The 72,089-nt window shown below is 40.3% G+C and overlaps 5 protein-coding genes across 7 annotated transcripts; 3 read left to right on the forward strand and 2 right to left on the reverse strand.

Moving 5' to 3' along the window:
* The first annotated feature begins 3,426 nt into the window (after window positions 1–3,426).
* LOC137284749 (bone morphogenetic protein 10-like) lies at window positions 3,427–20,297 on the forward strand. Its single transcript, XM_067816687.1, has 3 exons — window positions 3,427–3,862; window positions 12,008–12,699; window positions 20,064–20,297. Exons 1-3 carry the CDS (start codon window positions 3,427–3,429, stop codon window positions 20,295–20,297), a joined length of 1,362 nt encoding a protein of 453 aa, XP_067672788.1.
* Window positions 20,298–23,868: 3,571 nt separating this feature from the next.
* On the reverse strand, window positions 23,869–36,602 carry LOC137283580 (DCN1-like protein 3). 3 transcript variants are annotated; one of them, XM_067815158.1, is made up of 2 exons: window positions 36,417–36,602; window positions 23,869–30,393 (listed from the first exon to the last, which is right to left on the reverse strand). In XM_067815158.1, exon 2 carries the CDS (start codon window positions 30,350–30,352, stop codon window positions 29,450–29,452), a length of 903 nt encoding a protein of 300 aa, XP_067671259.1. In that variant the 5' UTR covers window positions 30,353–30,393; window positions 36,417–36,602; the 3' UTR covers window positions 23,869–29,449. The 3 variants fall into 3 exon arrangements, 1 of the variants encoding a protein (XP_067671259.1); XR_010956865.1 differs by lacking the exon at window positions 23,869–30,393 and adding an exon at window positions 30,425–30,488 and having other exon boundaries at window positions 36,417–36,592; XR_010956866.1 differs by lacking the exon at window positions 23,869–30,393 and adding an exon at window positions 30,518–30,583 and having other exon boundaries at window positions 36,417–36,592.
* Window positions 36,603–41,482: 4,880 nt separating this feature from the next.
* On the forward strand, window positions 41,483–42,302 carry LOC137283326 (protein PBMUCL2-like). The gene is made up of 2 exons (XM_067814778.1): window positions 41,483–41,486; window positions 41,878–42,302. Exons 1-2 carry the CDS (start codon window positions 41,483–41,485, stop codon window positions 42,300–42,302), a joined length of 429 nt encoding a protein of 142 aa, XP_067670879.1.
* Window positions 42,303–47,316: 5,014 nt separating this feature from the next.
* LOC137284137 (TGF-beta-activated kinase 1 and MAP3K7-binding protein 1-like) lies at window positions 47,317–56,539 on the reverse strand. The gene is made up of 7 exons (XM_067815823.1): window positions 56,406–56,539; window positions 54,821–54,957; window positions 54,131–54,284; window positions 53,054–53,140; window positions 52,121–52,259; window positions 51,301–51,526; window positions 47,317–50,997 (listed from the first exon to the last, which is right to left on the reverse strand). The coding sequence occupies exons 1-7, from the start codon at window positions 56,463–56,465 to the stop codon at window positions 50,154–50,156; spliced, it is 1,647 nt and encodes a 548-aa protein (XP_067671924.1). The 5' UTR covers window positions 56,466–56,539; the 3' UTR covers window positions 47,317–50,153.
* A 251-nt stretch (window positions 56,540–56,790) lies between these two features.
* On the forward strand, window positions 56,791–60,264 carry LOC137283729 (LYR motif-containing protein 1-like). Its single transcript, XM_067815394.1, has 5 exons — window positions 56,791–56,863; window positions 57,305–57,543; window positions 58,389–58,449; window positions 59,326–59,357; window positions 59,738–60,264. The coding sequence occupies exons 2-5, from the start codon at window positions 57,391–57,393 to the stop codon at window positions 59,852–59,854; spliced, it is 363 nt and encodes a 120-aa protein (XP_067671495.1). The 5' UTR covers window positions 56,791–56,863; window positions 57,305–57,390; the 3' UTR covers window positions 59,855–60,264.
* Window positions 60,265–72,089: the final 11,825 nt, after the last annotated feature.

Genomic DNA, 72,089 nt, shown 5'->3' on the forward strand with positions numbered 1-72,089 from the left:
TGTATTTGTTTTCAGAATAGAGCTTGTTGATGCCCTCTTACGGAATTTCTTAATGGCACCAAATGGTTTGCCCCTTCCGGCATCAGCACGGGAAAAATCGTACACTTTAATCATCAACTGTTTCAAGTCAGCATTCAGCTTCAGTTTTCATCAGGCATGTGTATCCCGTGCACGACGATGAGATAGTGGCTGTTCTGTTTCTTCGGTTTCATCCCGCCACGACAGATAACAACTTTTGCGTTTTCAGTAATGATAGTTTCTTAAACAACTTTTTGGTGGAGTCCGGGAAATGTTCAAATATAGGATTATTAATAAATAATAAAATGTGCACTAATTATATTTATGTGACGATTTTGTACAATGACAAAATTTGCAATTGAAAGGTCCGTTTCTGACTCGGATTGTACGTTTGACACTTTGACTCATTCTTAAAGGTCACATGCAACGTAAAACACAACTTTGCAGATTCTGGTACCTTTCGGTATACACTTACCGAAATAAATCATAAAAAATGCCAATTCAACTTATAAAGTTGAAAAAAACGCGATGAAAAAAAAGCCCGCGAAATTCCCCCCAGCCCTGGGGGAAAAACTGGCTTCAACAGCTGTGCTGCGCTGCGTCCAGAACGCATGCGCAGTGAATAGGTTCGCGGAGCTTGAAACAGTATGCATGCCCACCGTCTGAGGTCGTGAGCAGTAGTCTAATCTTGGTTGTGTACACAAACAAGTAAATAGTCTACTTGTTACGTAAAACAACTTGTTGATTGTGATGAGCAGCCTCTGTCACAGAGAGAGCTCAGTGTTTGGTTTATTCACACCTATATGTCTGTCTGCTTGTCTGCTGAAGACGACATGCAATACACAGCTTCAGTCATTGACCACGTGCAACTTGAACTCAGACTATACGACATAAAGAAAATAAGTTGATTTATGACTCGTGCACCCGAGTCCCGTGTCTGCCACATTATGTAATTAGGCACGTGTGATACACATGACATGTTTTTATGTCTGTGGGTTGCAAACAAACTACATTCATTTTTTTCGGATGACTGGATCTGACGGAAACTGGTGCAAACTCCCTATACACATTCTTCATGGATAACGACTTCTTTTAGTGTATATGATTTTGTTTGACAACAGTATATGAATCCATACTGAAACGACGCATCAAGTACACAAAAAGAAGTTGTTATCCATAAAGAATTTCTTACTTTCTTGTGCCTGGCTAAACTTCTAAAATGCCCATCAAACAGATCATCTTTCTGTACACACAATGAACCCTCAGCATATCAGCAAATAAAACGGCCAGTCGGAAGCCGTCGTTACACTTGAGTGCATATCCACCCGCTATGACTTGGTTCGGTCTCTCGAGGGCTTCGTTTCGGGGGAAGTAAGCACAAGTACAAAATATTTCACTTTTGAATCGCGATTGTACGCCTATAATTTTGTTCATTTATTTTTTTAAAAGCAGCAATGTATATTATATGTCATGAATAAGTGATAAATGTGTTTTAATTATGTTTGATTTTTTGGTTGCATGTGACCTTAAAGACTAACATTACAATACATTTTCAGTCAAATTGCTAGAAAATGATTTATGTGTGTAAAATAACTATCATAAATCAGTCATATACTTTGTTTCATTTTATTTTGGTCATGTGAAGTCGGTGATAACTTTCTTTTCCCCTGTAGTTTCGTCAATACATGATCCTTAGCAAAGTCTGAGCAGTATAGTTCGCGTGTAATCTAAATCAAACAGAGTTTAAGACACTTGAAATTGTGGTCTTTGACGTCTGTGTCAGACACGCACCTGCTGGCAGCGATATGACCCTCACAAACATGTGACCACCGGTGATAAAACATTACACTTCTGCATGCATCTTAAGGTGTCCATCGGGTGTGCTGACGATTATAACAAATGCTGGTTTGTTAATTTAACAGAATAGCATTGTTTGTTTTGCACAGGTGGAACAAACCTGCTGGTACTGCATCTGATGAAACAACTTGGGAACAAGGGTTTCTTGTAGCAGGCATATGGTGCCTCTTATTGGAACCTCTCACCCATGTGATGAGGGCCGGGGATAACAAACGATGGATACAAAGTGCTCCCTGACACATTCCTGTTGGTACCACCTCCCACTATAGCTTCTTATATTTATATGCACAAAAACGTATTCAATGCTCTTAAAGTCGTTGACTGTTTAGGTTTGATATTAGTTTATATTTGTATCATTTTTATGGCTTGGATTTTTAAAGAGTAGTAGGGGTTAAAAGTCATACTCATTATCTTCTTTCATCTCTCTCATTGGGATTACAAATGATGAATTATGTCAACATTCAAGCATATAACACATGTGTAATTACAAAATTTTTAATTGGGATATATTTCAGAACGCCATTAGGATCATGAAATCAGGGTATGCACTCTTGAAAAACACCACTAAACGATAAATGTAAAGATGATGAGAGCTATATTTGCCCTTGAGTGTAGACCTGATGGACAGTTAGTGTATTACCCTCTGCACGTCATGTCCAGACACACGATAAAGAACACTCATAGCTCAGAAACTACACCAAGGTACTCGTGGATCTACAGTGAAAGTGATAAGTTACGTTATGTTGAAAGAATAATAAACAGCGCGTGTTACAGCTTCCTTGCTGTGTATACAGTCCCCCGGTCAGGTAGCAGGTATGAGATCGGGCCAACATCCTACAGGCACCAACAATGGTGCAGGGTGGTATTGTACAAAGAGAAGCCCCAGTCGAGTCTGTCAGCCTATCGTACGTGTAATTACCAAATCAAAGAATTATCTTGTGATAATAAGCAAAACACTTATTTATCGGGAGTGCGGTGTTGGAGAAGAAAAGAGGCGCTACGGACTGCTAAAGATAAGGGGTGAGGACCCCAAGCAGGCAGCGTGGTCCACCTTTGCCCCCCACCATAGCACATGGCATGTTCGTCACTTATCTCCTGGAGTAAGCACCTGAAACAGAACCTCGCGGAAAATGCGTCTCTACTCTGGACTACCGTTTGCATTCACTCTGCGGCAAAACAACTACTGGTTGATAATATTTCATTATATATGATCCGTGTGAGTTCCTGCTGATACCCATTGTAAATTATGCCGTAATTTGACAGTGGAGCGCAGATTGCGAGAACCCCGGATTGTGAAATGTGGAAGTACAAGACGGCGAGCACGTTGTAGGTGTTCATTTGCCGACACAACTGATTGGAATAGGCACATAGGGTACTGCCCACATTCAGGAACAGCTAATGCCAATTGTACATAAAATGACTGTAGACCAAGTCGAGATATTATACCAGTCGACACTGTCACAATGTGTGCCGATGTAGTGTCCTTATCGTGTCGTCTGTGATAGAAGGTGCGAAGACGTCATATTCCCGCCAACTTATCGCCGTCAGAGGATGAGGTTACGTGTGCTTGTTTCTGAGGTTATCCAATTGTTTCTCCTGCTACCGACCATCTTACGTCCATCTGTTGCTCTTCCCTTCAACTGGAGCCTTGTTAGTGACTTCAATGTCACTGGCAACATCACCCTCCCAGATGGCCTGGACGGTGGCATGGACTACCAATACAACACGCTGTACGACGACTATGACAGCGAAGAGGATCCAGATGACATGGAAGACGAAGAGGTGGAAATAGAGGACATGACCTTAGAAAAATTGCCACCCCCGGGACTGGCATCTGAAGGGGTAGAGAGGAATACTAGTATTCGTGACCCTTATCGGGAACCCCCCGAGTATATGATGGACTTGTACAATAGGTTTTCCGTCAGTAAGCCGTACATCCATCCCACCTCCAGCATCGTTCGCAGTTTCATGAACATCAACCAAGAAGGTAGGTGTCACTCACATACCATAGTCTGTATACTATGGCAGATGGCTGTCACGCACCTTCTCGTATATGTCTACAGAACCGTACACTAACCAGGCAAGACGGTGTCACCTACTTTTCAATACACCTGTATGATCGTGTACACGAAACATATGTAGGAGTCACTTGCATGTATAATAGCGTGCAAAGGTGTATGTGACTCCCCGTTTGGTACACCTGTGTACAGTGTACACCATAGAGATGTCTCTGTGGTGTTGTAGATGCTCATTACTAGCTATCATCAGGTAAATCTATGTTATATTTTCCACCAGGTAAATGCTATCCGTACACCTGAATACAAGCGCACATTAGACAGACAGACCTTGTAGTAAGCCTTAGAAAAGACTACATCATGCACACATGCCCTGCCGCGGTATGAAAGGCTATATACAATAAGGCGGGAACACATCCCCATCGGAGTATAATCTTAAGCTCATGGCATAATCCCTGCTTAAAAGTAAAGAAATATTTCAATTTATCCGTTCTATCCATCCATTTTCATCAAACATTTATATTTAATGTTGTATTGAATCTGTCTCATCAAATGTTTGACACTGATTACCCGCTTCCGTTAATGTTTTCACTGTCACGTGTGGCGGTTGATACACCTCAGGTTCAATTGTTTATTTATGGACAACTTCCAACGATGTACCCTTTGGCTACACATCTAACGCATAATTTAGTTGTGCTTAAGTGTAGCAAGGATTAAGTTACTCTTTCCTTTACAAGCAATACCATGAAACATCACTGTGTTTAACAAAACCATTAAATGTAAGCACTGCTAAATTCATTGTTTGATCAAATATTTGGGTATAAGTGACAGGGGAAACATATCAATATGGCACCGTCCATCAAATCACTGTATCAGAAATTAACCCTACTCGTTAATACAACGGAAGACAGATATCTTTCTATTCATAGAACGTATTTTGGAGAAGCGCATCATTCTACAAAACCTTCAAGTACTTTGCATGGATTTCTTAATTACGTAGAACAGATTTTTCAATATTTTAAGACAATTTCTAATCGTCGTTCCTTGAATGATGTAGCATGTGTCACTTAACATGTTAACCATAGCGCCTAAAGTAAATGTCATTGGAGTATCTGACTCGCGGAGTGACTGAGTGTGATGTATTTTACGCCGCTTTTAGCGATATGACGGCTGGGACAACATTAGACTAAACCAGCACTCCATCCGCTGTGAAGAAGGCTAGAAGTAGGTAATTCACAAAACGGTTCCCTCTTTCTTGCTCATCGGTCTCTTCCTCATGCAAGTCCAGTATTCTTCTTCGACTGGCAAAACATAAATAAGAGAATTTGTCAAGGGCCAATTTCTTTCACCAGATTTACGGCTTGTAAAGTCTTTGTACTGTTTTCCAAAACGCATATGTTGGACATGTGAAAATATTTCTAAAATCTGGCAGTGACAAATTACTGCCCTATTTAGTTCCCTATTTCCACTTGTACCACAGATGTCTTTTCGGGTGAATGCTTGGTATTCCTTTGTTTATAACAGGTTTTACCGGTGTTGGAAGATACGTTGACGTATCATGACTATTTGATAATCATTAATACACATGAGTTTAATATATAGTGAGAATCGTACTTATGTTTGTGGATGGGATTTTGTTCAGTAGCTAAACATTTCCGAGAAATAAAACAAAAGTGTTAGATTTCCACAAGTTCAAAATGTTGCATAATTATCAGTCGCGTGTGGTTTCACATTTCCTATGAAATCTTTCTTTGTGAAAAGAAAAGATAGAGAATCCATGTAACAAGCTGGAAATGAGGACTCACATGTCGTGTACGTGCAGCTGCAGACCTGTGTGTGTATGGGAGTGACACTAATGAGGAGGAGGGGGTGCTGCTTCGGGACAACGTGTAATTATACAATATGTTGCTGTGTTTTGTCCCAGTGACCGGGACACAGGAGGCTAACACTACACGTATATTCTCAACCGGCGAGCTGCAACCTCATGTCTGTAACTCACCAGGAGAACACAGTTGACGACACTTTAAACACAAATGAATAAAAGTGCATCAGATAACAAAACAAGGTATCCTTGCTTTCGGCATAAATAGTGTTGAATGGCGTTTGGCAACAAACCCTTACTGTATTATGTAAATGGCATGTTTACCCTTTTTATGAACACCCGGTGCCATCGCAGACTTTCAGTGATACAGTTATATTACGTCCACTATTTTGCTTTTTAGGCCCAATTGAATATGCTTCGACAGATAATCGACACTGATATTTAGCTTCGATTATGAATTGTCATGCTCATATTTAAAATTGTTAGCTCAATTTTCTTCTTTAATTTCTTCTTTAATTTTCTCCTTTTATTTTCTTCTTTTTAATGACAGTGGGAACTGGATAACATAATACCTCCTATCATCCATCACACCTGATTCGAGATCAGCTTGACCCCTATTGTTTCAGTGCCGTCAGATAGCTCATTATTTATCTTAACTCGTTATTTATCATATTTCGAGCAATGTATTCATCGGTTTAATATCTTGATAAAATAAAAAAACTTGTTATAAGCCAAAGAGCATATTACTAGATGGTATGCAGACCACACAGATTGAGTGTGAACTTCGGTGCCTGTATGAGTTCTCTGGGCAGATAGCAAAACTACCTGCCTGGATCTCTAGCATGGATACCCACTATGTTCCTGACAACGTTGCTGCTGACGACATACCTGTTGCCGTACCCAGTAGGACCTGCAATCCATCACGCTGATACGGCTGTTAGAAGACAGGCTTATCACACTGTATGGATAATGAGGTATATGCTGTGACCAGATGGGGACTTGTGGGAGAATACATTTTTTTAAACCCGCATCGGATGTCGAGAGCTGGAAGTTGGTTATCTAAAGTATTCTTTGCAGCCTTGTTTTGTAAACCATCAAATACAAATTACGAGTTTGTTAAGACTACAACTATCACCATAGCTGCTTTAAGACGGAATGCTTGTTTGCATCACAGTCCCTGAAGCGCAGTAGCTTCCTTACATCAGAGCCATCTCAGCAATTCTAAAGCCCTGAAGCAAGTCGCCATTTCTTAGGTATGCTCTCCCTTGGCCTCCAGTTCAATATAAATGGGAATATTTGTTACAATTAATATGATACATATTCAGAGACTGAGCGTTAGTCTAATGGAATGATTTAAGGAAGCCACGGTATTATTGTCTGTAAGAAGTGTCTGTAAGAAGATCAGACACCATGCTAGATGTCTCCTTGTAGCACTCGTATACGGTCTTGTACAAGCCTGTTTTTGGGGTGTTTTTGGCAATGACTCTCGTCGACAGTAGGCTGAAGATCTGTATTGTTTTGGGTTTTTTCTTGTTTTTTGTTTTGTTTTGTTTTTGTTTGTTTGTTTTTGTTTTTGTTTCGGCTTTTTTATTTTTTATTTTTATTTTTATTTTTTTTGTTTTTTGTTGTTGTTGTTGTTGTTGTTTTAATGCCACATTTAAGAATATTATAGCCACAAAGCGATCCGTAAATGATCGAGTCTGGACCAGACAACCCAGTGATCAACAACATGAGCCTCTACGCAACTGAGATGCAATGACATATGTCAACCAAGTCAGAGAGACTGACCACCCGATCCTGTTCGTCCCCACTTATGACAAACATAGGATGCTGCAGGCCAGTTCTCGGATCTAAAGATCTATTTACTTGTTCACGGAAACAAGAAATAATCATGTCTTCATGTGACATTTCAAATGGCATTTTATCCACTGTGTCCGCCCGTTCCCAGGAAACCGATGTTTGGATCTGACGGTAACTGATCGCCTTCTACTAACATATTGCCTCCTCTTGGTTTGTGGTGTTCTTCTTGGTTCTTGGTTTAATTCAACGTTGTTTTGATTATAGCTTCCATTGATTGGTTATTGAATTCGTGGGCAAAAGGTACTTGAGTTACGTCACGCCACCATGTATATTCTTTAGACTGAAATGGTTGTCAGTGACGCCATTTTCGTCTGGTAATTTTTTTTCTCAGTTACAGGATTGCTTGGAGTTAATATGTTATAGTCAGATTGAGAAATCACTCATTTTGTCTAATGACAAAAAAATGTCAGTCATTTCGTGAGCAGTCAATACGCTTCAATCATTTCATTTATCTATATGTGGTGGACAGGGGTTTGTGAAGTGTGGCTGCTCTCGACACAGCAAGTGTCAAACAGGTGTAAATGATTCAAAGCCAAAGTGAAGACCAATAATTGCTGCCACAATAGCTTCAACTGATAGTGACATTAAGTGAAGTTGAAATTGTGATCCACTTCTGTAGAGTAAATTATTCAGTGGAATTCCATGTAATGACTGAAGTATATTGCTTGTCACACAAAATGACGCGAAATGGCTGACCGTCTTAGCCATTTCACGAAATGACTGGTTTCACAATCTGACTGTAACAAATTTATTGTAGACACCACTAGATTTCGTTTTAGAATTGAAATTGTCAGAATTTAGTGAGTGTATTGGTCTGTAAAGTACCAAACGTAGAACAGGTAATTTTGTGATTGAAATCATGATCAGCGATAGTCGGAATCGGGAAACTTGCAGGATATTGTGTTGAACTCTGGGTATGATGAGGAACCTAAGTTGTTAAAATAGAACAAAATTAAAGACAAATTGTATGGAGTCCATTTCCGGTCGGCGTTTCGGGAATATGGATAAGAATGGCGTAAATCTTACTCTGTCATTCAATACATGATCATGACTTGCATTTAAACCATTGGCGTGTATTGTGTTTTAGTTCTATAAACATAACGTGCACAATGAAGGCACTGGGTGCAAGGTTAGGACACTGTGCACAACGCTACCTCCAACTTCCAGGGTGGCCACGTGTTGGATTCCACCACAAGCTTACAATCCAGAGAATGCGGAGAACAATTCCCTCAAGGGGATACATGAGTATTGCTCCTCATCAAGCCCTCCGCATGCCCTGTGTCTAGGACAGAAACGGCAGCGGCTATCTTACAAAATCTCAATAGACGACTGTTATCGCAAACACACCTCTATTTCCAGTCACTGACAATCTGTGTCGTAATTGACGCTTGAAACTGACACCGATTTACCGGAAGTTGAGAACGTGCGCGTGCTTTGTTTTTCTTTTTCTGTTGATTTTATCACATACTTGAAGTTACTTACCGACTGATGCATTCATAAAGTAAAATTACTCCCAGGTTGGATTATGGAATGCCGTGGCACGGAAAACAAGCTGTGGCAGGGTTCGCAAGGATTTGAAAGGAGAACACATGTCGATATCAGCCCGCAAGTGATTACAGCACATTCATGTCGGGGTCGTCTATGGTCTTACAACTTCCTATTAAGATAACACCTTCAAATAGCATTATGATGTATAATTAGCAGACAACGCGAGTAACGAACATGTGTCGCTGGAACTTTGATGTATAACACGCCTTTGATCCGACACTTTAGATAGCAGTCGACCTTTTCAATTCGAGATTGTGCACGAATCTGTTTGTAGTCTTCATTATGAAATACTTTTTTTAAATAACAGAATCCACGGTGTTTAAATTCCATGACCAAACATGTTAGTGTCAAATGAGCTGGTCAAAGGCATGTTTGTGTTCTGTCCGACGAAACAAGTGAGCGTGCGAGTGAATGAGTGAGAGCTGTTTTATGTGAGTGATTTTAGTTTTACGCCGTTTCTAGCAATATTCCAGCAATATCACGGCGGTGGAAACCAGAAATGGGCTTCACGCATTATATCCACGTGGGGAATCGAACCCTGGTCTTCGGCGTGATGAGGGAAAATCTATAAATAAATACAAAGTCTATGCCAAACACACCAGTAATATATACTAGGAGCAACACCCGAAGTCGTTCTAGTACGGTGTTCTTAGTTATCAGGCACGGAGTCTAACAACTCCACCCATTTAGTCCCACCATACGTTGGTTGTCTGGGGTCAGTTCTAGACTACGTCCTTCCAGTAACGCAATAATGGAGTAGATCATGTGTAACATTACCAACTTGAAAGGTTAGGCAGCCTTAGGTGATCTTAGATGCCACAATTCGTTCAGCAGAGTTGCATCCTTTAGGCAAGCTATGAGGTCGAATCCCAGATCTGCAATGTCAGCAGCAGAACTGCCTACCTACATTAGCTCCTCTTTCAAAGCCAGGTGAGGAGTGAGTGAGTGAGTGAGTGAGAATGGATTTACGCCGCTTTTGGCAATATTCGAGCAATATCTGGGGACATCAGAAATGGGCTTCACATATTGTACCCATGTGGGGAATCGAACTCGGATCTTATGCGTGACGAGTAAATATTTTAAGGGCGTGTGGAAGTGTCATAAGGGACGTAAAAGTATGTTGAGGGAGTGTGGAAGTGTCATAGGGTACGTGAAAGTATTTTGAGGGAGCGTGGAAGTGTCATAAGGGACGTGAAAGTACTTTGAGGGAGCGTGGAAGTGGTCATAAGGGACGTGAAAGTATTTTCAGGGAGTTTGGAAGTGTCATAGGGGACGTGAAAGTATTTTGAGGGAGTTTGGAAGTGTCATGAGAGACGTGAAAGTATTTTGAGAGAGTGTGGAAGTGTCGTAGGGATGTGAAAGTATTTTGAGGGAGTGTGGAAGTGTCATAAGGGACGTGAAAGTATTTTGAGGGAGTGTGGAAGTGTCATAAGGGACGTGAAAGTATTTTGAGGGTGTGTGGATGTGTCATAGGGTACGTGAAGGTATTTTGAGGGAGTGTGGAAGTGTCACAAGGGACGTGAAAGTATTTTAGGGTGTGAGGAAGTGTCATAAGGCACGTGAAAGTATTTTGAGGGAGCTTGGAAGTGTCATAGGAGACGTGAAAGTATTTTGAGGGAGTGTGGAAGTGTCATAAGGGACGTGAAAGTATTTTGAGAGAGTATGGAAGTGTCATAAGGGATGTCAAGGACTGTTTGGAAGATGTCCATGTGTCTTTTGGAGGTCGACGTCGATGTGTTATTGTGGGGTGACTTTAAATTTAAAAAGTGACCACTTCAAAGTTTCAGTGTGAAGACGAAGTGTCAGCGTGAAGGTGTCAACGGTCTAAGGTGATATTAGCGGCTGATGTCAAAGTGTCTTTGTACTTTTGCGTGTGAAGATTTACACAAAAAAGACGAAGTTTCTATATTGTGCTTTATTAATACTTCTTCACATACTTTCTAACCAGTAGATTGGGAACAGTCTCCTTAAAACGGAGATACCTGTTATTACGATAAAATCGCATAATTTGCCTTACTTCGCTACCCGTGCCGACACACAACTGGAATGGGCACATGAATGCATATATCCACAGGTTGATACTATGGGTTGATACTTATTACATATTGCCACTTTTCTTCGAAATTGGACTTTGTGTGAAGGAAGTGTACTCAACACGGTAGCTCATTTTCTACTGTACTAGAGAGGGTTGTGATGCTAAATGTAGATACCTAAATATAGAGGTTTAAGTGTCATACTCATGCTGAAAAATAATTTTGTCTATTTCATACACGTGCCTGGATTTGGTGCACTTTTTACACTAACTGAAAAGCAGCAGAAAAAGGTAAACCAACTAGGATCCACTACCATGATTCATAAGTCACAAATATGTTTGTTTCAATCAGAAACAACGAATTATATTTTTTTCTTTTACTTTGGAAATTGACCTGATGACTTTTTTCTGATTGTCAGACATTGTGTACAGAAACATTTGCTATATATTGGAATAGGTTGGAGTTTACTTTGGCAACAATAATGTTGTGTTTCTAGTAATATTAGACACTACACATACATACGCACGCACGCACGCACGCACGCACGCTCACGCAGAGAAGTTGAAGTTCGTGTAATTCTTCGAGAAGTTCGTGTGCCCCACTATATTATGAAAGTGAACAAAATAGTCAACATTATCGTTTGATGAACTTAAAACAGTGTTCAGATGAGATAACATCATTTTTATATCAAGATTAATAAATGATTGACACAATGTGACGTCATACAGCTTCCGCTGACCAATCAGCACTGAAAATCTCTGGAATATCGAAAAGTTATCACTCTCTCGAACGCTTTCTGCGAATATCGGCAATATCAAAGTTGCATAATAACGTCTTCATTCGTTTGTTTCCAGACTTTGACTTCAACGGGACCAACAAAGTCGAGCTGCCCGGTAACAACACACGTGTACACAAGCTAGTGTTCAATATTACCAGCATATCCAGGGACGAGGAGATAGACTACGCCATGTTGAGATTGTTTACACTGGTTCAACAGGACAGAGACGCGTACGCAGGAATTGACAGGATTGTGTCAGTGCTCCAGGACCGGGGCATCGAACTCGGCGCAGAAGGCAGGTACAAAACATTGTCCTCGCGCCACATTTATGGCCATAATAGTGGATGGGAGGCTTTTGACGTCACTTCCGCTGTGCGCCTATGGGCTGAGAACATAAGCTACGTCCAGGTTCTCGAGGTTCGCATAGAGAGTGTGTTTAACGTTGTGACGGATGGTGCTATGGATATAGACACTGATCCAAAACATAGGAATGAACCCCTGTTGATTATTTTCTCAAACAATAAGCAGAAACGGAGCCTTCGCGAGAAAGAATTGCATGAGTTGATCACACACGAAATGGACGTTGCAGACGAAGCAATGTTTAGGGAGAGCGTGCATCAGCATAGACACTCTAATTCTACTGGGCAACTGTCTCGGTTTAAGAGAAGCAAGAAGAACCGCAAAAACAGTTGTCGAAGAGGCCTGTTGTACGTCAGCTTCCAGCAGATAAACTGGCACAAGTGGATCATAGCGCCGTCAGGGTACCAGGTAATCATTCAGGAACACGCTGAACAAATACCGTGTTAAGCAAACTATTGCTCTACATCTGTGTTTATTTCTTGCAGTAAATACCTAGGGATACTCTTGACCGGACTCCTATTACACCCAGGTGATAAATTATTAGACCATACACACCGTTTTAGACCACTCGGCTTGTCCATTCTGAACCAGTCTTGTGGATGTGGGGATCACATGACGACATATTGACTTTAAGTTTCATTTTGTTTTGGTTTTAAAACAAAAAATAAGGCTAAATCCCATGAATATAAATGGACGAGCCTTCCAAAACAATCGTCATGATGTACGCACTAAATATAGCGTGATCTGGTGTTTATAGTGAAATCAGACGTATAGTTATTCAGTAGCAGACTAAGATGGGATGTTGATAGCTGAATATGCTGAGGGAATTTGGTAGGTCAGTTCGAGGGAATAGATCCTAGACAAATTATGTTCACATCGTTGGTTTTGGTTCAGGAAACAATTTGTTTCAGGGGGCTTTCGGTTAGCTGCCGAGAGCTTCTTTCGCATCGAAGGCATCGGAACGTACCTGCACGAACCACATCGTCTCAAATCGTGGACCCCGATCGCGACCCAATCGTTGAGTTGATAAGGACAATCCTATCACACCGTATGTGATCGTACCTTAACGGGAGGTCAGATCATGACAGTATCGCATCCAAGCGCAGCAAATTGTATCAGAACGTATTCACTCGAATCACCTCGTATCCAAACCTGAAATTTCAGAGAAGTTCCACGATCAGCTGCGAATGGTCAGTCGTGGCATTCGTAACGAATCGCACGACAGTGTGAACCATGCGTTGCTGAACGTGGCCATGTTTACGACTGGGTCCTGTCTGAGCACAAACAGGCATTGAGATGAAAACAGTATTCTACTATTATCAAGGAAAGATAACTCTGAATGTCCAAACATTGCTCTAAGAATGTCCTACATTCCGTGGGTAAAACAGCAATAAGGTCATTCTCTTTGCAAATATGTTTCAGTGTTGAAAGTTATTCATCCTTTAGCTCAAAGTTTATATTTGAATTGTGCTTTGTAAAGTTTAACGAAGTTTCAAGTTCAACGATTCCGTCATTTTCATGTTTTGAAAAGCGTTTTACAAGGAGCGATTTGATTGGGTTGCCACGATTCGTGGCAATAATGGCGGACGAGAGGGGTACGAGTCTTCTTGTAGGTTACGGAAAGAGACGAGTAGTTACGAATGGAGAGGGGTCCGAGACGCCATCCGGCTTGCCGGAATGACACGAGTAGTTGCTGTATCTTATCTCCCTTACATATTTCTGCATTCGGTCAATCAGATTCTACCTCACTTACGTTTGCTTGAAAAGGCATCCGGTCAAGACAATCTTGAAATGTTATTAGGTCTTTACTTGCATCAGTGCATCAGAAGACTGGACCACTCTGATTGAAAACATTGAAAATATCTTTCGACACTCTTTTGGCGATACCGATGAATTTCAACCCCCTAATCAACTGGAATTGGCACCGACAGTCGCCATGATTGTCTGCGAACGGAATGTCCACTTCGCTACCCGTGTAAGACAGGACCATGCACAGACTCGTTAGCCCAAACAAAGTATCAGTTTAAGCACTACCGGCAAGGACTGGACTGATCTCTTGTAGCCAGCTAACCCTTGCCTTCGGAAGACGGTTAATACAATTTTCACACTCATTAAGTGTGATCTAAAAGATAAGTTCGATTCGCGTATTCAATTATTCTGATATAATTAGTCGAGTACATATCAGTACATATACACGTGATCGTTGGCTTGACCAAAGTAACTAAAATCTTGCATCGCCTTGAACTTTCCTCCATCAGACTGACATGCCCTGTCATACCAGAACCATGCATAAAAATGGCGACAAATGCAAAACTGACTCACTCCACGATCCTGCCCTTCTGGATTTAGCTGTAACGTGTCCAGTCACCTTGTGGGACAGGAACTCGCAAATATAGTTTATCATAAAATCAGCATTAAGCATAGTGAGAGAGGAAGACTACACCCCCGCATATGGTACACTGCAAACGTTGTACGGCTTTAGACTAACCTCACTCTTTCACGGCATCATCACGACGAACAACAAGCACCTTCATCACACCATGCTTATATCAGATCCGACAAGGTGTGCTATTTATTTAAGCGCGTTCATCCAGTTTATTCATGTAATAAGTACCTACTGACCGGGATGCAAGACTGAATCCTTCAAAATCACTGTGTATGTTCAGGGTACTATAGTGTCATTTGTACAAGCGCAGCAGTTCTAACTGAGAAATAAATGCACGTGCGGTACCTTATGAGCATTAAGTTAAACCAACACAACTTGTCCCTTGTGTTTCATTAAATGAGCATACCCCATACAAACGAATGATTTAAAGCGATTTGAAACTATTATCGTTTGTTGAATAACTTTTATCTTAAGTTAAATATAATTCTGAAATTTAAATGTTCAGTTGACAAGGTGGAATTATGAGGATTGATTTAATTCATTCATTCATTTAATTTTACTCTATTCGATTTTCTTTTTTGTTTAAAGTGAAATTCATCCTGTATGTTTTGACTACATTCGAAACGTTTCCATAGTCGTGGCTGTAGCTCCATTCGATCTCTGCCATCTAATAAACATCTTAGTTCACATGTGGAGCTGAAATCAAGGACTTCTTCAAAACGGTGGTGTGGAAATGAAATTGCCAATTTGAAACACTCGAAAAACTTGCTTTGGCATTGACTAAAGTCGAGTGTAAGTTATTCCAATGGCGAAAGGGCCATCCTGATGTGACCTGTAATAAAATGTCCTCAGATCGCTTTGTAGCCGTGGCGAGAACTAAAATCTGTGTTTTCTAACTTAGTTTGTTCATAATTGGTCGAAATCAATAGAAACATAAATCAGACAACGTTACAACGTGCCATTTATGGGCAGTATTTAAAGCTTTCCATTCACCATATGTGCAAAATGCTTTGAGTCCAAGTTTTCTGTTACCCCGACATACATGTATGATGGCGGATATAGTACTCGAAGCACTCATATACTCACTCATTAGGAAAAGAAGCCGGGTGGTTTTGCCTTTGCTAGTTTAATAGAAGTCACTTGACTCCGAAATTGTATGCAAACATCAGGATCCTGCCCTCTTGGCCTCACCGGAAATGATGTCAAAACTAGAAAATGCTGAAGTATTTAGTCATCATATACATCACCTACATAGACATTCCTCAGTTCAGAAATAAACTCAAGAAGATAAAAATGTTTAATAACAGGAATAAAGATTAAAGATTGTCTATGTTTGATAAAACTGCTTAAGATTGTTCCTAACCAGAATAAGCGCTATCGCTTTACGTATGTTAAAACATACTGATATAACAAGTTGGTAATTGCCAGGACGAGGAATAAATACGCTTATTACCTGACATTGTTCTCATAAACCCACGTGTCATCTGACATGTGCGCCATTCTATATTGTAAGTAGCTGCCCATTACATGACTTCAACCTCTTCAACCAGCGGTAAGATGCGCGTGTGAAAACGGGGAAACTGTCTGTAGCAGGTGGCACTGAGCGGTGAGGGATGATGTACTGTCCCCATGCCAATAATTCGACGGATAACTTTACAACGCCAGATAAACTAGATATATTCGTCTAGACACAATCGTGACATTATTCTAAGCGGTTTCTAATGTAAACCTAGCGTTCCAACATATGGTCAGTAATTGGTGCGAGTTTAGCAAGTATTGATAATAACACAATCCATTTCTAAACTTAACAAACTTGAACGTTTTGTTAAAATATAATTGATAATTGTGAGGAACTTTACGGTATTATTTCCAGAGCTTCAAATTGAATCAGTCGTTATATTTATTGTTCGTCCTCTAAACCATCAGGCATGATCGCCTACCTTCTTCCAAGACCATTCGGTGTCTGGCTAGGAAAACCTTGTGTTTCGTTTAACGTAATGTTTATGAATGAAATTCTTGCAAAATACCAGCACCTATGTTATCGTAAGCTTTACTGGGGGTAATAAAGACCCGCATTAGAGAACTGCTTTATAACCATGTTCCCCTCATAGTTTGGATAACAACTTTTGTTTGAAATGTTGTACCGAGATGTTCGGAAAGGTCATGTAAATCCCGGTAGATAACAGATAATAAACACAGGATGACCTTTGTATCTTGACAGCTTCATGTCCAGACAAATACGAACATTTCTGTGACGGTAATGTTAGTGGGTCAGTGTGCTGGGTGCGTGTTTTCCGTATAATACAGTTAAACCTCGTTAGACTTGACCCTCCTACTCCGGCCACGTATCACCAACAACAGGGACTATGCGTTATTACAGTGAACCTCTCATTTCTCAGCCCGACAACGGCTCTTTTGTGTTAATGAATAGGTCATCCGCATGTTTTTTACGTTTCTCATCTCGAAAGTGGCGATGATGAGGGACGGGCGGGCGAAAAAGAAAAAAAAGAAAGAAAAAAGAAAGCAGTTTGCCATCTTCATTCCAAGCTGGTGACAGAACAGTACCCAGACCATAAAAACAGGCTTTTGTTATGGTGAATGTTTTTTTTTTCAGAATTTTAGACAGTCCAATTAGCATTACATGTAAGGAAACTATGAATTCCTGAGAGAGTGCATATATTGATTCAAGTTATGCTACAAACTTTTAAAAGAGTCTCTTTAAATGCCACTTTATATACAACAAAGAAAATCCTTCAAAACTACCACATATTTATTTTTGGAGAGATTTATTGCTTTTTAAGCTTTTTGGGGGGGGCATGGGTCAAAGGCTGTCGTCCACTGGTAGAAAACTTGTTGCCAGTTCACAGTTTGTTCTATTTCCAAATGCAGTACGAATTTATACGATAGAAGATAACGGGAAAACGCTACGAAAAAAACTGATATATTGTCACGGCATTTCCTACGACATAACACAAGACAGTGTAAGTCTCTGGCGTCACAGCATCTGTGAAATAATGAAAACTCGCTTCATATATGCGGTATATCAGCCCTTATGTTATTTTCGATGGACATTCTTCAATTATTGTCGCATTCAAATTTAACGAATAGTTCTCACACAACCATCGACCTCATTGTAAAAGGAACTGGAGATACACCTCCAACCAACGGACCTTGGCATAGATGTTCGAAGGTCTCTTTCCGCTAAGATAGCCGTAAGTTAATGTTAATGTATGGCAATTACCACTGTCTTAGCGCTAAGATAGTTGTAAGTTAATGTTAATGTATGGCAATTACGGATGTCTTAGCGCTAAGGGAGCCTCGAATATTTAGGCCCTGTATCCTCTGGACGGCCTCTCTCGCCAGTTTGTATTTACACATCCACATTTGTAATTACACATCCCTGACAGGTGAAGAAATGTCAATGTAGAATGTAACATTTAGGCATAAACATGAATAGTGCGTTTTGATCAACAGTTCCTCGCGCATTTTATTTTGTTTTTAAATTCTGACAGCATGTCCCTGGTGCATATTTAATATTGTAGCATACACCTATTATCCAAATAGCTGATTGTAGGATATATACCAGTCGTCATAGTTTCAAAGAAATAAATAGCGCCTATAGAATGTGCCCATGATTCAGCGGTGTGAGGTATTTTGTATGATTTATGTTTTATTATTTATTGATCCATTTCTTACAAAAGTTTAACTACTGCTGCACCATTTAACATCTAAACAGAAATAGTCATTTACAAAGATTTGTCTCAACAAACAACAGGTCCAGACCAACCAAGAGGATATGTATGATAGAATTACATGGCAGAGGTATCTCATTGTTTGGGTAACATTGTGTTAATAAATCATTTCATATACGATCTAGCCAGAGCTTTATATTCTGATTTTCATTCAACACTTCTCGAAGAAAACATCAGCGTCGTGTCTGATAAGAATTAACATAGAAAATGTGCTTAAAATCACATATGTTTTTCATGACATAAATTTGAATTTAACCATACAATCATTCCGTGTAGATATGTGTATGCATTTATTTCTAATTTCACAAATTTAAAATATAATACTTAAGAAAAATTACTGAATAAAGTCATGCATCACGACGAACGTCACACGTACTATAAGAATACATTCAAATTTCGCCCACCGCATCTCCCGGCCATACTGAATGAAATGAATGTAGTCTACTAGGCGTCATACGATATAGATTTGAGTATATGTACAATGAAAATACACTGCAGACTTAAAGTGTGATATTTAGACATCAAGTGATAGACTTAAATTACCGATTGCAAAACATCAACAAAACGACAAAACAAGACCTGAAAACGATCAGCTTATTCCACCGTCCGGCCTCGAATAGCCATTTCGCTATTCATCATTGCAGTCCACATGGCATCACGAAACAAACAGTGCACGACATAACACTTGACATATCATCGGTCAATAGAAAAGATAGAACTGTCCATACGTACAAGTGTAAACATCAAAGATGAATTAAGGATGATGGTGAAGGCTCGACTGGTTAACTCTCTCTAAGCGTGTTTAATAACACATACAGCCTTCATTGTGCAAGGGTTTATAAGGTTGGACCGTCCTGATCTGCGCTACAAGCGGATTAGTGAATGGATGGTAAATTAAAAGATTCCCATTTACATGTTTGATGGACTTTTCAAAAATATTGTATTTTGTACAGATGACTTTTAAGACACATCTTATTTTCCGTCTGATCGGGCCGAAATTATCGCTGTCGGCGACATTTCGAAAAAAATGGGGGGTTTTTCCGTCGCAAGGAAAATTTGGGTCGGTCGGGCGATGAGAAACACAAGAAAAATTGCGGACGACCTTACATAAAAAAATCTGAAAATTTATTTTAGTTGAAATAAATCTGCAATATGCTTTAAGATGTGCAAAGTGAAACTTTAAAATCAGTTAGTTTCTGTGAATTTACTGAATGATGTGGGATGTTTTATGAATGAACGGAGGGGTGTTGTTACTGTTTGCCTGAACCTACTAATATCACCTCAACTTCGCAGCATGTGTGGTGAACATGCCACCTATTCATATAACCCCTGGTTTAACAGCTATGCACTTTTGACAAATGATTTAATTAACTCTTCACCCATGCTTTTCTGTCACATCCAGCTCATTGAGTGGTTTCTGTCAACTGTGCCAGAAACTAATGAACATATTTGTTATCCTTGATTCTCCCTGAACATATGCCTGGGATCTAGGTAACCAGAAACGCTAGACCCATTATCATTCCCAGAAAACTTTAAAGCTGTTGTAGGTATGAATATAATATACATTTTGTTCATGAAACGTCGGGGTGTTTTGGGTTTTTTTGGCATTTCATAACGTATGTATTCTGTTTCAGGCATTCGAGTGTGTGGGGAAGTGCTACTACCCCCTCAGCGACCACCTCACCCCTACGAAACACGCAGTCATTCAGATGTTGTTCCACACCTCGCGCCCCAAGGAGGTGGCTCGTGCGTGTTGTGTCCCTACCAAACTGAATCCTATATCTATCCTGTACCTGGACGAGAACAAAGTCCCCACCTTCAAATGGAAATTCGAGGGTATGCAGGTAGCAGAGTGCGGCTGTCGTTGACGTGTTTGCCTGTCGATGATGTCGTCCAGGAAAAGGGTTTTCATGTGACACGTTCATGTCGTCTCCAACAGAAACCAGTTCGTGTCTCAAGGAAGGGTTACCAATGTAACACTAAAGCACTCTCTTTGACCTTGTGAAGGACGTGTATTCAGTGCGCTGACACGCCACATGTTGTATAAAGAAAGGAGCTACCCTACGGGTACTATATCATTTATTGTGTTTCTTTCTTGGTGAAAAGGCACCAAAAGATATGTTATCCGACTTGCTTTCCCGTTCAGGTGACTCACGGCTCATCAGCGTTCGACTTCCTGGCTGGTGCGCGGGAGTGGAACAACCCGTGACCACATCGTCAGTGACTGATAGCGGAACCCGATAATCAACATGGAACCAGCGTGCAATGGGAAACGTAGATTCAGAGAGTCTTCTCTGTATCTGGAGTCTGTATCTTGTCGTACCGATCTATGCATGTTCATTCCAGAGCGCGTCTTCCCGCTGAACCGTTCCAAGGTCACCTCGTGGCTGGGAAAACGCCCTGGTGTCTCCGCAGAAGATGCCCAGCATTCTCCCTGGTGGCTCCAAGGCTTCACAAGGCGAGATAGGATGTCTCTTCGTCGAATTATATGCATGGGACACTTTATATCGAACGTTTGGGGCGTATGAATATTATCCACCAACCACCTGAAGGAAGCAGTGGGCAGGTTTAACCAGCTCTTTTGTTACCAGCATGTATAGATGTATGTGTGTACAGCGCGCGCGGTAGAGCTTTCTTGCTGTGCATATTCCGACGCCCGCTGGCCATTATTTATCATGTAGTTCGCCCGGTGTACGATATCTGTGGCTGGAGATAGCCTATACCTTCGGATTGATTGTTTGTTAATGCGGACGATTTGCAATCTGAAACATCCTTATCATCTGCAGTACACACGCCAGGCAGGCATGTGTACTGGTGATCTGTTCAGTAACCCATAGTCGCTATCAACGGCACCCAAACTGGGTTAGTGTGCTGCATAATCAGTTAGGCAACAGTTTTGTTAGGTGAGTTTGGTTTAGTGCAGAATCGGAATTTTAGAAAGTAAAGAGTTCTCAGTTGAATTTTTCAGATTATTTCAAGCAGCGCAGCACTCACTTATGAAGAGTTCCGGGGGCATCCTCTACACAAGCTGGTTAGATATGGTAGCATAGAAGTTGGCCAAAGACCCAGGTTCGATTCCCTACATGGGAACAGTGTGTGAAGCCCATTTCTGGTGTTCCCCGCCATGATGTTGCCGAATTATTGCTAAAGCGGCGTTAAGCAACGCTCACTCTAACAAGCCTTTAAATACATGCATGCCCGTTATAGACCCCAGTGGCAATTTACCCGATCACTTCCTTCATAAATTATGTTATGTCGAGTCTACTGGTAACAGGCATAAACTTCATCATTGTGGTGTACTCAATATATTTACGGGGCAGAGTCGAAATGGAGCTGGATTGGGTTAACAACCCGCGGAAAACCCGGCAGTAACTTAGGCATTTGGTAACATGGGCAGTGATGTTAGCCTTTTGCTTCGACTGGGGAATATTCGAAGTCCATCTTAATCCTCCTTACTATCGCGCCTACTTTCAAGTCGGGTTTAGGTGGTGCCGTTTTTTAAACTGAATTACCCATTACCTAATTCCGCCGACTCATCTTTTAATGGAAGATAACCACAAAACATACGCTTGACTGTGCTCAGAAATAAAGAGAAGGGCGGCTTGATTAAATTGATCTTTTGTCAAGCGTTCCGCCTAAGCAACAGGCATGTCAATACTCCCAGTTTGTCGAAACTGCCCCAACAGATATTCTTGCAAAATGATCAAGAGAATGAAAGTGTATAAACGGTTAGGTGAGTTCAGTACCTAGTCTGATAGAGTAATCATGTATCACATTCACACTATTACCGTAGACACGTTATCCGATGTATTCACAAACATGAATGAAAATACGTTGATGGACCATCCTGTAGATTTAATTGATCGTGCGACATAACCAACCAGATGGCGTTCACACCTTAGAAACTGTCCTGAAAAAAACAAAATGTCGTATCTTGTGTATTTTTTAGAAATCGACAACATACGTCAATATCAGTTAACTGACTGTTAAGTTAGTCTGCCTCACAGTCTCCGAACCACAATATTCCCCAACTGCAAAGCCTTCTCCGTGATGCTAAACCCCTAATTAAAGCAAGTGCAGCCTTCCACAGGTTTAGGCTCTCTGGTTTTGCATGGGGCTCCTTTAGAATATTTACGGTTTGTTTGTTAGTATCCAAATTAAATATGATCAAGTCTATCAACTAACTGTCTGCCATCAAGTGATTGTGTCCCCATTCGTGATATAACTAGCGTGTTTACCGTAATGATGTACAAGAAATGTTTGAAGTAACAGTAAAAGGTGATGTTGTTGGTTCAAAATCATTTGTACCGGTCGTGTTACACGTTGGGGTGTCCGGTCAAGTCAATCAAACAATTTTTGTGTCAGAAACAAAACCAGAAAAAAATCCACTCATAAAACTCTTGTGTCCCTTTGACAACTTCTAATCATGTTGAACACAAAATTGGTGAAAGGTTTGGGAAAGAATTTCAGTAAATGTTGCAAAAAATATTTCAGTCACATTTTAGTGGGTCAGTTTTATGGGAGGTAAACCCAAAGTGACGCACACCTTAGACGATCACTACTGCATTAGTGACAGCACTGGCAGCGGGGTACCGACGGGCCTAAATCCTGAAGGTGAACAGAACCGTTTATAGGCTTCGGGCAAACTAAGGGACGTAACTCTGCTCAGCAAATTCCAACGTATGATGACACGGCTTGGTGACAACGCCGTGTACGAGCAGGGTGGAGTGATGTGAGCAGCTGATGAGAGCAGCAAAGTCTCGCGTTGCTAATAAACGACGTAAATACCCAGCGACCTGATAGTGTTTCATACTAATGTATATACCGTGTGTTATATAAAGTATTGGTACCTCATGTTCGTGTGTGCTTCTAGTGGAAATGATCTAAATTTAGTTAAACAACTGAATTAAAGTCGCCTGTGTTTTTTCACTTCATGAACATTTTTTATCATTAAACTGAAAATACTGCAGTATGTGATGTCTCACGCAGTTTGCATGTGAGTCCTGCAACAGTCCTGTATACTGACTTGGTATTTGCTGAAGTTCAAATATGGCATCAATGGCACATTTCATGACTCAAACTCATGTGCAGCCATCCTGAGCACTTCATACTGGCCTACAGCAATTGAAGTGCAATGTTTACCACATTGGGAAACTGTATTGAGCTGAATTCAAAATTCCAACTCAGACTCCAAGTTATAATGTTTTGTCAATATGAAGGAGTAGCTGTGTGATTAAAATGTGTATGCTGAAGATGTCAACACCATCAGTCTTACTGACTGATGCAGGATTGTCTTAGATCTGTCAGGACCAAAACAACACTCCAGTTTATCCAAGACTAGTGGCCACTGGACCAGAGACAATATATCTGCAAGATGGTGAGTGACCTCAACATGACTGACTTCCTATGAAAACATCAAAAAGAACTCAATCACTCGGCTAACATGATAAATTCATTTCCGACAGGTTTATAGTATCTACAACAGCAGCTGAGGCAATTGTCTGCAAAAGCCCAAAGCTCTTACCATGGTTACAGCTCTGTTCAAAACCATTTTAAAAATAGAGGAAAATGTCTGCTCATCCAAGACAAATGTTGCAGTTGGTAGTAAGTTTGAGCCTTGAGATTTTGGACCAGTGGGACTTAGTTTCTGCTGATGGCCTTATGTATATGCACAGTTGCTGTTGGGCTTCATAACAGGTAAATGTAATTTATCTGACAATTCCACAAATATCAGGAGAAAGAATATGGTACATGTACACAATGAAACAGCAATGTTACAAAACATACAGACACTCTGCAACAATAGGCCGATTCATGTCCACTTCAGCACCAAATTGTTGTCACTGACAATCTCTTCACAATGGTTCATTAAAAATAGTCATTCAAATAAATACGGACCTAGCACTGAACAGTGTGTACCATTTTGCATAGAAAATAGTAGACAGTTGTGCAATTTTATGTTACAAATGTTTCACAGAAAGTTACCCATTTCCAAAGGCATACACTCTAAGGGAGACAACTCCAACTGACCTCCACTATAGCACACCTTTTGACTCAGGTGACCATCACATTCATCTAAGCAATACTACTCAATTGGCAATCAGTGCTTACACTATCACATTTTAATACAATATAAATTAAAATGAAAACACATTATAACAGCGAGCAAGCAAGAGTGACTAGACATATAGAGAATCTACTCTGCAAACTGATGACAACATAAGGTGAAGCATTCCTATAATGTACTTCAAGTCATTCTCACACAGTTCCAGATTTCAAGGCTTCTATACAGCTCACTCATAACAAGGTTATAACATGTACAGTATCACAAACAAATGGTCACAGAAACCAATATACAATATACAGGTAAATTTAGCAAACAATTTCAAAGGAACTTTCTGTATGATCAATATCATGTTTACAAAGGAAAACATATTTACTGAGAGTTCAGTTGCTGTGTTCAATCTACTTGATAATTATCAGGGATCTCACCAGCAACTGTATTGCATCAGTGAATGAGCGAGACGGGTTTAATGCAGTGTTAGAAAGAGTCCAGTAATTACAGCATGTCAGCTAAATCTGGCAAGAAAATCAGTGATGTCTTTGGGAAAACCCACAAACATGGATATGGTGATGACAGACCTACAAACAATCGGAGAAAGCCAGCATTCAAACCCACAATGTAATGCCAAGGAGAATACTCTGCATAGTGAAAACACTGCCTTACATGACTGGGTAGACCCTGGCCCTTCACTGCACAATACTCCCCTTACAATGCATACATAGTTACACTCTCTTGTTTATCTGGGCTGTAATCATAGCATGTTCAGTATCTCAGGAAGTTAACTCAAGTAAATTACACACTGACTCATACCAGCGTTGCAAACTCCCGCCTCCCTAACCATCTGGGACAGTCTGTTTGGCAAACGGACAGTAAGTTTTAAAAAGTTGAGTATAGAGACTAAAGCCTTGATTGAAACAGAATTGAAAACATTTTGATTATTTTTCTTAAGCAAGAAAGTTCTGGACCGGCAACCTTCCAACCAGTATGGTAACCTTTAAGAGTTACCAGACCAGTTGTCTGGCTAAAATTTTAGGGAGTTTACAACACTGCTCATACCCATATTGAGTGAGTAATGGACGTTATTTCACACTAGTTCTTAGTGGTATTTTCGGCATATGACATGTGACAAGCTTGGGTCTAGAGACAGAACACACACTAGATCAAAACACAAGGAATCCTTGCACCATGAACAAGTGTGTAAATTTGTAGTACTGATAGACACTGTTACACAATACAAGCCAGACACGATCTTTGAATCAGTGTACTCTCAAGTTTTCATTCTCAGTTCCCTGAGGTGTTTACAACCCAAGCTGCTTGTGAGGCACTAGAAGGTTAAGAGTCACACTGCCATCTTATCCTGCCCAATATGTGACATACACTGCCATTGGAGGTTTCCTTTCCTATACAGACACTTGCACAAGGACATTCTACATGTGCTACATGTGCTTAAAGGTGCATCACTAAAAAGCGAGTATCAGTATTCAGTAGATTGATGTGTGAAATTAAATTGATGTACCATTTAAATTTGTTTACACTGTCAAAGAATCACCCAGATTCTAGTCTAGCTCTGTTCAATAAGCATGGATACAAATTGGTATTTGTGTTCTACTCTGTTATCCATGTAACTTCCTTTCATGAGCATTGGCCAAACTTCCTCACACATCTATGACCCAATAAAAATGTACAATAATCTGTACCATGATTACAGCAAACAGGTATGTGTTAACACCACTCTCAGCAACATGACAGTAACTGCTCAATGAAAACAACTGTAATTAGTTGTCAGACACAGTTTCTTGGACTTCATAGTATAACCAGGGTAATAAAATCAATGTATTACCTTGGTACCATTTGTGTTTTTTAATTTGCTCTAAGCATGAAATCAGATATGATATGATATGTTATCATATCTTATTCAGTGAGCTTGATGGAATTAAACCAGTGGCTAAAGCAACAGACAGTTACTTCCCACTTCCCAATGTTACAGGTCTATGTAGGTCAGGGTGTACATTTATAAGTCAATTTAGCAATATTCTAGCCATACAAAGGCAAGAGATAGTGGAAATCAAATTCATGCAAAGATCCCATGTGGGGAATCAAAGTTACATGCTTGAAGCATTGCCTGAAACCTTTGCTTCCACTGGCCCATAGTCTGCAGCCTAGTATTGGCATCCGTGTTTGCACTGACGCAGAAAACCTGCGTACCTCGCACACAAATTGTATCAAATGTGCAGTGACATTAAAAGCTTGTGTCACTGTTGACACAATGCTACCAGGCTTAAGTCCCGATATTCTAAGCTTGTAACTTTCTGTCGTTTAAAACTACTAACTAATTAACTGCTCAGTGCTGAATAAATACCTGACCTGCCAGAGCTTGTTTTTATCGTTATAAAACAATCACAGTTGCTGTCTTGATGAAAGTTCCATGCTGAAGTTGACTGTTAACAACACCAGGGAGTCATGATGACTCCTAAATTTTCATGTCAAGGGTAAACCTGTGGCATGTGGACTGTTACTAGCTAGGCTGAACGCAACAGGAGCAGACACAACTTAACCTTACAAATGTGCCTTGACACTGGGGACTTTCAGGTGGTTTTCATGGCAACAACAAACTTCCATCTTAACGTGATGATATTCTAGCAACGTTCATGGTGGTGCTTCACAGCTGTTGGTTATAACAAAGTTTACAGACAGACTGTAAGTTCAGGTGCCATGATGAACATCTACAGGGTATTCGGTCAGTCAACCTTTGTAATAATTCAATTCAAATTAACATGATGAAAGCCAAAAAAAAAAATAAATACATATTTTCTACACTGTTTTGTATTCATAAACGTACAGCAGTTATTAAAACTGCATGACCATGATGACAAAGGCTGCCATATTGTCACGGTATGGTGATGATACCACTTAGCAGATAGCAAACTGAAGGAAACTAGACAATCAGCTGCTTCTACTTCGTGCCCCACAGGGGTAATCCTTTCATACATTTTGAACTGTGTTGTAAGACACACATAAACCTTCCTTCCAAACTTGCATGTACAATGTGAAGACAAGTTCATTCGTCTCTGGTTTCAACTAAATCCAGACTTCAAAGAGATAACAACATACTGTCAGGACACATTACAACTCTACATATCTTAAAACAGTAATTACCCCTACCCACTAATGCAAACATCTACTTATTATCTTACTGAGGAGTGAAGGTACTGAAAAGGAGCCTGCCCTTTGCCCTCCTGCTCCTACTCCAGAAACTGAGCCTGGGAATGAAACTGCTTATATTTTGAAAGAAAACAAATATATCCGAAACAAACAGACCAGCAAATTTCAACACGTGACTAACACAACGAGAATCAACCTGGGAAATATGGACACTGTTGACAGAGCCAATTCTGAGTTGTGGCTGTATTCAAGAGCAAATATGAAAACTTAATGGTAACCCAACACTTGGTTTTCCTTATTATCACGATTATTACAATTATACAATGTGAAATTTAACTTAAGTCTTTCCACATCACCACTACATATGTAGATGAAAACTGACAGGCTTCTGATGTTGATGACAAGAGATTTACAAGTGATTGGTAAGTCAAGGCCTAAGGACAATTCATTCAAGTTTACTCTTACAGAGACCTGTTAACAATAAAAAAACAGTGTTTGACACAGCCTGTCAAATGTGTGGAAAAGATGTTATTCCATATGATCATTTACACTTCTATTCATACCCACACTCACCATTCTAACTTGACATTCTTGGGAGAGAGAAACAAGTACCTAATTTTTCACTGTCATTGTGAATATCTGTCACCTCATTTGATATTTCTTGCAAACAATCAAGAAGACATTTTGTTGTGAATTTACTTCAAGCTATTTTCCATTATCCAGTGTATCATATGTCCAGTTGATCTGAAAATATTCTGGGTCCATTCAGTCTTAACTTTCTATTTCAGAAATTATATCTCAAACTTGATTCAATCCGTAACTTAGCACAAAATTTCTCTGCTGTAACAAACACAAACGTGATTGAATCATAAATTTTAACATCAGGCTGTTAGACACATGATGCAAACAGCAAAGACATCAAATGGTTCTTAGGTATTTATCATATTATAACTCACAAAAGTTGGGATCACTTATAGGATCTTTGATGTTACTACTGGCAAACAAGGGTAAGTTGAGCACTGACCTGCACAAGCACTAGCCTACACCTGCTCTACCTTTCACACACCAAGGGGTTTGCTCATTGCTGTGGACCGCCTGCTTCTTATAAACACCTTGTCTACGCCGGTCCATCTTATCCTTGTTTGCCAGTAAAGTTAATTTGTCGTGTCATGACAAAAGACAAGCACAAATTGAGTTATCCATAAGTTCTGTTGAGTAGTGGATAATGGGTATATAATACACTGAACGATCAAGTCTGTTCTTTACTGTTACAAAACTACAGAAATCACCTCTATTCTGTAAACCATTTATGTGCATGCACACACTGAGCAGTTTCTGACAACACCAATGATGAATGGACGAGGACACTTGTACAAGCAATGCATGAACATGAAAGAAATGACAGTGAAAGCTAAGAGGCCACCAGTGGGACGTTGGGTATGAGCATGGTCTGATGAACACGTACTTAGTGTAAGTGAGACAAGAGTAAAGGCCTTATGGTGAAACTGGGAAAAGAGGGGTGGTTGGGTAGGGTTTCCATGAAAAGGTCATGTTATCAATTTTCTCCAATCACCAACATTCCTGAAATTGATAAACAGTTCGAGCCCACATTCATACCATCATGGTAAATTTCTTCTGCTGTCAAGAATTTGAAGAAGGGAAATAATTTCTCAAGATGAAAACACTAGCTTACATAACCAACACACACGGTCATTTCCCGACCAACCAGTTAGAAACACAGTTATATCACTATTACTACACAGAAGCACTCATATAATCACAGAACATCGAACATCAGTCAGTCATAACATTTTGATTCTGACGATCATTCTCAAACTCAACAAAATCATCAAACAGACTTGGCCACGCCTCTGTGTCGTCATAAGTGGTCAGATCCTCGCCCACCTGCTCGGTGAAGTTCAAGAACATGTCCCATGTATCTCTTGGAATGCCTCGAATATTCTGATGCTTGGAGAGGAATTCAAGCCAATGATCAAGAAGCAGTGGCTCATGCTGAGAGAACACCAGCTTCCACAAGCTCATTGCCATCTCAGTCTGCAAAGTCCTCTGACCTGTGTCAGAATCAAGGCCAAATTTGTACGTCCAGCGATAAAGGTCCTTGAAGGACTGTTTGTTCTCCACTTCCGAAAGAAGTTCTGGGAACTTGGATCGGATGCTCTTTAGAGAGTCACATTTGAGATTCCTACAACCATTAATAAATTCATCACGGGTAAAACGACACATTTGATCAGCCTGGAACTTCCAAGCAATGACAAGGACAATAAATTCTTCTGGCTTCACATCCAGATCTTCACAGAACTTCTCCACACCTTCTGCCAAAATGACATCATCATCTTCTGAATCTTTGTACATGTCAAACATGGCTATAACCTTTGATTCTTGAAAATCCTTAGAAATGAGTGACAATCGTTTACTTTCACCGTTACTTTGCTTTTTAATTGGAGGGAGTTTAGGGTATTGCGTGAACATTTTCTTGTCTGATGGTGTTATCGGTGGTCGACCAGTCCCGTAGTTGGTGTCAGTGGCTGCTGCTGTACGTTTCAACTCTTTGGACTCCGAGACAAATCCTGTGGATGACCTTGACTGTGATGATGAGATGGCACGTTGCGGGTCAACAAACTGGGCATCAGGACCAGGCTGTCCTGGAGCCTCACAGCATGACAAACATTTCCCCATTTGACAGGCCACTCACACCCGCACAGGCGGTTAGCGTAGGCCTGCAACATAAACAAAAATAGTTTAGACCTCCAACATGACAAACATTTCCCCATTTGACAGGCCACTCACACCCGCACAGGCGGTTAGCGTAGGCCTGCAACATAAACAAAAATAGTTTAGACCTCCAACATGACAAACATTTCCCCATTTGACAAGCCTCTCACACCCGCACAGGCGGTTAGCATAGGCCTGCAACATAAACAAAATAGTTTAGACCTCCAACATGACATACATATCCCCACTTTACACGAGACTCACACCAGCACAAGTGGTTAGTGCAGACCTGCAGCATAAACAAAAATAGTTCAGTTGTAGACCACTCACACCCACACAGTATATAGAGTTGTCCATGTACACAACACATGCTACCTTGGGCCTCACTGAAGTGAAGAGCTTGTGATACAATGTTCAAGCTTGTTATTGGATCACTGCAGGTAAATTATTCATTTAAATGGTAGTTTGAGAAAAATAGTTTGAGTCTGTTTAAAAATGGAAGTTGTAAATGTTGCTATTTAAAGTATATCATGGCATCATAATGACAAAAGGCATTCTACTGGTCCTGCCTAAAGCTCATGAGACTACAAAATATCAGTCACCTCAGCAATGCAAACTTCGTATATTCACAAATGACCAGGGTCAAAATACCTGCCCCTGAGGACATGTGACTTTTAAGTCCTTAATACCATCATTTGTTATGACCTGGTCACTGTAACACATGCAAGCGTATCACATGAGCATGTAGTGTTGTATGAGACACCTCCTACCAGCTTACAGTTACAGCCTGGGTGATGGTAGAACTTGCAGTCACAGACAAAAAAATATTGGTCGTAATGAAAACAGAATCAATACAGTAACTACATAAGTCAGTGGTACAATACAGACATCATCCACCAATATTTTATGTTGGAACTCATCTATCAATCAGGAACATAAATGTATTGATTACTTTGATCCCCAGATAAGACTTATATCTGCTGCCAACACTCATCATGCTGGGAACTGGCTGTGTTTAATTAATATCAGAGACATAGATAACAGACCGTTCCCCTTCATTGGCTCATATACTGTCATATAGCTTGGTGCATTGTTAAACAAGAAGCAAACAAAACATAAGCTCATTTTGGTTGAATTTTTCAGTTTAAAGAGAGTCGTTTTCTATTCTACAGTAACCATGGAAACGTGTGAGAGTGGGGGCTGGTAGAGGAGAGAGAAAGCAATGAGAAGAGTGATTAGTAGAAGGGGGAAGATGAGAGGGAAAGGGAGAGAGATAGAAGGGGAGAGAGAGACAGGGAGAGAGTAGTAGTAGTACCTGTATGTAGAAACTAATTCTAATCCAAATTATAAGAGTCTATATGCATACACAGACAGGGCCTGTATATGCACACACATACACCATTAAACACAAAATGAAATACTATTGAGTGTCAACCTAACATTGAAATCCTAACTTAACAATAGCCTCAAGGTTTCTCAGCATGTTCATATGACCCGATGTTCGTGCTCTGGAACCCATGGCTTCAAAACGAGATAGACAAGGAATGGAGTGTGTGAACATGAATCCAAACATTCTATCATAAATAAAATTTGAAGATTTTGTTGCCAAAATCTTAATCATTAAGTCTACTGCAGGACAGGGGCCAGGATAAGCTGAATATCTGGGTAAAATATGCATACAGATAATTTCCAATTACACCTTGAAAAGTAATTGTAACCTACCAATTACACATTTAAAATGTTAGACACAAAACGTTTAAAACATATGGGTACAGAATATATTTATAAATATCACTTGCAAAATGAAAAAGACATTGATTGCTATCAAGTTGTTCTGTTAGTATAGGACTACTGGTTGTAGTTTAGGATGAGTGATTTTTTATGAAATCATTTCCTTTATATATAACTTGGTTTTGATTAGGTATGGCATAAGGCAACACATATCTGCGTGGGAAACTTACTCAATGACATATACTTAGGCAAGTAAAATCACTGACATAACCACATATTTGAAGGCACTTTGAGTAATGGAAAATGAAATACCCAGTCAACATTCACAGTACCCACTCAAAAAAATACAATGAGTACAGTAGCTAACTATTATCTGAATCTCTCAAGGATGTGTAAAATCACCGGTAAATGGAAGCACTGCCCCTTCTAAATTAATCTTTAACAGCATTTTCCAAAGATTTTGGAGTCATTATGTGGAAGATGAAATTTAACCTTAACCCCTTAGCATGGATGAGTTTTGTTGATGTTTAAGGCAGCAAGGTTTGCAGACTTTTAAATCTTTTATCTTTTTGAGCCGTGCCTTATCACCACTTATAGAGATGATGACTAGAGTTGCCACAAGAATGATAAGCAATCAGGCCATTAGAACTAATTAGCAATTTGCTGATCACGCAAGACACAGACTAAGATTGATAAACATTGATAAAATTATTATGACCACCACCATGTACTCTCACGCTAAGAGTAAGGTCACCTAAAATATACACCAATACTCTTTTAGTCATTTACCACAATTTACATCTCTGATGTACTAGTAAGTTATTAATACATGAAAACAAGTCCTCAAACTTGAAAGAGTGAATGAGTTTAGTTTTATGCTGCTTTTAGAAATATTCCAGCAATATCACAGGGGTGAGGCAGGGGGAGACACCAGAAATGTGCTTATCACATGAATATACCCATATGGGAGGTATCAAACCCGGATCTTCAGAGTGACAAGTGACCACTTCAACTACTAGACTACCCCACTGGCCCAAACTTGAAAGAAGTCAGAGGCATAACACTGTAGTATTTCAGGTAGAACATCAAGTTGGCTGGAATGACAAGGAAAGCTGGTCCAGACAGGCAAGTGAGAGAAGACATGAGTAACAATGTGCATTATGACGATACACTGACAGCAATGCCATATGCTCCAAGTCAACCTTTACATAAATGTGAAGTTGAATCCTGGGGATCCCTTTATTACATACCCTGATGTTCCAGACATTTGCACAGGGGTTCAATATTTTTTTTAAAAGCCACTTACCACAGGGCAAGCGACATTAAGAAAATAACTTGTCTTGACAAACTTGCCAATTGCCCTGATTTTTACGACATAATCATGATGATGTAATTAAGACATAATAAACCAACATGGTATTTGATGTTGATGTTTACTGGACTTTTTATAAGTGATAAAAAGCTAAGAAAGACGACTCTACTTTATTATCACTGGGAGCGATGGGATAGCCTAGTGGTTAAAGCATTCGCTCGTCACGCCAAAGACCCGGGTTCAATTCCCCACGTGGGTACAATTTGTGAGGCCCATTTTCTGGTGTTCCCCGCTGTGATATCACTGGAATATTGCTAAAGCGGCGTAAAACCAAACTCACTCACTCACTTATCATCATTGGGAAATTTTTAACTTTAATAGCTACATTTTCAGCAGATATGAAATGAAATCCAAGTTCATTTGCAATTTGAAATCGCAAACAGAAATTATCTAGTAGCCCTTGGACAAGTAAGATACCAGAAATTGATTGCCCGAAATGAAGACTGGCTTGTCCTGGGTATCGGTCGATGGGATTTTCTAACCCCTGTTCCACATGATATGACGTATATCACTACGCATGTTGCATTTTCACATGCATCATGATCATATCTATGATAGACTACGATTTTGTAACCCTGTTGTATTGTTCCACTCTGAATTTTGATTGCTTGTGTTACTAAAGCCAAATTATCCGGTAACTTTATACATACAATCATGTTTATCTGATATGTTATGGTTACACACAGCTACGACTGATCCCCATGCAGTGACACACTATTACTGCTGTCTTTGGCTTGACTATAAATACGGATTATTACATCCACCCTGATAAGTGCCATAAGGTCCATATTAAAACCATAGGTAGTTGTTGATATGGATGTTGTAAAACTTCCACACTGCTGTAGTGTAAATCGACCTGTCAGATACACAAGAAATTGCAGATGTTATTAACATTATTTGCAAGCATGGCTCAGATGTGCACAACTACAAGCTCATCATTATCATCATAATTGTGGATAGTCATTACCTGGTTGCATCATGGAACAGTCTGGACTTGGTATGCCAGAGATCAATAGAATTCGAGTCTGTGTAGCAAGTCCACACTAAGTGAGTTGCCAAGGGACGTAACTCTGTAGTACTCATGAAAACCTGGTCCAATTTTGGGGGTCCTTGTGTTACGCGTTCTGGCTTTTTCCACGATGTATTTGGGTGAAAAACAACGACTGGTCCCTTCAGAAGATATTCCCGCGTTGGCGCCATTGGCAAAAAAGGTTGGTCTGCTCTGTTCTTTCATAGTTTTCCAACAATTTAAAATATTGCTGAACATTGAAATTTGTTTTATCAATCGATGGCACACTTTAGATTATTTTTATCATAAGCACACATCAATCCTCTCCATTATAAAACAAATTTTAACTTAATGTAACCAGGGATGCACATTTCAGATAGATTTGTGTGAGGGAGGGGTGTATTGCCAGGGGCAGACAACTCCATGTGTGAATCCAGCTAACAATGATCGTGTCATTAACTCATTCATTGAGTAATTTTATTTAACATGCTTAATATGTTTTAAAGTGTTCAAATGTGTGTACTTTGATTATTAAACAGGTAGGAAAGCATTATTTGTTTCAAATACCTTGCGCAATATGTATGTTATTTTCAGATTTACATGTATTTTCTGTCTGTATCCAAAAGTGACAGCCATAGAACACAAAATTGTGGCTAATAATAGTAATATTTGAAAACTGACAATATTTTATTGATCTTTTAATTTAAGCAGAATTCAGCATTATTCATTTGTGGATGTCATAGCACTTACATAAACACATGATGTAGATTTGGGTAGAGAGTGAGTATTTTTTGCACATTACAGCATCACAACATACGCGCAACATACACTGATATAATTCAGCATCAGATTTGCTTCAGGTTTGAAACATGGTATCTTCAGCACTGTCTTTAAAAGCACAGTGTAAATTGAATCTTCAACACTGGTGATACAGGTTTAAGATTAGAATATATGAAAACATGTTACAATCTTCAGTTCATCTTAACTGATTAAAAACAAAGGTAGCACTTCATAATCTTGACTCTAACTTGAATCTGTTTCAATAATTTAGTGTTTAGATACTGATTTTGCCAACATTGACACTGTACATCAGTCATGATGTTTAATGAACCGTTTCTTTCTTCTTCTGCAGACCTGAAACATACGTTGATTCGAAGTTCTAGGATGTTCAAAGAAGACGTATAATTCCAGATGAAACATTTTTCCTCTGGAAAGCACTGTGCTGATAGAAAAGACTATTAATATATTTGTGGTTCAACAACATTTACTTAAAATAGTTTGGTACTTGAAATAAATAGGTGTGACGTTTTTTTCACAAAAATGGAAATGTGGACATTTCTCAGAGTTGACAGTAGTTGACTTGATCACCTTGTTGATCAAGAACGGATGGACAGAATTTAATCAGGTAAAGTTTGTTGCAATGCTGATGTATCAACAAACCTTGGAAAAATAGTTTTAAAAATCTGAACCGTTGATCTAAAAATGGTGTGGACTTGCTAGTCTGTGCTCTGCGTTATGACATCAAATACCTTCATCAAACTTGTTTACCTTAACAGAAATGAGTATTCATATCATGATGTGATCTAAATTATAGTAGTGTGCGTTTGGCATCATACACGCAATTGTTACAAAGATCATGTAATTTGTAAACCGCTTTGACGAGTGAGTTAGAAAGGTAGAAAACACGTAAACAACACGCCGGGTGTCTCCCACACGCGACACAAACCTCTCATATCTGTTTGTAATCCATGATGAACAAGCAGTATAAGTTAACTGTAACAGTCAAAGACGGTTAACCTGTAGGACCAAACCAACTCAGTACTATGAACATGACAATGAAACCACTGCACCACTGTTCTCGGCACTCGGATGCCACTAGAGAGACGTGCTGTTGCAACGACTGACAAAGTTCTCACCCAACTGCAGAGACCATGGACGTTCTAGATGCATTAAATTGCATCCCTGGAGGTTTTTCATATGTTCATTGAACTCTCGTCGTGCTGTGATGTCTCCACACTGTTCATAGTCTATGCAAAACTAAATTCCTTCCTCGAAGGACCAACCCTTTCTCCCCGGCCGCCATCTACAAACATGGACGACTTCCTGTTTGACATCGTGACGTCACTGCACGCGTTATGAGTTCATATTCACTGGCCGTATGTTTCACGCTGTGGTCTTGATCCATGTGGCAACGGAGATGTCTGCCGTTTATCAATAAAACGGAATCTTCATATTTGCGATATACACTGAAACTGTTAATTGGGAATCGAACGAACCACATTCAAGTATTAAAACTGGATGTTGACAGAGATATGGTATCTGGTACTGGTACTCACAAAGGTGTTAACTGATAATGGACAGTATGTAACAAGTAAACATGAATATGATAGATAACCCAAAACGTCTTTAGATTCCATGGGAACCATGGGTGTTGTTGTTTGGGGTTTTTCTTATTCATTGTTTATGCGACATAGTGATTCACAAACTGTTTCCTCCACCTGTTCCATTGCCATTTGGTGAGTAATGGCAAGGTACTTTATTGATGACATATTCTTTATTCTGGCATTATGATTTGACGATTCAGTATAGATCTTTATATTGTTGTCCAGCACTGGGAGTAAACAACAGCAATGGAATATAGTTAGCAGAAGGGGTACAAGTCAAAATGACCAAGCGTATGCGATCCAAATGCCCGGATGTTTTTGTTAGACTGACCCAGCTTTGATCAAATTGTCCTATGGGGTAGTCAAAATGTGCCATATTGGTGAAATATTGCTCAATATGGCCTAAAACCCATCTATAAGATCACAATTGACAATAGCTATACATTTATTGGGAGTAAACATATATAAATATTTTCTTTACTACTTGTAATTCATTACAAAAGGATTACATGCAAAATAATTGGTATTACTGTGTTGTCTGTACAGGAATATGTTTTTGCTCAGAAATACTATTTCCTTTTATATGTGGAATATGATATCAAGGCTGACAAAAGCCACACAAATCATTTAAATAGATTGGGGCTTCTCCAGGTGTCGTAAGAGGAGAGTGACGGGGTCAGGTGGTCATGATCGCTGACTTGGGTGACACATGTCATTGCATCCCAGCTGTGTAAACCGATGTTCAAGATGTTGACCCCTGAACTGTCTGCTTCAGACTCGATTATTTTCAGAGTTATAAGTAGAACATTGCTCAGTGCGGTGTAAAACCAAACGCACTCACTCACTCTTTAATATAGTATCTTGTCCGTTATAGCTGGGGGTTAATCTTTGTTGCTAATTGATGACATCCTATTTGACTTTTTTTTTTTTTGTATAAATAATTATCGTTTCACCTCAGATTTCGAGTACTAGGATATGAGTTATTGCTTTACTGAAAAGTATTTTACGTCTGACCCCGGCTCTCACCCAAAACAGTACCCCATTTGATGCGCGCTTGAAATCCCCTGTTGCGACCCGTGAAGAATATGTTCAGTGGTTTTGTTATGTGTTGACCGACAAAGAATGGATTATTGTAGCACGTCACCTCACAGATCGGGTGGACAGTTCCTATCAACCACTGGTTTTACAACCGAGACTCCATTATATACAGATCACCATATAAATGGCACTTGGTGCAATACTGCCGACAACACGTTTACAGTTGGATTTAAGGTCACATGATGTACTCAAGTGGGGAGTCGAACTTGACCGTCTGCCCGACGTGCGAAAGCATGAACAAACGTCACTGTGTCTCCGTTCAGAAATGCGATTTTTTGTCACCAGACGCAATCACAAACATACGCACGCACGCACGCACGCACGCACGCACGCACGCACGCACGCACACAAAACGCCTGTACAGCATGCACCGTTTTTCCTAATGGTGATTACTGCACCTATCGGCCATGCCAAGACATGAATAAGACATGGCATTGCATCAGATGTAATTAAGTTCGTAACTATTTCTATATCTCCCTGGATGCAGGCTGGTAAACACCCGCAACCTTTGCATCATTAATTGTCGGTAGAAAAACGTAAGTAAGCTTACTGGCTTGTCTCTTATATCTGCAGCCCAAAGAGAGAATGATATTCTTATCTCATTTTAAGACACAAATCTACTCTGTGTTTATCAATATCCGCCCGTCAGTGATCATACGCATCCACTACGTTAAACAGAGAATGAGAGATAATATCAAGTGAGATAAATCAAACATCTTCCTTTCAGTCTCACTGGTCAGACTGCCGAGGCTGATGTGAGGCTGCTGATTCTCGGATGTTGCGCTGGTCAGGCTGATGACTCTCGGATGTTGCGCTGGCTACGCTGCTGAAATTCAGATGTTGCACTGGTTAGGTTGCTGAGACCCAGATGCTGCGCTGGTTAGGCTGCTGACTCTCTGATGGCTGCTGAGACCCGGATGTTGCGCTGGTCAGGCTGCTGACTCTCGGATGTTGCGCTGGTTACGCTGCTGAAACTCAGATGTTGCACTGGTCAGGTTGCTGAGACCCAGATGCTGTGCTGGTTAGGCTGCTGACTCTCGGATGGCTGCTGAGACCCGGATGTTGCGCTGGTCAGGCTGCTGACTCTCGGATGTTGCGCTGGTTAGGTTGCTGAGACTCGGATGTTGCACTGGTCAGGTTGCTGAGACTTGGATATTCATCAAAATATACAGTTAATTACCTTAATGCAGGATTCTTCCACAAAACTAAGGTCGTTTTGGCATGTACTCGTAACAGCATATGGCCTCTTAATTTCGTTATTGCATATTGTTATATCGCAGCGGATACTGTAGTAATGTGATGTGGGCATATTGATTGTTAGTGGAAGTATACTTCCTCGTAAAATATGAACCTTGTCGCGGCCATATTGTAGCAAAACCTGTGATTTCCAGTCCACTGGAAGCCTTTTGAACGACTGGACTTTGGATCGGGATGTTAGGTGATTTCGGAGTGATGTCATTGTTTCCCAAATGAATCATCGATCATCGAGATGAACACAGACTCGATTATACAGACCCCAGCTGGAATATGGTGGCTTTAAACAACAGACAGATACAGATAAACAGATTAACCTGATATGATTGACTGATTGTTCATTGATCTCCCCTGGTCATTGGCTGATTTCACAACAGCCCTGTACAAAAGTCTTTGTACGGCAGCGTTTGCGTTTGATGTAGAAATCAATATACGAGGGCCGGTCAAAAAGTATTAAGCCTAATACATACAACAAACAATTTGGTAAGATTTTTATGTTTTATTTTTCCACATAATCACACTTTATTAAAATGCATTTCTCATATCGGAGTTTCAGTTGCTCAATTCCATGTGCATGGGAAGTCCTGTCAAACACTCCTTTACAGCAGATTTGAGCCCGTCATTACCGGTATAGCTAGACGTTTCTTCAATTATGGAAATAGGTGAAAGTCGCTTGGGGTCAGGTCAGGTGAATATGGAGGATGAGGCAGTACTCCGAATCCACATTGATGTACTGCAATCTTTGCCAATCGAGAGGTGTGAAACAAAGCATTGTCATGTATAATCAGAACTCCAACCTTCAACAAACCAGGGCGGGTTTTTTATTTGATAGATGCTCTTAATGTGTGGAGTGTTGAGTAGATCAGTGTAGTAGGCACCAGCGACAGTCTTTTGACTCTCAAGGTAGTCATCATGTATGATGCCCTTCGCGTCCCAGAACATTGTTGCCATAAATTTCTTAAATGACCTTGAAGACTTGAACTTCTTGGGTGGTGGAGAAGTGTCGTGGTGCCACTCTATGGATTGACGTCTTGACTCCGGATCGTAATGATAAATCCATATTTCATCCCCTGTTACTAATCTACACTACTATAAAAATTTCAAAATCATGCTCCATCAATTCAAAATTTTCTTTTGAAATGTCACTTCTCATTTTCTTCAAATCAGCATTGAGAAACTATGGGACCCATCTCGCAGATACGTTGTTCATGCCCAAATGATCATGGGCAATAGTTTGAATGAATCCATGGCTTAGATCCGTTTCTCGTTAAACTTTAGCAATAGTCACACGTCTGTCTGCAAGTTTCTACAGTCTTCTACTGTTTCTTCATCAATGGCTGTAGAGGGCCGTCCACACCATGGGTCATCATCCAGACTTGCCCTGCCAGACCAGCAGCCCATCTCTTAATTGTGGAATATGAAGGACAATCATCCCCATGCACTTCTAATGGCTGAATGCCTTCCATTGTCAAAAACTGTATAACAGCACGTTGTTCCATCTCTCACGTTGAAACAGATGTGTATACCCCAGTAGGCTACAAGGACCTGTTGCCTTCCAAATGCTGATGAAGAAATCTGTCCAACAACACTCCTAAGATTAGTTGGTGTCACCATTCTGTATGCTTAGAACATTTTGACCAGCCCCTGTAGTCTTAATGCTAGACTGCATACTGCATATATTCTTGGAATCCGACTTCAGTTAGTATTTCTAGTGTTAGCACATAGTCCGTATATTCAGAAGAGTATTGATTTGAGACGAGCCTTCATGAAGATCCATCTTTAAGAATACGATCACTAAAGCTAAACGAGTTACAGTGGTCAGTACTCAGAATCCCAATACACCAAATATTCAGCGTATTGATGCACCAATATCATGTTTTATGAAATCGTTTTGTGAAAGGAGCTATCCGATTTTCACTTGAGTGTAAATCAACGCAGATCTACGTCAAGAGGAGATTAGCAATAATGAATATTAAATACCAGAATTACGTAATTAACGAAACAGCATGGCATTCCTAACTGTCCCAACTGCATTAATCGATGTTCAGGTTGGTGATCACTGAGTTGTCGGGTTATTTACAGACACGATTATTTACAGACCACCTCCATATTTGTGGGATACAGTTGAGCGCAGTGTAAATCAACAACCAACCAAAATTCTGAAGCTGAATTTAGGACTCCTAGCATCGGTCACCAAGTTAACCTCAACCTCATTGCGCCCATGTGGCGTTTAGATACAAAGCAAAATGAGTGGGTGTGTTCCACCGGTTTTACTATATCAAGGAGGTGGAACCAAAATTGGGTAATTTTACAAGCGAACCAGGACTTCGGCGTCACGAAGGCTTACCTAGGAAGCACGTGATCGGAAGTGTGGTCGGTCATGCCTATATATGTAGGAATACAAACACGAACAGTGATTATCAAACAGTATCCACGAAGACTGGTGTGTGGCCTGGGTTCGACGCCCCTGACAAAAAGTGGTTTAAATATCTATGTGTGGGTACGATGTATCGCTGTGACTTTGGATGGCGAAAGGGACTGATGGGGTGATGACGATGGTTGGCATGAATCTTTCACAAGCAGCGCCCGTAGCAGATCGACTGTGTTCTGACTGACCTACAACACCTGTCGCTTTGTCAAGGTCACTCGTGTCAGGAAGAAGACCCAAACACAAGTGGTTCAGAGGCCAAGATTGATCCATGCACAAGTGGTTCAGAGGCCAAGATTGATCCATGCACAAGTGGTTCAGAGGCCAAGATTGATCCATGCACAAGTGGTTCAGAGGCCAAGATTGATCCATGCACAAGTGGTTCAGAGGCCAAGATTGATCCATGCACAAGTGGTTCAGAGGCCAAGATTGATCCATGCACAAGTGGTTCAGAGGCCAAGATTGATCCATGTACAAGTGGTTCAGAGGCCAAGATTGATCCATGTACAAGTGGTTCAGAGGCCAAGATTGATCCATGTACAAGTGGTTTAGGGACCAAGATTGACAATATCAGCAGAGAGGATTCGAACACGTCAAAACATGGCGCGAACATGACATACTCTTCCGATATGCTATAGCCACCTGAAGGAACCGTGAATTGCGAAAACATTCGGTGATGATAAAACGTGTTTTGAAGGCAAACCTTGAATCGATGTTTAACGTTATGGTAAATATACTGTGTATTTGAGACACATGCTGTTGGCACGACGCTGTGTGCGTTGACATGCAACTCCACCTGAATCATCGATTTCCGAGAACAGGTGATAACGCACAGCATCACAATGCTTAGCACCAGGGATGAGTGGGTCGATGAACTACCTCACAGTACTGAACAGAAAACATTTACGGCAATACTTGCTGTAATGTAAGTGGTGCCAGATAAGAAGATTTAACAATTTTTCGGCTGGTGACAAAAGAGTGCCCCTACGACCAATCCTTCTACCTGCACACTCATAGCAGCACGTGCCTTGCTCTCTGCAATGGTTCGCCCAACCATCACAATTACATATCGATGTTTATTCGTAGCGCTGCAACGACAAATTACGGTTAAAAAAGAAAATCAATGTAACAATTTGCACCGTATCACGTAAAATATCGACCCAGTGTCTTTTAGTATGTCTGCATTGTTCTTCCTACAGTTCGCTAGTTATACGTGACGTGTTGATGACGGACTTGCATGGACATCGGGAATTCGGTTACGTTGTCCCTGACAGTCGAGTCAGAGGCACGACGACCGGAAATACCGTTGGCTTTTGCGAACAACCGTTATTGTGCCACAGAAATTGTGTTTTCGATCAGCACAATGTGGTCCCACATCATTTATTTAGCGGATATGTCCTAGAAGGTCAAGGGGTGGCCGTTCACAACCACCTGTACTATGGCCTAACATTGAGAAGAAAACCAAGACTTTTGTGCCTGGAATGTAAATGTTCAGATTTTGTTGTTGTTCAATTGTCGATTAATTAATTGCAGAACCAAACAAAAGTACACACCTGGTATTTATTGATTATTTTGACAAAACATATTTACGTTGTCTGTTTGAAAATAACCAGTTACCATTGTCGTATTGTGGCGCTTTAGTTAACTTTGAGGCTTCGCGAGTTATACATGAACGCGGCTATTTCGCATCGGCCATAACGAATTCGAAGCAAGGTCACAGAACCGGCGCGGAGTAGCTATTCTTCAAAATGGCTAATAAAAACATGGCAAATAAAGGAAGCAGACGTGCCGTTTCGTGAAACTTTGTTTCCCAATTATAGATATACCGAAAATATAAACATGTGTTGAGAAATCCTTCTTTCAAATACCAACGCTACCTTGGTAGGAGAGAGAATGCACTGGGAACTGGCCACAGTATGGAATCACAATATCTCTTGTATACAAGTACATACTGACACTGGTGATACTGGCTGGTGACACTGTGACAATGGATTTGTTGTTGCAATGTTGCAAACTGGATTACAAGATTTTAAGAGGTGAACAAGTTTGGACACCTGGAAGCCGAAGGTGTAGTGTGGTCCTGTAGTACTTCGCAAGAACATTTGTCCATGACAGTCGGCCTTTCAGCATTGTACGTACCCCATACCGAACGACTTCATTTCAGACAAGTGATATCACATGAAAATGTATTGCGTTGGGTAGACTGACCAGTGAGACATACAGATTTTTCAGAAATGACCGTCTATATATCTAGGAAATAAAGACGAAGAACCGTATATCCAGCCCACACGCGGACGTCTAATCTAGATGGCGATGCCATGATGTGCCGGACATTTGCAAGACTGCTTTACGTCATAAAACTGAGGCTGGGCGTTGTTTTGAAGGAGTGAGTGAATGGTTTTACGTCAGTTTTAGCAATATTCCAGCAACGTTCCGGCGGGAGATATCAGAAATCAGCTTCATACATTCTATTGTATACCCATGTAAACGTAAGATCGTGACAGAGAGGTCAGACGTGGTCAAATTCCGTAGTGAACCCCAGGTTCCGTATTGAACCCCTGCCGGTTCTACTTTTTCCAAAGCTTATTAAACGGACTGCTGCAAGATAAGAGGGTAATTTGCATTGAACTGGAAGATGTCACGGGAGCAGAGAAAGAAGGAGTTACACCCTAACAAGTCCAACGAACCTAATCTATGTCATTCAAAACCGGGGCGGTAGGATAGCCTAATGGGTACAACGAAACAACGAGTTCGAAGGACGAGTAGTTTCTCTGTTCCCACGGCATATTCGAGTTCAAAACAAAACATCCAAGTGAACTAGTGTCCCGGTCTATAGATGTACCTATGTGGGGAATCGAACCCGGGCCTTCGATCGGTGTGTCGGGCGAACGCTTTAACCACTTGGCTACCTTACCGCCCTGTTTTTCAACGCTATAGATTAGGTTCGTTGGGTCATCTGCTTGTTAGCATGTGGCTTGTAGAGGGGTGTCCTCAAACCTTTCTCTAGTTGTAGGAAGAGTTTGTTTTTAATGACACTGCTATTAGTATTGGGCTTAATCCTTCTTTCATATCAACGTGAATGCGTATGGAAGTAGAGCAGATGTTGTTTTGTTCATCGTGATTATGTATGTATTTAAATACAGGGGGTCTCACGTTGTCTGGCTCTAATTACCAATGTTCGAGCTTTGTGTGCCTCAGTATCGATCTATAACGCTAGTGTTGACACCTGGACACTGCCCATCAGTGTTACCTGACGTCAGTGTTACCTGACCGACATCGCTTTTGTTACTTCTCACTGGTCATGTATCAGCTGTAAATGTTTGTAAGATGGCGATGGCGGTGTTGTCTGCAAGGAAGTATCTCGTTATTGGAAACTTAGCTAGGTCTTAGGTCAATATCATTATCTTAACGCAAAACAATATTCACCAATACCATTTGTCCTATTCTTCCTTATGTAATTCCCGAGAAGGACACTGAAAGTGCAGTGATCACATCTCTACCACACAACCGCTAGAGATCTGATGAGGAACTATATGTTGTACACCGGAAACTGGAGAAGCGCCTCGTGGTGACTTAGCATGGCGTTTCTATTTCAAGGTCACATATAAAGCATTTACTAATCTAGGAAAATATGTCAAAATTAAAGACAGTGGATTAACCTAATTCCCGGTATCTTCAGATAGCGGGTTACATGGCAGTCTGTTAAGGCCGAAAGAATCCGACTCGTGTCGCCTTCTTTTCCTTTTAAGAATCAAGAGGTGTGTTGACGATGGAAATATAATTAGCACTTGGCTGAAAGTGGCAAACTAGTGGCTAAAAGCATGAGTAACAATACACGCCTCGGGGAACGTGGACATGAAGTCATGTCAATAAAACACAAATATACTGATGTATAAATACATATACAAATATTTGGGCGAACGATTCATGTTCAGTTGTTGCTGACTATGACGTTTCTTTAGTGTCCTTTAACTGACCGCTTAGCAATGCGTGTTTGTAATGATGTATATCTGAACCTAGTGAGTCGAAGTCTTTACACACAGGCGCTCGTGTCATGGCGAGGATTAAAGATTTCTTTTAAATAGATTTTAAGCCATGGACCTGTATAGATAATAGTATTTACATTGACGATATGACCACGCGAAGTATGGAAGTATGTATTTGGGTAAGATCATTTAGTATAGCTTGATTTACACCCTAAGATATCAGGTAAGAGATTTTCAGTATAACGTTTAACGAACAACTTGCCGTTATTTCACGGTATTTGAGTGAGTGAGTTTAGTTTTACACCGCACTCAACAATATTCCAGCTATTTGGCGGTGGTCTGTAAACAATGGAGTCTGGGCCAGACAGTCCAGTGATGATCAGCATCCGTTTGCGCAAATGAAAACCGATGACATGTGTCAACTAAATCAGCGAGCCTGACCACCCGATACCGTTTGTCACATCTTACGACAAACAGTCGCCTTTTGTGGCAAGCTTGGGCTACTGAAGACCTGTTCTACCTCGGATCTTCACGGGTCCAAAACGGTATGCGAGTCCAAATATCTACCTCAAAACATTTTTGTCACTCGTCATGAATAATTTCAGACACATTATGCGACAGTTTTTGTGAGACTGGTAGCAGCTGATCAACTGTTCACCCAATCAGATTTGTGTCATGTAGGGTGTCTTCAATGAGGTGATTATGTTGTCTCTTTCAGATCGTGTTATGATACCACCAATAAATTCGAATGCAAATTGAAACTTGGATTAAGTGATGGGTTACACAAGAAAACATGTTGATAAAAACGTCAGGGTGTAGTGGACGTCATTAGAGTGGTGCTCAGATATGTCCTCACAGAAAAATGCTTGACAATGAGATGGTGATGTAGTCATGGCTACCAGCTTACCACACTTTCCGGCATTGATGTTCACGTTTTTAGTCAAATTTGTCACAGTTGTCATATGAATATGCATAAATTGGTTTTCAAAGCACATATAACAGTATTTGTGTACATATTAATTTGCTTGAACATTAAGCTCATGTACATAATATTCCCAACATGGAGTAGGCAAAGCTTCAGTTTGATTCCATCAGAGTCCGTTTTCAAAACACTCTGAAAACCGGGTCCACAAAAGGTTCTTAGCACCATCGTCATTGCTCATAATCCTGATGGGGCATTTCATCCAGTTGGTGATGCTCAGAGCCTAGCATCCCTCTACGCAAACACACCACAATACAATGGAGTGCTATTCAAGGCAAGGGGAAAACCAAGCAGTCTTACTCAGTGTAAACAAAGAAGTTAAACCTCCAATAGCCTAAAACCTTCTGGATTGAGTCACTGCGGTACATTTCCTAGTTCCCTCATCATACATCAGTGTTCATGTGCAATGCCTTTCTGGAAGTAGTCCAATGTAACATGTTGTGTTTGACAATACGCTATGTGAGCAATGCGTATTTAAAGCTTCTGTTTGGGAACCATGCTACACGAACTACTTGATTTTGGCTACCAGTTTTCTGATGTTCATATTTGTGTAAGCCATATGGCTGAGTGGCACACCAGGGACACAAGCCCCAAAGTTCTTGATTCTGTACTTTACTGACAAATCATTATCCTAAATACCTTACCAAATACCAACGTTTTCAAGCATAAACCACAAGTAACAAGTCAAATTCAATGGTTTATATTTTCATTGACATGCTTGATTATATACGGAATAGTTTTTACAAGAAACAAACTAAATCTCTACAATGTCACCTACCTCATACTCAACAGTGTCTATCAAAATTACACTTACAAAGTAATGACACTGAGAATAGACTTTACATGTGATTTACACTATTTACATACATAAAACACACAAGGCATCTATATACAAGTAGATTATTGTTACATCTACACTATATTCTAACACAATGTTAGCACTATCACAGCAGAGACACCCATAGGGGGCATCACATATTATCTCAGTTTGGGGAAACAAACAAGGTTGTTGGTCTGAGTCGCATAACTGAACAAAGCAGGGACAGTCTATTTTAATATAATCAGATGTTCTAGATCCCCATTGGATACCACTCTTGGTGGAGATCTCAGGACACCTGAATGACCTGCCACAACAGATTAAAAATCAAGGATGTGATGGCTACTTAGCCAATTGGATGATGTGGCACCATTACCTGACCACCTCAATTCAGAAATTTAATGTTTACAGATGAAGCAAAATACTGCTTTGATAGTACTAATTTTGATTCATTTTTATATGTCATGATGTAAATCAGCAATAGTGTGTAAGATATCCAGATCATAATGGTGTGGCTCTTTTTTCTACAATCGGGACTGTCTGTTCAACAGACATAAACTTGATAATCCCAGAACTCAGCATACTCATCAGAAACTGGATGATGAGACTGTTTATGTGAGGCTATGGAGGGGTTTTCATATCTAAGAGTGGTATCAGAGTAATAGATCGGATTTACTGAGATCTTGCCACAGGTGACACATGTATACACACAGGCATTCACCCCATCCAACCATTGGTACAGTCAGGCAGAACCTCCACACATGCACATTGAAACTATAAGGCCAAATGGTTTTTAAAGTCTTGTTGTACAGTTGTCTGGGGAACATTATTCAGGATGAAAAACAGGATATGAGACATTTGTTGTTCAAGACTTTTTTAAACATTTTGCTACATATCACATTCAAGTCAGCCTGGCAGTTGGATGAACATTACTATTTTTTGACAATGTATAAAATTGCTTTTCAGATAATAATGCATATTTGTTTATCACCTGTAGATGTGTCAACTAAGACAAAACATGTACTGTACAGTTGCTAAGCTGATAACTCATCCAGCAGCACACTAACCAGCATGCCCCACACACATCAACTCACACAGCAGGAACTCTAGATATGGCTTATGACCAGTGGCAGACATCATGCTGCCTTACGGCAGTTCATGTGATCTAGACACTACAACTGATCCTCCAAAGTGATGCTCCACAATGGACAGTCAACAATGAACTCTCCATAATGGACTCTCTACAACTGTCCCTACACAATGAATTCTCCCCAATGGCTTCTCTACAATGAATTCTCCATGAAGGCTTCTCTACAATGGGTTCTCCACAATGGATGCTCCACAATGGACTCTCCATAATGAAATCTTTGCAATGGACTCTCTACAGTAAAGCTCCACAATGGACTCTCCATAATGAAATCTCTGCAATGGACTCTCTACAATAAAGCTCCACAATGGACTCTCCATAATGAAATCTCTGCAATGGACTCTCTACAATAAAGCTCCACAATGGACTCTCCATAATGAAATCTCTGCAATGGACTCTCTACAGTAAAGCTCCACAATGGACTCTCCATAATGAAATCTCTGCAATGGACTCTCTACAATAAAGCTCCACAATGGACTCTCCATAATGAAATCTCTGCAATGGACTTTCTACAATAAAGCTCCACAATGGACTCTCCATAATGTAATCTTTGCAATGGACTCTACAATACAGTTCCACGATGGACTCTCCATAATGAAATCTCTGCAATGGACTCTCTACAGTAAAGCTCCACAATGGACTCTCTACAGTAAAGCTCCACAATGGACTCTCTACAGTAAAGCTCCACTATGAATGGTTGGTGTGGATCATGCTGCAAGATGCATATACTCATTATGCTGGTGGTTCTACTCTTGTACTGAGGTAATGCAAATGTTGTTAAGATGCATGCCATTATCTTAAGTAGGTCTTTTAACTCTGCCGTACATTTACTTTTTCACATTTCTTTAAACATTCATAGAACTGATAACAGAATATCCCTGATATCTTCCTGACATGAGACAACCATGCTCAACTACATGATCCATATTCTCCCCAGTTCCACTGGACAAGTGCACAAGTCCAGAAGGCACATGCACTACACCTCTGGTCCACTACACAATGGACTGTTCCACTATGCAAGTGCACTGGTCCATTTTACAAATGTCAATAAATATTATTCTGGTACAGTGTGACTGACTGCAAGAAAATCATTCTCAATTGATTAGATGACATCAACTTTCTGTCAGCATTAATATCCTGAACCCATTTGCAACTATTTCCTTTTGATTTGAAATATGCCATGTTGATAGCAGCTGTCTATTCAAAATACATCCATGAATAGATACACTCTCTGCAATGATACTGAAAAGTGAGATGGCTACTGTTTTCCTATTTACTGATTGATAAGATTTGGCAAATGGCTACAACTAGGTATGTTGATAACAGAACAGAGATAAGATAAACTGGGTGATCTAGATGGTGGAAAATATCACACAGACTTCTTGTAAAAATGAAAGAGTTATTGAAGAAACGCTGAGTCATAAAGTGTTAGACATTATAAGGAATAGTTGTCAAGCAAACCTACTGTTGAAACCCTGATAATTCAGCAGCAAACATCCTAATGGCTGTCTGTAGTCACACATTGTACTTGTCTGTACACACATCATTCACATCCTCTCAGTCTTCTGGTCCTGTGGCAGTCTCAGACTCCTCACTGATGGGATCATAGCTGGACTTGGGGTTGACGTCTGCTTCAAAACATGCTTGCTGGTCACCTGTAAGCCTCTCAATGGCCCGGAAGAAATCTGAGAAATCCACATAAGCTTCCACTCGGCCATTTTCATCAAGCTCCAGCTTTGGAGCCTGGTACCTCTGCTGGAAGGGTCGAGCATCACCAGAGCTCTGTGTGGAGTTTGTGCTGGTACCGGTGCTGGTCCTCGTGCCCATGGTGGTTTCCGTGGTGAGGTACTGACTGCCTGGGTTGTTGGTAGGAGTTAGGGGTTGGGAGTCACTGTAGCTGCCCACAGAGAGGTTGGAGTGGGAGTAGTTGCTGTTGGAGGGACTGATTGGGCTGGGGATGTTCAGGCTCGGGACAGCTGCAGGGGGTGGGGTGTTGAAGAATGGGGGCAGAGACACAGGCACAGGGTTGTATCGTGTTGCTGCAGTTGGGCTTTCAACTCCATTACCTAAATTTTGGTTAAAGTTTCGTACTAACAGTGTGATATCATCTCTCTTCTGACAAAGCTGTTTCCTGTAGCCTTGTGCTGTCATGTATGTGTCATGGTGTATACGGACAACTTTGTCCACCACAGCCTGTGCCACACCGTTCAGTGTGGACTGGTTCCCGAACTCCTGGAGAACCATGGAGGTGATCTCCACATTGACCTTCTCTGTGCCCGTGGCATCCTGCAAAGCCTGGTACAGCCCATCAGACATGATAATGAGGAAGCAGGTATTGTCCGACAGTTGCACTCCTCCCTCCAGATGGGGCTCAGCTATCACAGGCTCACTTGTTGCATTACTGAAAACAAAACAACAGTTACGTCAGGAATTATGCAGTCAGTATGAGTTTTTCACTGCTTAATAAATCCACTAACACATCAGTATTCCAGGTATGTGCTGAAGGCCTGTATGTAATCGAGTCAGGATGTGACAATTCAGTCACTGGTACTGAGATTCACAATGTCTGGTTTGAATGTGAAGACACAAACACATCAGAGTGTCAGTGTCTAAATGTTTTAACTATTTAGTTTTTCACTACCAACACTAATTTCTTGACTGAACATGTTAGACACCATGTGATAGGAAACGTATGTATTCCTACCGTAAAATATCGATGTCCTTGTAACCGCCCTTAACATGGTAGTCACCAATACATCGTGTGTTGTCAGAGTTCCCAATCTTCCGGAGCTGTTTCAGACGTTCCACATCAAGGCCAAGTTTGGTAATCCGGCGCTGCTCCAATTCATCATTCAGGGTGTGGTCATACGTGAGCTGCATGACACGAACACGATTGTCCTCCTTCACCACTAGTAGAACTCGTGAGTCACCTGAAAATAGAAGTGACTGCTTATTGTAATACTCCGCTCTGAGAAGTGTCAAATGACTGATGTGCATGCTAGTGTCAGTCATGATTTACCCAAGTTATGTAACTGCAGCAAAATTCATATACTATGGTTTAACATGGATACTCAACTCAGGCACCTTATCAAGTATGGAGGCTTCACTCTGAAGGTTTATTGTCTTCCAGCTGGACTGTCCATGATTTAATGGTTCAATACTACATGCCAGGCAGAGTGACATCTGGGACCATAGTTTAATTTTGGGGGGTTGAAGCGGTCTGGGGATCAAACCACTAGCCTTTCCCTTTGGGTTCATGCCCTATCCACTACAACATGGAAGCTGTTAGCACCACTTTCAGGTACATCTCAGTGTAACAGGCCTTAGCCAGCTTCCTGGCTTAGCCACACACTCATTGTTTTGCACAACATGCAGTGAAATGGAGATTTTAGAAAGAGCCTAGCAAAGAGAACAGAACTCTATCACCATACTCATAGTACAAGACAGGAACACTCCAGTAAATCTATAAGAGTGTATATCTGTCAAAGTGTACAAATGACAAACATGAAAAACACTTCACCCACCAACATTGGCCACATACAGCTTTTCATTGTAGATGAGCACAACAGATGCAGTTGTCCCCCCTGCTATTTCCAAATCCAACTGCTGAAGCTTGTTCACAATGTCAGGATACTTGGTAAAGGCTTCATACTGAGTGATGCCCTGTAGACAGGCAGATAGATACATAAAGGCAATAAGTCACCAACACCCTCAGCTGTCAATAAAACAGATTCATCATGACAGACACAGGCATGGCAACAGGGGAAAGTGATTCAGCGGGAAATCAGCTTGGGGTATGGGGGCTGCAGACCCCCAACTGGCTCCAGGATCAATTGATTTGCATTTAAAACAACAGATTTCTGCTGATTCATGGATAATTGCCATCCCTGCAGATGAAAAACAGTCTCACTGTGCTCACAGAACACATTGTTAAACAGCCATCCTGTCAACAGCTCCCTTGATCAGTTTGATTGGCATTTTGAGGGTTGATGGATAATAGAAACGTATAATACTTTATGGAAAACAACTTCTTTATTTCTATGATGCAATGTATCAGTATAGCTTCTTATATATTCTTATACTCTTGCTTGAAAACAGTATAAGAATCTATACCGAAACATCGCATCATAGAAATAAAGAACTTGTAATCCATAAAGTATTATACGTTTCTAATAGCTCCCTATTTCTTTTCATGTCATAGTACAAACATATACAAAGATAAGGACAGCTATAAAAGTATTATTAAAGATTTATTGCATCATTATTGCAACTGTTTCCTGTTCACAGTATCCCAGGTAGAGGATGACAATCACCAGTGTCACAATGTGAGACAAAGAGCTTGCTTAGAATGTGAGATCTCACAAATAATGAGTTATTGAACACAAACAATATGTTCCATGGCTACGAGTGTGCCATGTATAATCTAACTAATACATGACATGTACGAAGCCACTTACATCAGGCAGTTCCAGCATACAAGTGGTTCTTTGAGCAAGCAGATCATCAATGGTTTCAAAATACCCCTTCTCCACAGCATGGAATGCCTGTAAGTACAAATAATTGTCATGTGCATTTAATAAATAATAAGTCCACAGATTGCACAACAAATTTCATATTAGTCTACGTACATGGTATAACATTATTGTTACTGAAGTCAATGATTCATAGTGCACACCATTCTCAGCTCCCTAGGAAGTAACCCAGACTGTATGCACAGCATTCTCATCTCCCTGGGGAGTAACTCAAGCTTCAGTTAAGTCCTATACCCAGATATACACACAATGAGGACAGGGTGCAGAAAATAAACACAGCTTTTAATGGTTCGCCTCTGTGACATGATTTTTACTAGACAATTGATTATATTCATACAAGGATCAGTTGTAGATCTTACTGGGGAATAGTTTGACTCCACATTTACAAAGAGCAACACTAAATGCACTTTGGATCCTGAAGCAAAAAGAAGCCCCATCTCTCATCATTTAACATACTGCAAACACAATCATTGTTAAGGTACACTACATGTCAACCTGCTATGAGAACATGTTCTCACTTGCAACATATGTCATATTTGGGATTTCACTCTCTTAGTAAACTACAACTTCTAGTACTTTTTCGGTTGAGTCCCATCAGGGATTCGAACCCGCACCTTCAGAATCAGGCACCTAATCGCCAGCACACAAAGTCAGCCGCCTAGCCCGTTCAGCCACCATGACTTCCGCTAAGAAAGTGAAATCCCAAATATGACATATGTTGCATTTGACCACTTTCTAATTAGCACTGTGTAATCATGTTCTCACTTATTGTCAGAGTACAATGGTCTCTGAACATCATAATATGTTTTCAAATAGTCATGACTTTATCATGAAATCAATATCAGTTATCATGTTATCATCATGATTGATGTCACTACAATAGTCTTGACAATGGAAAATATGTGCAGGATGGCTTGTTTGTCGAATTGACAGTTGTAAGTGAGTGAGATGTTTTAAAGATGTTTCTTATGTATGCAGTTAAGGAATTAAACTTAGTCAAACCTGGCGCAAAACCCCCAAGATGGCTTCATCAGTTATCTTGTTATTAAGCTGCCCAAACAACAACTCTGCTGGCATACGCTGAGCAGCAAAGTTTGCAGCCTTGCTCCCACTGTGACCATCAAACATGCCGTACAGAAAACAGCCATCAAAGGGTCTGCAAAGACAAAAGCAGCTTTATTTTCAACAGATATGGGTGCTAATTATGCTAGCTGACAACAGGAACATAAAGATGTCAGAGACTGCGCCCTACTTGAAAACATCAATGTTGTGGAGTTGAGGAGCTCTCAGGCCCTGGCACACATGGAGTCAAACAACCTGATCATAAAAATTATTTGGTTGCTTCAAGTACAAGTACAAGTTGGCTTTGAACTGAAGTCTGATCCTGAATCCATAACGTACCATAAGTCTTGTTAAGTTCAAACAACACTCCTCAACTCCTATATGTTGATGGATTAACTTAACATGCTTAATGAATGTTAGTCTCATTAAAGCATATCTTTCTCTATAATATGATACCTCTCTGCAGGAAGCTTTCAGGACGATGCGGAAATACTTTATGTTATCTCTTGATGTCTGTTATTGTCTGGCTATTTATTATGACTGTCTTCCTAAATAATCCCACCCAAAAATAACACATACCAACAATTATATAAAAATACATGATATAAACAATGTTGGAAAGATACAAACCTAAAATGGAAGCTCTTGTCTTCAAACTCATGTTCTTCCCTTCGGTGGCCATCATCTCTGTAAATCTGGTTGGTGGAGAAGCCAACACCTGACAGATAACACACTGGCAGGTCATCTGTCCAGCTCAGAGCGTGACCCTGAAACAAGGGGGATAACCATGATACCAGGTGTAGTCACAGCTGATATTTAGTTTCCTTGATCATTTACCTATGTTTACCATGCACACATCCGATCAACTTACTTATACTGACTTGATGTTATCATGTTTATGATATGAAAAAATACAACATAAGGGTTCATAAGGACATAAGGTCAGGGTTCATTGTTCCGAAATAAAACCTACTTGCATCCAGTGCAACCTTTGGTAATAACACTGCTGCACCAGACTACAACATGTTAGTGTGGTCAAACATAAGCAATGCTGGCGAACATACACATTCTTTCAAGATGTATGCCCAACAAATCAATAGAAACAGTAGTATCTCATTTTTGTGGCCTGCATACTGTCTTAAAATAGCTAACTGTCTATAGAGTGTAAATAATATAATAAGCAGCACACTTATTTCAGGAAAAACAAACACGGTTGACATCATGAAATAATTACAAGGCACTGGGTGCAAGATGGAGCATAAATATTAGGTTGCATTAGGTACTTTTAGGATTCTTCTGTGCAAGTTCTAATGGTCTAAATCAAACCCTGATTGTAAACCCTGTAGTACTTGCAACTAGTTTGCTATCAGTTTGGCCTTTCAGCTTGATATTATTTAGTTTATTTAGTTTTGCTTAAATTCAACTGAAGCGATTAACTTCAACTTCCCTAATAACATACTTGCCTAAAAGTTATGAATCAAACAGATCAATAGTTCTTGAACACAAGACAAATTGGGCAGAATGATGGTGTTGGTCGACAATTTACTATGTAGGTCAAAACATGTATGTTCCTAAGTACTGGACATGTTCATCAGGCTACAAATAACCAGCTTGTTCAAAACTGATCAAGTCATTGTGCAACATTATTATAATACCTAACATAATTATCAGTGATCATTGCTAGGAAGTCTTTGTCATACATTTCACAGAATTTTGGATTAGATGAAGTATAATAAGAGTAATTGTCTCTCCACGATTAGATCAATAATGGAGAAACTTCAGTAGGAATAGTCTTTTAAATAGTTTTTTCATTTAACCATTTTTCTATAAAATCCAATTTTGGAGATACACGAGATTTTGGAAACAAGTAAACAGTAACTATCAATTTACACACAAAGTTTAACTTCCTAACTTCCAAACATTTTTCCGTCTACAACACCCACCCCTCCCTAAACAGTTCGACCAAATGTTCGGATGTAAGTGCAGGGCGGTCGTTACAGTTAAAAATACCATGAGTGACAACACATGCCCCCAGCCAAAAACGCACACTGAACCAAACTGTAGCAGATACAACATTCCGCATCATCCCACAACACTGTCCAAAGCTACAACATTTGTCCCTAAAATGCTTCCAGAGGAAAGAGAGTATACTAGCTGTCAATGTGCAACAGTCTTCAGACTAAAAATCCGATTTAAAGCCTGTGGCATTACGCACCTGCATTCCTAGTCTAGGTGGGTGTCCTACCGACCCATTTGTTAATCTCCCGTCGGTCATGACTTCGGGAACAGGCCGATAAACACCTACAAAAAAAAGTTTGGAAAACCCCAACCAATGTGTTCCGGAAGTTGGAACCCGGAAGTATACCTAGCAGTCGGCGCAAAGTATGAAAAGAAGGACTAGGTTGGCAGTCACAGCAATAATATGACACATACCCACAGACTCGTCTTTACAATGATGTCAACAAAACATAAATAATATATGTACGGAATTTTATAAGTTTCTTCTCTATAGATACAGGCACTGGATATATAACGAAATAATACTACAGGATATTTATTCAATGTCCGTATGAGTTCTTTCATTCCATGTTTTTGCATTCAACCCGGATTGTAAACTTCCGGACGAAAGGTGTTCACATGTGAGACGCGGAGAAGCATGACAGCAGAAGACTGGTATAAACTGAGATATTGTGCCTTTAGAGCTTGTGTCACTGTTGTATCTTCTTTTATTTCCCTCGCGATGTTGCAGAATATATCCATTTAAATCTAAACTGTTATGACAGTGTATCAGAATAATATATGCTGATAAGTAAAATATAAATGGATGGGACTTGGGAATGTTTACACTGTGGTCAATATCATTTTATAGTATTTGTTAAATCATTTGGAAAGAGTTTCGCCTCTACCCCACTCTTTTTAATAAAATATTTCCACCTTCCCCGGTGTAATATTCTACCAATGACATGTTTATTGATTATATTTTATCCAACTGTTCTAGTTTATTGAATGTATATTTTTGTGAGGTATGCATGTCAGTTTGTAATTTTGGCTTTTGATTGTGATGGGGGGTAACTCTTACCACTCATTCATGTTGTTTAATGATCTTATTTGCAGATTACTTGTAAATCAGCTTGACCTTCAATTTAATCAGCACATATTTGCCAAGGGATATCTGGAATGTTTAACCCAAGCTGATTGTGATGACCACGAGAGGGCAAGTGTTGGCACTGTATCGACGGATCCTGCGACTCTCTAGAACCTGGGAGTCACAGTCAGGAGTTGCTGCAGAAACCCAAACAGAGAGAGACTACATTCGAAATGAAGCTAGGCTTCTATTTAGAAAGAACAAGGCAGTAAGTATCTGGTAGAGGTTAAGATTTGCCTAAACCATTTAATTGTTCAATAATTGAGAAGACATGGTCAATATATCATATGTATGATAATATCTAATGTCATAGTAGGAGCATGATTACAATTGACATATTGACACCATGCGTTTCACATTCATGCTAGTAAGTGTCACAGGTTTGCCAGTGATTTTGAGTTTTCTTCCTTACTTTGCCAGGATCTGCAAAATTGATCTGATTCTGAATAATATACTAATCCTTGTGGAAGTAGTCATTGGGTCACACACACCAATGACACTTTGGGACTTTGGTTGACATGCCATACTGCTGCTCAAATTTAAGTATATTGCAGTGTTCAGGTAATACCCTGCAGTCCTGCTCTTGGTGTGTTTTGTATGTGTTATCTTTGTTTCATTTTGAGACAGCTTTGAGAGCAGGATTAATGAGTGCTGACTCTTCCTTATGATGTGTTTTGTTGTCTTAAGTTCTGACATGATATTTCTCATATGATATTAGACTGGAACCAACCCATCCTCAGAATCTGAGGATGGGGTGTCGCTGTCTAATTACCAGTGTAGATCCATGTTAGAATTGATCTTCAGTAACCCATGCTCTCAGTAGAGGTGACTTACTTGATCAGGGTGTTTGGACTCGCTGACTTGGTTGACTCATGTCATATTATCACACTACCATAGATCAATGCTCATGCTGTTTATCACTTGATTGTCTGGTCAAGACACAACTATTTACAGACCGCTACCATAAAGCTAGAATATTGATGAGTTCTGCATTAAAAAACAAACCAACCAACTGACCAGGTCTATTTGAATTAACTGTATCTGTTCAAACAGGTGACAGATGAAAAAGAAATATATGAATTTGTGCGAGAAGCAGAGACAAGGATAGAACTAGGTGGGTATTGATTACGCCAAGGTTTTCAAAACTTTGATGACTTGTAACACGTAAGAATTCAATTTGACTACAAGTAATATCCTCCACAACAAATGTTATTCCTCAGTCATAAGAATAGATATATCAGACATGTATAGCAGTGAAAACACTGCATCTGAACACATACCAATTTCCATGTCTGTGTACATGCTTTGGAAATAAACACGAGTGAAGGTTTGGGTTGGAATTAATCTGCATTCCATCCTTGTCATGAGAAGCGGCTAAAGGGATTGGGTGGTCAGACTCACTGGCTTTGTGGACACATGTCATAGTATCCCACTTGCGTAGATCGATGCCCATGCTGTTGATCACTGGTTTGTATTGTCCAGACTCAATTATTTACAGACCGCCGCCATATAGCTGGAATATTGCTGAGTAATGCTTCAAACTTCACACACTCACATTAGAGCAATGATCATGAATAATGGAGATTCTGATTATTTAGAGTCATATGGCCAGAATATTCCTGTGTCCAGAAATGAAAAATAAATCCACTTCTGGAGGTAGCTGACGTACACTGAGGGCACTTTATTGCTCATACATTATAGAGCATCGGGCCTACCCAGATATATCGACTTCTGCAGGTAGCTGACATGTACATTGAGGGCACTTTATTGCTGATACAATGTAGAGCATTGGGCCTACCCAGATATATCCAAAATGTTCTTGTTTCAGCTCGGGACTTTCTTAAACCTCTGTTGATGTCATTCTGGTGAATGACAGGACACTACACTAGGCTTCTAATGAGATTCAGGAATGGAATACATCCCTAATTTTGTTCGAGGATAAATTATTTTATTGCAGGAATTCAGCAATATCTGTTTATGTATGTTTCAGCTCTTCATTACAGACTTCCCTATCCACGTCCGGTAAGTACATTACAAAAGCTGCTTTCATTCTGGAATAAAGCATGTCCCAGGCAACCTATGAGTGCAGTGCTCAAGAATGGTGTTTCAGAGTAACAGGACATTGGGTCCTGTAAGTTTCAGATATCTGTCTGGCCCAATGAAAATTCACAGTGAATCAAATTAAACACACATTTCAGATTTAAGATTTCTTGTAGTTGGCAGTGAAATTGTTAAAGAACATTAGATTTTAAACCGCAAACAAGTGTCACATGCCACAAATAACAACTTCAGTCAAAGTCATTATGAAATGTACTGTCTTTGCTGACATTTTAACTCATATAGGTGAGCTACAGTGGCATGGCGGTTTTTCAGAGATGTAACACTGTTTTGTGGGATTACAGGTGAACATTCCCCAACAGACGTTGCCACCACGTGGGGCAAGGATGAGGGCACAGAAACGGCAGATAGAGCAGTCAAAACCCATCTACCTCAAGTCATACAAGGACACAAAGGACTAGGTGTACGATGGCCTGACATTTAGCTGAGTGACATAGTCAAGATACCAAGATCTGTATTTTTTAATTCCTCTTCTCACAATCGGGGTGTAGAGTTTCCTTCTTTGGGTTTTTCAACTCCAACGTTTCATTTGGCTTTGTTTTTTGTGAATGGAATATTTGGCCCTTATAGGTTAGCCGTATTGTCTCTGACAAGTGTAGTTATTGCGGACTGGTGATCAAAGATCAGAGGATCATGTAAGTTATGTGCCACATTACCTTGTACTCCATCCTCCCAATACTGTTTTGTATTGTAATGCCTTACTAGAAGGTCCGCAGACACACACACTGTTCCCTTTCGAGACAATTCATATAGGGAAATATCTGCATGAGTATGTCTAGAATTCATGTGTGAAATAAACAGGATAAGCCTGTGATGTCTTTTGTTATTGTCTGAATACAAGGAAAAGGAAGGTAAATGCCTGCGGTTTGTTTGATCTCTGAGGTGAGTCATGGGGGATGGTCTCCTTAGAAGAAAAATGTTTTTTTGTGTGTGTTAGGTATCTCTCGTCCTAATCTGGTAAGATTTTTTGACTGGTCATATGGCTTTGTGTAGTAGACTTGGAATATTGGTCATGCTGTCAGTGGCTGTGTGGACAAGCCAGGACTATGTACACGTCTGAACATTTATGTACGTGTCAGATAACATGCATGAAACAACAAGCTGAGTAGATGTTGTTATGTTAAAGTTGTACCAGTCATGTTTGTTGTGGGGGGATATAGTCGACGCCTCGTCTGTCCGTCCATCCGTCCATAATCATTTTGTTTCCGGAGCATAACTCAGAAGCCATTCAATGTGTTTTAGACCAAACTTGATAGATATGATGATTTCAACCTATAGTTGTGCCTTTTGCTATTTACAGAGTTTGGGCATTTTTTTTTATGGAACATTTTGGTGTTAGTTTAGGGGTGGGGCGGGCTTCGTTTCTAGAGCATAACTCAAAAAACGTTCAATATTTTTCTGCAAAACTTGGTAGATATGTGTGGCAGGCCCTAAAGTGGTGCCTTTTGGTATTTACAGGCTTTTGTGATTTATTATTTTCTCGGTTCCATGAACTTAGTTAATTAGTTAATTCGGACTTAGTATCAAAACGAAAGGATGTGCTTCGTTTCCAGAGCATAACTCAAAATCTGTTCAATATTTTTCTTGTTAGATCGGAACCTAATATGGTGCCTTTTGCTACTTACAGGCTTTAGTGATTTTTTAGTTTCTTGGTTTCCGTGGAAGCGTTTTGTACTTAGTCTCAAAAGTGAGAGGTGTGTTTCATTTGCGGGGCAGAACTCAAAAACTTCTTAATATCTGTCAGTGTTACTTGGTAGATGTGTGTGGCAGACCCCAAAGTGGTGCTTTTTGCTATTTACAGGTTTTTGTGATTTATCATTTTCTTGGTTTCCATGGAAACGTTTTTGACTTACTCTCAAAGTGAGAGGTGTGTTTCGTTTCCAGAGCAGAACTCAAAAACTTCTTAATATCTGTCAGTAAAACTTGATAGATATGTGTGGCAGACCCTAAACTGGTGCCTTTTGCTCTTTACAGGTTTTTATGATGTATTATTTTCTCGGTTCCATGAACGTGTTGCTGACTCCGTTTCCGGAGCACAGCTCGAAAACCATTTCATATCTTTCAAAAGATCTTGGCAGATATACGAGACAGATCTTGAAATGGTGACTTTTTCTGATTACAGATATATGGCATATATTTTTCATGAATTCCATGGAAACAATTCAGACATGGTCTTAAAAAAACAATTAGTAGCTGTCAGATGATTTGTCCTTTCAAATATGTGGGGGCCGGGGGGATATGTCACCTTCTGATGACTCTTGTTTTTTTTTAATGTCTGAAACAATATTTATATTCAAAGACTATCACTAGAGGCTGATGTGATGAACATTTTGCTATAGTATTCCGAAAATGTGACTGAATGCAAAATACTTCATCCCAACATGGAGACTGTAACAGAGGGAGAGGTCAAACCTTGAAAACCTCCTTAATGAGCCTTGACTCATCACGTAACTGGTGTAGCCATTAAGGCGGAAGCTAAGTTCTTAAGATTGAGCCTGGTATATTTTCAACAGCTGATTACATTCGCTGAGTATAGTGACAACTGAAAACCGACTTGTCGAAGATAAGATACCTAGTCTGTCACTTCATTTTATGTCAGGTAATTGTTATTGGTGTCAGTATTAGTTCAGGTAATTGTTATTGGTGTCAGTATTAGTTCAGGTAATTGTTACTGGTGTCAGTATTACTTCAGGTAATTGTTATTGGTGTCAGTATTAGTTCCGCAGATTTGTAGTAAAGTTTCATGTTGGTATGTTATAGCTCACTGGCTTCATTTCTCAGTACATAGCAAAGAAAGACTAAATTCCATTTCTAAAAAACTCTTTCACAGGTTCATTTAATTTTCAGAAGCGATATTGCTGATCTGTCCTGATCTTCCTTTGAAATACTACAAGGCGGTGTTTGGGTGTTTCTAGTTATTATTCTAAACCTTCTTTCATATACACCTATTATTTTTATAATGGGAATATATCCTCAGGTGAAAGGTGTTTGCAAGCAATAGTGATAGGTTCTTGAGAGGCATTTAGAAGTCGGTATTCTAATATATGACAAAATGTTATAGATGTCAACTTCTTTATTGTTCTCACAACGTCTCTTTCCATTCCTTGCCCCTTTGTCAGGTGGATGCTAACTAACAGTTAAACAGGATATATATACTAGTAATGTATTGGTGAAGCCTTGCGTCTAATTGATTTCCCAGGCATTGGGTAGGTAAACCCCATGGTCTCTGTTCATCTGTGGGGCTAATCTCTTGATGTTGATAGCTTCTGAAATTTTGCATAGATGTTGGATGCTATGATGGTTGTTGCTTGCCAGTCAATGGAGTGAGACAGATTGTTCACAGTATGTTGTACAATAGTGATAAGTTTATAATTTTAGAAAAAAAAATGTTATCTGATGTGATCTGATCCGCCATTGATGCTTGTGATGCTTGAGTGGTATAGTTCTAAAATTCTATCTTTCTTGTTAACCATAGTATTTGACAAAACTGGAAAGGTGTTAACAAAGTTTTGAAGATAGTTTAGAGCTTTTTGTTTTTGAGGGTAACATTCTGTCAATGTACATATTTCCCACATGCAGTATGATATCTGAATTAAATACTAATTTAAAAAGAAATCTTCAAAGTAGACTCTTAAAACATATGTGTGTTCTAGCAATAGTTTTGCATTTGCAGGAGGGTTGGCCATGGCGTATCATTTATTCTTTCATTCCATTACATATGTATTTCTTTCTTTTGTTCTTTTTATTTCATTCATCCATTCACATGATTCTTGCTCTTAATTCTTGGTATAATTCATTCATTAATTCATTCATTGGCTGAAGTGCTGGCAGAAATACTGTTAAACACAGCTGGCAACGAACCAGGGATACTCTACAACCTCTATATAGGCTCCCAGAACGAACTAAGTTACTGTGCACTCTGGAGCATAACAAGGCACATGCTAATTAGTACAAATGGTAAAGAAAGCAAGCAAATGACCTATCCCAGTTGTAGATTATCCCTGATCCCAGGAATTATATCATGCCTCATGAGATTATATGAAACTGTTTAATATATATAAATCTCTAAACTCCAGTAACCAGGTTCAAGTTATTACAATGGACAGGCTAAGAAGGACAAATTGAAATGTTTACTGGCAGTTTACACTGCACACTAAAAGTCATACAAATGCTGCCTTGGCACAGTAAGCGTACAGAAAGGCATGCCTCAGTTGTCTCCCCTTAAAGCCAGTGACAGAATAACTTCTGTTATGAGGAACAATCTTATATATTATAGGTAGAGTGTGGGCTATTGGAGGCACTCCTGCACAGCAATTTGTTCAACTGGGTCATTGGGGCAAAGGATTATTATTATTATTTCTGAAGTACCAGAATAAAAACCAGAGCTACACCAAGTCTCTACCAGGACTTGTCCTACCCCAGCCAGCACACGTACGCGTAATATCCCACTAGTTCAGCTAACCCACATAGCGTTATTTACTGGCCACAGTGCAGAAAATACACCAACAAGAACTAGAGAAGCCATTCTGGTCCAGGGTGCTTGTTAATGGGACATGTGAGTGATGTATCCGTCTCTCTGGAGGCTGCCCGTTGGGTACAAATGATGTTCGAGAATATTGTGATGTTATTGACTGTCATGGTTGGTCTATGTCTCTCACCTCACTGAACGCAGATTCCCTGCCATCATTGCCTTAGCTTGGCTCCCTCATACCTTGGAGAACATAGACAACTTTAATGGCTTTGGCATGCCAAGAGATTCTGTGATACTTTACATCTTTGAGAAGTAAAATAAACAAAGCTCTTGGCATATGGTTGGATACAAGACAAGACAAGATAGGAGAGCCTACGCCAAAGAGTATTGTCTATGAAGATATGGAGATATGAGCGTTTGACACTATACCAAGTCCAGAGTGGTTTATTGCACTCTGTGCTCTCGCAGTGCTTGACTTCACACATCTGGAATGTCTCGTTTTGAACAGTCCGTTTGTCTTGTTCGAACAATAAAACAACTGGGTCGATTGGAATTCCTTAACACTTTGCGTTCTCCCAGGTTCGACATAACAGAAACATAAATGCATGGTTAAAGAAGAATACGAAGGGACAAAGTTTTTCTTGGGGGCAGAGAGTTTACAAGTTCACCAGGAAAATAATCACCCCCTCTTTCAAATATAGTTCTATAACTGGTCATCAAAACGTGTATCAGTTTTCTGACGAAATGTGTTTTTGTAGATGTATATAAAGATAGACAGATATACGTACATACTGAAATACAGAAATCAGTATCGATTACGTTTACAGTATGAGTTAATTGCATCATACGATTTGACCTCTTTGCAGCTCATCGACTAACGCTTAACCTCCCATGCCGTCAATGTCAGTATATGTACCCCTGTCAATTCCTGACAATGTGCCACCCCCTAGTCACTACTTTCTACACCTACCGCTACTAGCCTTCATACACATGTCTCTACTCTCTATGTACAACCCACCCTTATTATTGTATGTTTGCTGTGAAAAAGGAGCCAAACAAAGGTGACTCTGCTTGTCGTAAGAGGCGACTAACGGGATCGGATGGTCAGGCTCGCTGACATGTCATCAGTTCCCAATTGCGAAGACCGATGCTCATGCTGTTGATCACTGGATTATCTGGTCGAGACTCGATTATTTGCAGACCGACGCCATGTAGCTGGAATATTGCTGAGTGCGGTGTAAAACTTAACTCACTCACTGTGAAAAAGTACCGATGGATTTCAGCTGACACAAGAAAGTAAATCGAATAAAGTGAAGTTATTATTTCGAATCTTTTCAGATTTACCTTACCAAATGAATTTCAGAATTGTATTCAACTTAGTTGTTTAACAAACGATCCTAGTTTCAAATCGCTATAATTGGCTTGGATTACAAGGGCATATGTCCCTTAAATGAAACACCTAGAAGAAGTAGGGTTGGTCTAAGTTAACGCTCATCACGTTCACTGTACCAACTGCTGTGTTTTTCCCTTTGTACTACAAACAAATAACAACGTTTTAAATCTATGATCGTTTGTTAAGCACCTTTATCTTAAGTTGAATAAAATTCTGATACTGGCAACGTAAAACTACGAGGATTCGCTTGAATTACTTTTTTGTTTAAAGTGAAATTTATCGGTACGTTTTCACTGCAAACAGACTACACGTGCATATCACTCTACTTCTCCTCTCATGTCAGTCATTTTCAGGGTGCCTCTTGAGATTAACAAATGGTCAGCCTGGCGCATGAAAGTAAGCAGAGAACAGTTTGTTGCCTAACGCCGCACACAGCAATGTTCCGGCTATGTAGTGGCGGTCGACAAATAATCGAGTCTGGACCAGACAGTCTAGTGATCACCAGCAAGAGCATCGATCTACGCTGTTTGGATACGGTGACATGCGTCATCCAAGTTGGTGAGATGGACCGCTTGATCCCGTTTGTCGCCTCATGCCACAAGCATGGGTGCTAAGGACTTATTCTAACCAGTGAAGACAGGTTATGTCCATGCAACTGTTAAAGTGAAAACGTGGTACTATACTAGAGCAGTTTCAAAGTCAGTCACGATATATAGGTCTAGCTGGTTTTGTAGCCTCCTTTCACATATAATCCATTGGTCAAGAACTAATCCAGTTTCCGCTGCAAAAGTATATATGCTCTGTGCCAATTCTTTTGGCTCCCATCATAACAGATTTTGTATTCCACGTTAGGCAATGAAACTGGTCGCCACTTTCCAAAAGAATACCATCTGCATTACGATTTGTTATGACATTTTTATTCATATTCTGTTTTGTGTTATTGTGTACTCACGGTTTTATTAATATCATTACTAACAATATCGTTGCAGGTCAGTATGCCTTTATGATTCCAAAATAGCTAGGCCATTTATTTCAAATTTACGCATTTGGAAAGTTCCTACACTGCAAGCAGTGTTTCCCCAGATGTCAGTGGTTGAATTGCCAAGTACTGGTTTCTTCCAAAATATTACGTTGATAGCGTCACGGAGACATCTATCACGGAATGAGTGTAAAATATATTTCTGAACCATGCGTATTACTTCCCCGACTTGATGATTTTCCTTACGTCAAGCAAAGGACTTTTACGTTTACCGCGTGTATTGAAGATGAACTACCAGAGGATCATGCAAAGATTGCTGAGAAACGTGCAGATATCGTGCACGTGAACAGCTGCGTTAAGTTTTGTTAAGAATTCACCAATTTTCACTGAGTTTCATCATTTATTTAACTCATGACAATAATCTTTTCGACGTTACGAATTTGTTTAACAATACACCAGTTCATGTGTAACCAGTATCTTTAAACAGTATGGAATATTTTGCAAAATCTAGTTAACAGTTGACAAAGCAAGTGGCTATATTTACACTAGTGAGTCTAAACATGCCCGCATGACCGTTATTTTCATGGCGCTTCGTAAGATGTAAGTTATTGCTGTTCATTCGAAGCGTGCGTAAAATAGATGACGACACGTTAGAACTTCAGTATTTATCGTACTGTTGAGGCGTTATATCGAAGTGAAGCATTGATACGTTGGGTATTTCTAGTCCGCGTGTTCCCTGCATTACCATTTCGTATCATTCAGGAATCTTTAACACATTCTGATTTATTGTATGTGATGTTCATCTCTTTTTTTCCCACCCAAATACAAAAATGCTTCGGCGTTTTGTGTGTTTTACATCGTGAATCCCCGGAAGTAGACGGTCTCAGTAAAGTACCGATTCTAGTACTTTTGTTGAGTGGAGACCCATTCGGGATTCGAACCCACACTTTCACCAGCATACAGAGTCAGCCATCCAGTTCATTCACGCACTGCGAAATCTGTACATTGCTGAGAAAGTGAAATCCCAACCATCGCATATGCTACATTTTGACCACCTTCAGAATATCGTGGTGTATTCAATGTGAATCCCATCGTTAAACCAATTGCGCTGAAAAAGTATTGTCGTCAACGTTCACAGCATGTTTTGGGCCATGATTTTCTTATATTTGTATTTGTTTTTGGAGCTGCGGTGTGTTGTTTGTTTTAAGATTAAGGTTAATGTTGTTGTTGTCCATATGGGATTAGGCTTCAGTTTTCTGTTCTGCATTTGTTTTTGTTTTGTATTTATTCCTTTCATAGTTCCTAGAATTCGGGCAAACAAACGAATAAGATCACCCTTGAAGATTTGGGTTTTCAATAACTGGTCTTCAGGAACCCATGCTTGTGTTAGTAACGACCGCATCCGGTTGTCAGGCTCGCTGACTTGTTGGTTAAAGATCACCGTATACGAATTGCCTACATCGATGCTCATGATGTAACCACTGAAACCGGATTATCTGGTCCAGGCTCCATTACAGGCCGCTAACAGGTTGCTGAAACATTGCAGAGTGTAGAGTGCGGCAAACAAACACATGCACAAACGCAAACAGACATTGCCAGAGCGTTACCATCAAAACATCCCGTCGCCTGATTATGCACCCTAGCGACCGAGCGAAACAATAATGGCACCAGTTTGTGCGTGGTAAGATGTAGTTGTACTAACTGAAGGTGCTTCTGTGGCAAACAGACCGCATCCTTACAGTTTTCTTAGGAATCATAAAACAATTCGAGAAACAGCATTACGTGTTATCTTTCAAATAAACGCAGCGAACAGCGCGAGCAAGGTGCCATTGTAAACAGTGTTGATAATAATCGGTTTCCACGGATTGTTGTGATTTCTCAGCGGACTTGGACTCAGACTGGTGTTCGGCATTACTGCCCCCGTAGCAAAGATCATCGCACTGTGTAAATCAACCCTCATCAGCGCTCATCTCTGGCTGATATCCTGGACGGACTGTCCCGGAAAACGTGCAGTCACATAACCCGGGCTTTACGAGTTCACTACATCACAACGCCATGTCTTGGACATGTTGCGGTGCTGGTGGTGATCGTGTGGAGGTTGATGTGAGAAGAGAAGACGTGTCAACCATACCATCACGAGATAAATCTGCTTTATCAAAGTGTGTGTACTTTCACACGTCTATAACAGTCTTCATTTTCCTTTCTAACTTAAAGGTCGTACTTGCCCCATTCTGTCGAGCGCTCGACATAAACGTTTTATGGTTCCGGGTCCTGCAGCTTGTCAGCGTTAAGGGCAAACCCTTCCACTTGATAAACGGCTTTTGCTATTTGGTGGTGTGTAAAGATCAAACACTCCAGGCGTGGTTATATGACTGAGATGTATTTGATACGACTGTTATACTTGTGTTAGGACTATAAGACCCAGTAGTGTTTTGGTAATGTTAAACATACTATATCATAACAACGTCAGTCATTTCATGAATGCGACGTTTCGATTCTTGTGCCAGCCGTAATCGGTGTCGAAACTTCGCTCTACAGAAGTCGGCATCCATAAAGTTTGTTCAATATTGTACGCACAAACTACAAAAAATCCATTCAAACAAGTGTTATGATAACGATGAAAATAAGTGTCTTGTTGAATCTGGTTTTCAAGTGTATGCTTCCTTTTCCCTGGTAGTTTTAAGTGTACCTTTTAAATGAACTTCATATCGTTTAATACCATGCAACTTCATGACCTCGATATATCGAGGCAGTGCCATAGTCAAAACACATTTGGGTCGACGTTTAAATATTTCTGCAGACTTCCCCTACTCCATACGCCATGAGTGTCCTATGTGACCCTACATCTAGACCTGCTACATCGAGGATTCAAGATTCACCTTCTCATTCGCGTAGGACAAACTACTGCTTAATGGCTAAATAAAGTCGATTTCCATATGTAATGTGTGGCCCTGACAATCTATGTATATGACACTTAGACTGTTGACCTGTTAAACCCATATGGAGGACAGGTGAAGGTTCGGAGCAAATGTCTTCATCACTCTCACCTGAAGTTTCAGTTATCCAATACGGAATAGTGAATATATAACAGCCACGTAATGGTGTTTACTTGGCATTCCGTTTAATCAGTATGGTAGGTTTCACTAATCGCGTTGTTACGAAACCAGAAGGCTGCGTCCAGAGCATTGGAACCTGCTAGACGGATATCTGTTGGTCGGAACGGTTGATCTAGTTTAGTTAGGGTCAAACAAGACTTACCCACCTTAGTAACACCCCCAAGACACTCGCATTAAATATGTTATATCTTGAATTTAACTGTCCTGCACAGTCGATGTGGAATATATGTATCATAGCAATACCAATCTAGATTTCACATACAGAATCACCATTTGGACAAAATATAATTTTCGATGTGAATACAAAAAGCCATTTAGACAATGGGCAAATATAACAAGTTATATTTATTGGGATTACACATTCTCAGTAAAGTACATATTGTCGGGTCGAGGCCCATCCGGGGTCCGACCCCACACTCCGAGTAAGTGAGGCACCTAATCTCCAGCACAACTCAGCCACCTAACGCACTCAGCTACTCAGCTTAAGCAGACATGGAAAGTCAGAAACTGGTAATTTAGATCACGAACTTTGTGTACCCCTCTGATAAGTGTAAATGGCCCGGCTTCCACGGCCTAAAACTATGGTTAAACACTGTCATTTGGAAAGTGGTCAAGCCAACAAAACTGCTAGAACCTGTGCTCTACTGCGGAAGTGTAATCCCAAATATATCATGTGTTCTATACTTTTCTACTGTGTAATTGATGTATTGTGCAAGAAGGTATTTCTTGGTCCGTCTGTCAGTGTGCCATCGAATATGATAAGACTTTGATGATGTGGAGGCTGGTCCGAATTGTTAGTATTTGTCCTGCTAACTGGCTTCAGGGAACAGAAAGTCCCCATATGGTTGAGGTTTTGGATTAACATTTCATGTCCAAATGCAGAGACCGCAAATACATCCTGATGACAGAAATCAGTATAAACCGATTCCTCTTGTCTGTTCAGCATAACTGGATAAACCAGTGCAGTTACACCTTGAAAGAAGCGTATTTTTCTTTTTAATGTCAGTGTGAATTACCTGCATTGTTTTCATTAGTGCTGGTACTCCACAGCTGTAATGGTGAGCACCATCAGCCGGACCTCTGCGTCAACCGACCTCATCAGCTGCGCTTTGTCACTCCCGATTAGCGTGTTGGCGATGAAAAGGGACATATGATGATTCTATGGTTAATAGGTCAAGGGACCCTCTCACCTAAATGAATCATGTTGTGGATTTATTAGATCCAGGATGGACTTGGTGTGGGTACGTGAAACGTTCCACCAGATCATACCGACAGCAATCCATGGTATCAAGTCTATGTTATGGAATATGTAAATATGACCATATATGGACTGTCAGGGTTTGCCTGGTGTGCGCCATCAGCGTGCATTAACCTTCACGCCATCCGTAGGTCCTTCTGTGACAACCCCAATGCCAAGGCAGGAACTCTTGTGACTGATGGAAGCTGATCTGCTGACCCATAGTCTGGCCTAGTCACTATTCGCTTAAGGAACTGTGCGTTGGGGAAACCAGTCGCATAAGTCTAAGTAGATCCCAGCTGAGTTATTGAGATTGACTGCGATTATTCTTTGGTTCGGATTTCACATTTGCCCCAAACCTAATTTGTCAGCACGATTTGCTTTCATTGACATCATGAACGTCTTGGACTGGAGTGACATTCGGCTTTCAACCCACAGTGGTTATAACATACCGTTTTTGAGTTGAACAAATATTCAAAGCGGCGTTGAACCCATTTCACTCACTCACTCACTCACTCACTAGCTCACATATTCAGTAAAATCAAGTTCTCTCCGAGGAAAGCCACAAAGTGCCCGAAATAGGTTACATTTAATCCATTTGCATTTATTTAGTGAATTTCCATATCTGCTTTCAGACGTCTTTAGATCGCCGTGGAACTCACACATTCCGTTATGTCTACAACTGTCTACCTAGTACGCTCTCACAGAACCGTTGTGTTGGTGTGGGGGTGGGGGTGGGGTAGCCCAATTGTTGAAGTGTCCGCTCGTCACGCAGAAGACCCGGCTGTGATTACAAACATGGGTATATTGTTTAAGCCTGCTATTGGTGAATTCAGCCGTGATATGGCTAGAATGTTGCTAAGAGCGGTGTAAAACCATGCTCACTTACTTACCGAAAATGGCCGCCATGACAGACAGACGTGAATAAAACCACAATTAAATTGGGGTTAAATTCGATTCCTTCGAATAAAAAAACCTTTAAACGTCTTGTTTACAAATTGATGCCTGTCCCCAGCACGACCTCTGCACGAGATACCGTTCACATTGTTTAATGCTGCAACACTTCTGAAGCATGGCGGTGATCCGTAAACAATCGAGATAATCCAGTGATTGACATCGTGAGCATAGACTTACGAAGCTAGGACAGGCACCACCGCTTTCACCCCGACACCCCTACATCATTAGCTTTTCGAGGACCTCTAAATCTAACACGAATTTCTAGTAACGAGTAGACTGCTGTTATGTGTCTTGCAAAGTGTGATAAATATCATTAGTGGGTCCGTCGTTCACTCAGGCCTTAAACAATCCAAATCAACCATTCAGTAATAGATATAGGTGCTCAAGCAACCCCAGTATGAAGCCATATTGGAAGTACTTTCGTGCACTTGACTATCACAAGACAAAATGCAATCCTTTTGTTTCTGTTTGTCTTTACATCAC

The sequence above is a fragment of the Haliotis asinina genome, chromosome 5 (genome assembly GCF_037392515.1).
Source record: "Haliotis asinina isolate JCU_RB_2024 chromosome 5, JCU_Hal_asi_v2, whole genome shotgun sequence".
In the NCBI taxonomy this organism is placed as follows: domain Eukaryota; kingdom Metazoa; phylum Mollusca; class Gastropoda; order Lepetellida; family Haliotidae; genus Haliotis; species Haliotis asinina.

Excerpts from the sequence above, each read along its gene's own strand:
- LOC137284749 (XM_067816687.1), top strand. The coding sequence starts at position 3,427 with ATGAGGTTACGTGTGCTTGTTTCTGAGGTTATCCAATTGTTTCTCCTG. Across the intron at positions 3,863-12,007 it reads CATGAACATCAACCAAGAAG|ACTTTGACTTCAACGGGACC; the intron begins GTAGGTGTCACT and ends GTTTGTTTCCAG. Across the intron at positions 12,700-20,063 it reads TAGCGCCGTCAGGGTACCAG|GCATTCGAGTGTGTGGGGAA; the intron begins GTAATCATTCAG and ends ATTCTGTTTCAG.
- LOC137283729 (XM_067815394.1), top strand. The coding sequence starts at position 57,391 with ATGACCACGAGAGGGCAAGTGTTGGCACTGTATCGACGGATCCTGCGA. Across the intron at positions 57,544-58,388 it reads TATTTAGAAAGAACAAGGCA|GTGACAGATGAAAAAGAAAT; the intron begins GTAAGTATCTGG and ends CTGTTCAAACAG. Across the intron at positions 58,450-59,325 it reads AGAGACAAGGATAGAACTAG|CTCTTCATTACAGACTTCCC; the intron begins GTGGGTATTGAT and ends TGTATGTTTCAG.
- LOC137284137 (XM_067815823.1), bottom strand. The coding sequence starts at position 56,465 with ATGACCGACGGGAGATTAACAAATGGGTCGGTAGGACACCCACCTAGA. Across the intron at positions 54,285-54,820 it reads GACAAGAGCTTCCATTTTAG|ACCCTTTGATGGCTGTTTTC; the intron begins GTTTGTATCTTT and ends TTGTCTTTGCAG. Across the intron at positions 51,527-52,120 it reads GCTGTATGTGGCCAATGTTG|GTGACTCACGAGTTCTACTA; the intron begins GTGGGTGAAGTG and ends TTCTATTTTCAG.
- LOC137283580 (XM_067815158.1), bottom strand. The coding sequence starts at position 30,352 with ATGGGGAAATGTTTGTCATGCTGTGAGGCTCCAGGACAGCCTGGTCCT.